The 70603-nt window shown below is 37.4% G+C and overlaps 7 protein-coding genes and 1 long non-coding RNA gene across 16 annotated transcripts in view; 6 read left to right on the top strand and 2 right to left on the bottom strand.

The window, feature by feature from the left end:
• The window catches only part of LOC113583071 (monocarboxylate transporter 1-like), a 5161-nt gene extending 2511 nt beyond the window's left edge, over window positions 1-2650 (top strand). For 2 of the 5 annotated variants that reach the window (XM_027019180.2, XM_027019179.2), the window contains exons 3-5: window positions 221-382; window positions 493-1278; window positions 1598-2650. In XM_027019180.2, the coding sequence (XP_026874981.2) occupies window positions 221-382; window positions 493-1278; window positions 1598-1872 (1223 nt within the window). In that variant the 3' untranslated portion in view covers window positions 1873-2650. The remainder of the gene's footprint in view (window positions 1-220; window positions 383-492; window positions 1279-1597) is intronic. The other 3 variants (XM_035523911.1, XM_027019183.2, XM_027019182.2) reach the window with 3 other exon arrangements.
• Window positions 2651-12746: 10096 nt separating this feature from the next.
• slc16a1a (solute carrier family 16 member 1a) lies at window positions 12747-21504 on the top strand. Of its 3 annotated transcripts, XM_035524667.1 has the most exons (6): window positions 12747-12968; window positions 14157-14396; window positions 19344-19487; window positions 19628-19723; window positions 19838-20413; window positions 20550-21504. In XM_035524667.1, the coding sequence occupies exons 2-6, from the start codon at window positions 14180-14182 to the stop codon at window positions 20816-20818; spliced, it is 1302 nt and encodes a 433-aa protein (XP_035380560.1). In that variant the 5' UTR covers window positions 12747-12968; window positions 14157-14179; the 3' UTR covers window positions 20819-21504. The 3 variants fall into 3 exon arrangements, with proteins under 3 accessions (XP_035380560.1, XP_035380559.1, XP_035380561.1); XM_035524666.1 differs by having other exon boundaries at window positions 19628-20413; XM_035524668.1 differs by lacking the exon at window positions 19344-19487 and having other exon boundaries at window positions 19628-20413.
• An 838-nt stretch (window positions 21505-22342) lies between these two features.
• sycp1 (synaptonemal complex protein 1) lies at window positions 22343-31712 on the top strand. Its single transcript, XM_027019185.2, has 32 exons — window positions 22343-22474; window positions 22572-22656; window positions 22812-22861; window positions 22977-23138; window positions 23241-23308; window positions 23387-23460; window positions 23561-23619; window positions 23788-23854; window positions 24041-24114; window positions 24291-24399; window positions 24486-24580; window positions 24705-24889; window positions 25799-25866; window positions 26864-26925; window positions 27016-27132; window positions 27620-27724; window positions 27815-27918; window positions 28458-28554; window positions 28685-28755; window positions 28841-28913; window positions 29088-29150; window positions 29232-29294; window positions 29571-29687; window positions 29865-29975; window positions 30055-30147; window positions 30272-30346; window positions 30420-30494; window positions 30630-30701; window positions 31011-31085; window positions 31167-31283; window positions 31369-31452; window positions 31572-31712. The coding sequence occupies exons 1-32, from the start codon at window positions 22343-22345 to the stop codon at window positions 31710-31712; spliced, it is 2943 nt and encodes a 980-aa protein (XP_026874986.2).
• Window positions 31713-34291: 2579 nt separating this feature from the next.
• slc5a8l (solute carrier family 5 member 8, like) lies at window positions 34292-42768 on the bottom strand. Its single transcript, XM_027019210.2, has 15 exons — window positions 42052-42768; window positions 41621-41686; window positions 41331-41382; window positions 40778-40845; window positions 39084-39238; window positions 38347-38487; window positions 38093-38222; window positions 37901-37989; window positions 37671-37783; window positions 36994-37061; window positions 36254-36340; window positions 35834-36027; window positions 35563-35672; window positions 35130-35215; window positions 34292-34781 (listed from the first exon to the last, which is right to left on the bottom strand). Exons 1-15 carry the CDS (start codon window positions 42403-42405, stop codon window positions 34656-34658), a joined length of 1839 nt encoding a protein of 612 aa, XP_026875011.2. The 5' UTR covers window positions 42406-42768; the 3' UTR covers window positions 34292-34655.
• A 2827-nt stretch (window positions 42769-45595) lies between these two features.
• Window positions 45596-46831, top strand: tshba (thyroid stimulating hormone subunit beta a). The gene is made up of 3 exons (XM_027019208.2): window positions 45596-45664; window positions 45890-46092; window positions 46401-46831. Exons 2-3 carry the CDS (start codon window positions 45931-45933, stop codon window positions 46680-46682), a joined length of 444 nt encoding a protein of 147 aa, XP_026875009.1. The 5' UTR covers window positions 45596-45664; window positions 45890-45930; the 3' UTR covers window positions 46683-46831.
• A 1691-nt stretch (window positions 46832-48522) lies between these two features.
• Window positions 48523-53923, top strand: slc25a55a (solute carrier family 25 member 55a). 2 transcript variants are annotated; one of them, XM_035524212.1, is made up of 11 exons: window positions 48523-48629; window positions 49422-49543; window positions 49824-49949; window positions 50325-50380; window positions 50897-50954; window positions 51632-51722; window positions 51824-51942; window positions 52112-52304; window positions 52438-52592; window positions 52689-52764; window positions 52894-53923. In XM_035524212.1, the coding sequence occupies exons 3-11, from the start codon at window positions 49844-49846 to the stop codon at window positions 53051-53053; spliced, it is 1014 nt and encodes a 337-aa protein (XP_035380105.1). In that variant the 5' UTR covers window positions 48523-48629; window positions 49422-49543; window positions 49824-49843; the 3' UTR covers window positions 53054-53923. The 2 variants fall into 2 exon arrangements, with proteins under 2 accessions (XP_035380105.1, XP_026874992.2); XM_027019191.2 differs by lacking the exon at window positions 50897-50954.
• Window positions 53924-54218: 295 nt separating this feature from the next.
• On the bottom strand, window positions 54219-68181 carry tspan2a (tetraspanin 2a). Its single transcript, XM_027019194.2, has 8 exons — window positions 67941-68181; window positions 64134-64233; window positions 58877-58974; window positions 58550-58624; window positions 58350-58412; window positions 57971-58033; window positions 55682-55765; window positions 54219-55570 (listed from the first exon to the last, which is right to left on the bottom strand). The coding sequence occupies exons 1-8, from the start codon at window positions 68007-68009 to the stop codon at window positions 55505-55507; spliced, it is 618 nt and encodes a 205-aa protein (XP_026874995.1). The 5' UTR covers window positions 68010-68181; the 3' UTR covers window positions 54219-55504.
• LOC113583083 lies at window positions 58949-65269 on the top strand. 2 transcript variants are annotated; one of them, XR_003411227.2, is made up of 4 exons: window positions 58949-59028; window positions 60156-61074; window positions 62029-62076; window positions 64868-65269. It is a non-coding gene; the product is annotated as an uncharacterized LOC113583083 (long non-coding RNA). The 2 variants fall into 2 exon arrangements; XR_003411226.2 differs by having other exon boundaries at window positions 64837-65269.
• Window positions 68182-70603: the final 2422 nt, after the last annotated feature.

Raw genomic sequence — 70603 nt, 5'->3', positions numbered from 1 at the left:
ACTTCTGGCCAGCATCCTCTGGAGGCCCAGGTCCCCCTTCCCAGAGGCAGCAGTTCAGGTTTTGGGTGAGCTAATAAACATACCACCGTAGGGGTGCAGTTAATGGACCTAATGGTCTCTTGAAGGTGGCCTGGAAATTTTAGAGATAGTATCCTATAACTGAATATAACTTAATGCATGTCACTGTCTTCTTGCACAGCTTGGTATATACACCTTGCAGTTTTCTTACTATTCATAGGTCCAATCAGCAGTATCCTGGTGAATATGTATGGTTGTCGTCCCATAATGATAGCAGGGGGCTGCCTCTCGGGAGCTGGACTCATTGCTGCTTCCTTCTGTAACACAGTGGAGGGCTTGTATTTCTGTGTGGGTGTTGTAGGAGGTGAGTTTAGTGAATGTGTACCTGGTGAGTCGATTATTCTACAAATGAAAAAAATGCATTTTAGTGTTTTTTTGCAGACTTGTCTAAAAAGTCTTATAATGTGTTCACAGGTCTGGGACTTGCATTCAATCTCAATCCAGCCCTTATAATGATTAGTAAATACTTTTACAAGAGGAGGCCCTTTGCTAATGGAATTGCCATGGCTGGTACCCCAGTCTTTCTGTCCGCTTTAGCCCCCCTGAACAGTTGGCTTTATGATCAGTTTGGCTTGAGAGGTAGTTTCCTTATCCTTGGTGGGCTACTGCTAAACTGCTGTGTAGCTGGATCTCTTATGAGGCCCATTGGGCCAAAGCCCATGCCTACTGTGAAAGAGTCCAACACTCCTGGTGAGAAGAAGACTATGATGGAAGTTATCAACAGTTTCATTGATCTGTCTCTCTTCAAACACCGCGGATTCCTCCTGTACCTCACAGGCAATGTGGTAATGTTCTGTGGCCTTTTCACTCCCCTTGTATTCCTCAGTAATTATGCAAAGACTAGGGATATTTCAAATGAGAAGGCTGCATCTCTGCTCTCAGTATTGGCCATAGTAGACATGGTGGCACGACCCTCTATGGGAACAGTGGCCAACACCAAATGGGTGCGACCCAGAGTGCAACACTTCTTTGCAACCTCTGTTCTGTTTAATGGTGTATGCCACCTGCTTGCACCCCTGTCTGTGGACTATGTGGGGTTTGTGTTCTATGCGATCTTCTTTGGCTTTGCATTTGGTTGGCTAAGTTCTGTGCTGTTTGAGACCCTGATGGATCTGGTGGGAGCCCAGAGCTTCTCCAGTGCAGTGGGGCTGGTGACTATTTTGGAATGTGTGCCGGTGTTACTTGCCCCACCGGTGCTGGGTAAGTCTATCGCTCCTTGGTCATCAGTGCTATAATTTGCCTAATGTCATTAACTTACTTTGTGCTAATTTCAGAAAGCTATGACATACTGATGCTAATGCTAGAGTTAACACTCATCTGTGCACCAAAATAATTAAGGGGGTTGATATTTGTCCTGTTGTAGTGCTGGACCTAGATTTGGCCACTTATTAATAATTATTTGGAAACTGCAATTACATAAAATAAATATTTGGTTTCATTATCACTTACAGGTTTTACTGGGTCTGTTTTAGTCAATGGTGTATGCAGCATAATGCTTTTATTGTATTTGGGTTCACAGGAAAATTTAATGACATCTACCATGACTACAAGTACACTTACATAAGCTGTGGAATAATCCTTTTGGTCTCGAGCTTGTTCCTCTTTGTTGGCATGGGCATCAACTACAGGATGCTGGATAAGGAAGCAAAGGAGGAAGCTAAAAGAGCCCAGCTGGAAGGAAATGAGGATGAATCCATGGACACCGCAGCCAAGGAGACTGGCAGTGAGGAGGCAGTGGCAATGCAAACAGCCAATAATTCCAAAGCTGCAGGAGATACTGTGTGCACTGAGTGATCTAGCCTATGTGTCACATGCACAGAAAAGCACGCAGTGAAAATAGTCTGTTATATACCTAACAAACTCTTACTGCTTCTAGGACAGGTCTATGTGTAAAAGAGCATACAAATAATGAGCCATATCATAATATTTTAAGAGACAGGCTACATATTTTTAATAGAGTTACTACCACAATATTACTAATAATTAGTGTAATGTAGTCTAAAATTAAAGTGTTAAACCTTTTATTATATTTATTGATATGGCATACCTAGCAAGTCAATGCATAGTTAAATTAGGGTTAAAATGCAAGAAATAACTGAATATGTGTTGTCCTATTTGCTTCAGTACATATATTAGTGTGTTTTTATAGTTTGTCCACAAGCCTTGTTATAAATAAATAAAATAACTATCAAAGAATTGCTACATTGCAAACTACAGCATGGCTCACTAACACAAAATCAGCTTCTCTGAATGATTTTTAAGCCATTTACCTATGTACCCACAGAAAAAGAAAAGAAAAAAATAAAATAAAATAAAAACCACAGCGTAAAGGCTGTTACCTAAGGAAAATTACAACACTTGCTTATTTAAAAGATGAAAATCATGAGGTTTATTTTGAAAGAACTTATTAATGACCTGCACTGACATCTAGGGTTTATAAACACAATAGCAATATGTACTAGTAATACCGAATACAAACTAGAAATTGTAATTCTTTATTTCCTGTGCTGCTCTGCTGTAAACGTAAAGCCCAGATTGTTTACCATTATAGCCCAAATAAATTCTGCAAAGAAGATTAAACAAAAGATCCGTGTCTATGTATACATTTAAGTCTTTCTCTCAAATGGTCCCTTGCATGTGCAGCTGTTTGGTTTTAGGAGGCTTATTGTCATTGGGAAGACAGACAAAATATCCAGTAGCTGTCTCTCTTGCCACTTTCACAGTTAGGAGTTGAAGAGAAGACTTAAGTCCTGTTCAAAACAGACTGAAATATGGTTTGCCAGACATATGTAGTAAAACGTATAACTTTATGAATTATTAAAAAGGGGCACCACCATAAAATATATAGAAAATAAGTCAACTAGTATTTGTGAAGTACCGAATGTTTATTAACGTTATATCAGCCTCACTCCTAAATGAGTTCACATCTTATGCAGTGACCGAATACCATTCATTCAAATATATTTGACAGGATGAATAACTTGGTGAATAATTGCGAAGTTTAACAGGTGCTATAGACTACTATGGCGGACTTGGCTCATACGTACAGAATACCTACCGAGTGACAACTTAAGGAGAAAAGAAAGGGGCTGAGGAGATAAAGAAATAAATCAAACAAAAATAAACAAACAACAAAGGAGAGAACTGGGATCAGAGGATAGAACTTTTGCACAAGCCAGAGAACTGTTTAGCTATGGTTTAGCTAACGGACCTAGCGGTTAGCGTCACTACCGGAGGGTTGTCCAAAGCGGAGTAGATTCCTATTCCTATTACTATATAGACTAACGAGGTGAAGAAATATTAAACTGGACAGAATTATCTCTAGGATATGCAACTCGCTATAGACACCCCGAGATGGCATACGAATGGAACAAACATAGTTAGCTCTTACGTCTGTTTCCAGGGACAACGGGCAATTTGGCCGGTCCCTCCGCGAAAGGGGGTTATTAAAGTTTAGGTGTGGCCGTGGTCGGCTGGAAATCTGATCCCGAATCTCCGGTGCGGTGCCGACGACCCCAAACCAAAAGTTGTCCCGAATCAGCGAGCCTGAGCTTCACAGAGAGTGTAGAGCTGAGATGGACGGTTCCTTGACTTCGCAGGTGTCAATGCGAGAGCGTATCCTAGACGTGGGCAGCGTCTCAATTGCGTACTACATACTAATACTATAAGGTGTATACTATATACTAGTCCTAATAGTTTGGCAAGTTAGTACACAAAGTACTTTTCCTACCAACAGGAAGTGATGAAGCGTTGCTCTGCCAACATACGCAATTGTAAGCTACAACTTGTTAGCATTAGAGATGTTCTTTGATTTAAAAAAAATGGAAATTAACGATACTTTTAACCTACTGCTTTACGGGGACAAAGACATCCCATAGAAGAGTGCTGCTTTGATTACTAACCTTATGTATGGGTTCCAGTTTTCTTTTTAAAGTTTTTCTGTTAATTAAACCGCAGCCTTTACGACAGTAAACGGTGATAGTTCACATGGAGGGTATACACTGATGTAATATCCTAACAGAATACACATCCTCTGTGGGACTGAGTAGCAAAACATTTAACGAAAACAGTAAAACAGGAATATAAGTCACTTGGGCTCGACAGAGAGCCGTCCAAATTACCAATAGAATCAATTGTCCACAGACATGGCATGTGGCCAGGAATCGGGTTTCCTGACATTTATATATAGCCTATCTGATTATATGTAGCCTACCTGACTTCGATGTCCGAAGCACAAAAACACTGATGCTTGGTTGTATAATAGACATTCATGTTTTAGTTCTGATTTTAAAAGTTCAAAGTAATTCAAAGTAACAGTTACTAGCACAATTAATATTACTATCATTATTAATCATGCCTATAATTAAACTAAAAAACAAATCGAATTATATTGCTCTTACATTTTGTTTTAATCTCACTTAACAAATTTGTCTAAAAGCAGGAGGAGCCTCTCCTTCCCTTCTCTCTTCCCTCTCCCCCCACTCCGTCTCTCATCTCTCCGCCCTTTGTGGCAGGTTATCAGCAGGCGGGTGTCATCAGTTCCTGAGAATGTTTTACATGATTTGTCATTTCTAACTTACCTTTAGTGTATTCCTTTTGTAGTATCACACTCAAACATAACATTATTCTCGACTGACAATTTTAGCTACACTGCATACTCTATACTCAAAAAAAAATAGTATTAGTAAATAGTATGCAATTGGGACGAAGCCATAGTTTTGTAGAAATGTACGATTGGGTAATTAGTATTAATTTCTGTTGGCCAAACAGGATTAATTTAAACTTTACCAATGATGCAAAACAAAAATTCAACTATGTTGACAGTGTAATGGAAAACATGGTTACATGGCGTGGTTACAACACAAATAAACACAGCACACGTGGATCCCCCTGCACGCGGCAGGCAGTACCGCCTAACTTATGGGGGAGGAGCAATCCATGACAGAACCCCCTCCTAAGGGGCGCGGCTCCCGAAACGTCCACCTTTGGGACTGTGAATCCCGGGCTGCCGTGCATACACACACACTGCACGGGTGCCCACCTACTACCAGGCAGGCCAGGAACCGCCAACCGGGGAGACTTCCATAGAAGGTATTCGGGGTATTCCGGTACGCTCCATGTAAAGTGTGGGGGGGGGGGGTGGAGCATTCCCCGAAGACGACCCCTCCCTAGGGGCACGGTTCCCGACGCTTCCCCTTCCGGGATAGTGAACTCCAGGCCACCGTGCGAACGCACAAAGCACGGCACTGTCTGGTCCCCACCCAACAAAAGGCGGGCCAGGAACCTCCTACCTGGGAGACCTCCCTGAACGAGGAAGAAAGGCAGACCTCCTGCCCCTCTCGGGTCCATCCAAGTTCCAAGTTCCAAGTTTGGTTTATTCGTCACATACATAGTCATACACAGTATAACTCGCAGTGAAATGGTTGAGAGTGCTCTGTCCAAACTGAGGAAAAGAAAACATGGGTGCATAGAGAAATATAGATATTCTATATATGTGAAATATATATATGCAAAGAGAAATATATATATTCTATGTATGTACAAAATATATTAACAATATGTACAATATATATATATATTATGATTATATACACAATGTACAATGTATATGGTTGTGTATATATATATATATATATATATATATATATATATATATATATACAGTAACATCAGGCTCTCTTGTCTTTGGATGCAGGTCTGTCTGACTCGATCGCCCCAGACCCCCCCGCCCCCCCAAAAATTTTCTAATGGGTGTTCCTCTCCACCTCCGGAGTTTCCCTGAACACTGGTCACGGTACTCTCCCCAATCTCCTAGGGTCGAGGCTGCAGGTTGGGATGTGCTTATGCTCCTTCCACTAGGAAGTCCATTTCTTGACAGGGAAGAAGGCGTCCTGTGGTGGTTGGTCAATCTGTAACGTTGCTGCTGGCCACAGTACACGTGGATCCCCCTGCACGCGGCAGGCCGTACCACGTAAATTATGGGGGAGGAGCAATCCATGACAACTTGTGGAAGGGGGAAAGATCATCCTCAGGATCACTAATGCATATTCATGCTTCTTTGTCTCATCTCCAGCTTTGGTGGGGTAATTAAAAAGTTAACAAAAATAAGAGAAAAAGGTGATTATAACAATTAGGTAGTGATATCTGGTTATGAGACATGTCTTTTAAACTATAACAGGTGGGGTCAGTTACCCTAATTCACCTCAGCCATTTGGTCCACATATAGTGCAGACGTTCTTATAAACAATAAAGCACACAGTTATATATAAGAAAGCAGTTTCAGTTTCATCAAGAAACATACTACTCAGACACAGAGTTGGTTACTTAGAGAGATAGAGGACCATAGAAGAATGATATAGAGAAAGGTAGAGAGCATGATTATTACACATGTATGTTACTGTACTACTATTAATAATTCAAATAATCTTCCTCTGTCATACTTGAGATGAGGAGGTAGTTACTAAGTAAAACATGTATAAAGGTTAATATGCAAACACTCGAATAATAAGGTTGAGGCATGGATATAATAGTTTAATGAATGAGTGAAATAACAAGACATAAAAAAAGTTAACATCAATTTAGAGAGAGTGGATTTCATAACAGTTCAGTGAGGACACCTTATTAGATTTCACTCAGTATTGACTGTGCTGAGCCTGTTATGTATATAACAATGCATTGTTGGTCATACATGTTTAACAAATCCAGATGGGGGAGTCTGTTATAGTCACTGAGGGGCACTATGGATCCACTGTCAGTGCAATCAGTATGGAATATAAAATCTTGTTATATTAATTAAAAAATCAAAAAGGTTATATACTGTACATGAATCTGGACTTGTTGCAATGCTCGCAAGAAGCCTTTTGAATGGGAGAGGTCAAATTCCAGTAGTCGTTCAAGGATATTATAACGGGGAGAGGTAAGGAGGCAGATGCAAGTGCGGAGAAGAGCTAAATTTATTAGGGGCAAATCCAGAGTTATAGTTAGGCTTGTCCAGGGTCATAGAGCCAATACGTAGAGTACTAGGATACATGATAAACTAAACCAAAGCACACGAAGGCAAACGGGACGCAGGCTACAACAGAGACTAGGAAATAACACACAGAGTAAGGAAAAACAAATGGCTAGATAACACACAGGCTAACAAATGCAGGCTTCGAAAAACAGATGGGCTTTCTAACACATCCAAACAAACAATCAAATATTCAATGAACAGCCATGACACAGGGAACAAGACGGGGTTTAAATACATGAACTTAACAAGACTAGAAACAAGAATCAGGTCAAAGTAATGACGGGTGTGGAAAACCAAACAAGGGGTGGAGAAAAAACTAATGAATGGAACCAAAACACACAAGACAGGGAAACCATGGAACACAGAGGCTGGGAGGGACTAACCGTGACAAATATGTTCTATATAAGTATTTCTTGATCTAGGTATTCCACGTTGTGAAGTCATCCTGAAATTGCAAGTGGGGTACTTTATGGCTTTATGGCTAAGCCCAGGTCTGGGGTCATGTGTCCTGCTGGGTTAATAACCTGCTTTACAGAGTGCTTTGATAACCTGATAAGGGAAGGGAGTGTCCTTTTAGCCAAGCCTAAAGAGTTCTGGTATTTATAAAACAAGGCCTCTCAGAGTTGGTATTATGAGTTTTCCCCAGGGGGGAAGGTTCGGTTGGTCCGTAGCGCAGCGACTGGTATTCCAGAGCATCTTGATAAGGAGACTTTCTGTACGAGATGTTGGGGTTACCTTAGAGTTAATTGCAGGAGGGGGCTGCAGCTCCACTACACGTGCCATCACTACCATTTTTACAGTGTAGTCACACTTTGTACATTCTGAGTTCAGAGAAATGTGAAAGACAGGAACATAAAGATAGTCTAGGTTAAGACACCACAGAGACAGAGAGAGGGGAAAGTTGACAAAGTTGATCATCTATTTTTTAAAATCACTGTGCAGTTCAAGGTTTTGCGGACAGGGGTGAGACACAGACCACCCCTACCCCCCATATTAATGCAAAACTTGTATTCCATACCTTATGAATATAGCTAGTATAGCTAGAGACAAATCAAGCAATTTACTTAAATACCAGTAAACCAATCATTCTATTCTATGGGACCATATAAAATAGAAGATGTAGACTGTAAGGCCACAAACCTTGTCACTATAGCTAAGATTTACAAATCTTGAACACTCAATAGTGTAAAAAAAACACCCCTTAGTGTCCTTTAAATTTATCCTCAACTATTTTAAAACAACTTTTGTTAATAATTGTCTCTGACACCCTATTGAATAATTATCCTCTTAATATGAACACAATTTCCAGGCAGGCCTAGGTAGCATTTGCTTAAATCAGGCTATAAAAGAAACATGATTTCTAGTGGTTATAGACCATTGAATGCAACAGATTACTATCACCAATCATGTACCCAGGCCAAAGCATTTTAATTAGGAGAAATTCCAATATGCAATATGCATATTTATATTTTCCAGTAGCATGGTCACTGTATCTATTGAAATTTCCAAGCACAGACAATGAAACTTGCTGGCATGACTACTTATTAGGAAGACTGTGATACATGTCTGACATAGAGTATAGACCTTGTTTTTGGCATTTATTTGACATGCAGTGGATGCAGATCACTTATAGAGGAGAAATATTTGAAATTTCCTCTAGGTGGCACTTACATCATGGTACAGGGAGAAGGTGCATATTTTCTTATGAACTAACATATTACACATTGTGCAAATACTCCTATAATGGCTTGAAATAGACTTTTTCCACATATAAAATGACATATTACATCCAAGCCATTGCATATAATGCAATGAAATGATGTAGTAGCCCAACTGTTTGGCCTGTTCTTTCACAGTTTATGGTGTATAGCACATCCTGTATCTATGGCTTTCTGCACGTCTCTCCTTTGCTTCTTGTTTACTTTGACCTCTCAAAATGTGAAAGGAAGGGAGGTGTCTAGCTTGAAGAGAATGGAGAATACATGTGTGTGTGTGCATGTGTACATGCTCCCATGAGTGTCCACTAGGACATGTGTGTGATTATGTGTGTGTATCACTGAAAACACAGTAAGATACTCCAATTTGTCCAGATGAAGAAGAAGGCTGACCTTGTGAGCAGAGGAAAGAATTGACAGAGGGGAACACTGCTAACAAGGACTGGCCCTATATCAAACAACCAATTTGGACCTCTTTATCCACTGAGGGTCAATTCCAGTCACATGTACATATATCAGCGGGCTTCGGACATATGGTACAAGGCTAATGTCAATCTGCTCCATCTCCAATCAAGAGTATTTATACTTGATCTAAGGTGTAACATGAGAATTCACAGGCATCTATACACAGACACCTACAGTTGCACTATAGATATATATAGTAGAGATATTCAAAATTGTAATAAAGTACACAGAGTTTCCAGAGAAACAGAATGTTTTGGACAGTGGTCCTTCATCAGCTGTGAAAGCAAAGTGCAAACTACATTACACTGCAGTTACTCACCTGGAATCTTCTTTGGATATATATATATATATATATATATATATATATATATAGAGAGAGAGAGAGAGAGAGAGAGAGAGAGAGAGAGAGAGAGAGAGAAAGAGGCAGGAGAGTCATTTTTCTGCAGAAGTTTTAGTTTTGTAAAGATGACATTGTTTTGTGACAATGTTATGACAGAGACAGCCAGCGCACTAAGTGACTTTACTCTTTACTTCACTTCTTCACTTTACTCTTTATTTTACATTTTTAGGCCACAGTAGTGGTCACTGAAGGGTCTTAGACCATTCATATAGCAGTAAAGACTAGTAAATGCTGTCACTGGTCACTTTGCCTTTTTCTCTCTGACTACATGGCCTTTGAACTACTTTAGCTACATGTTAAACTATTAGAAGATCCCAGCAAAGCCACTGTGAGGTACTTCCTATCATGTTAAAGCTTGATGTCTTTAACAATGAAGCGCTCAATGGGAGAGCACAGCCTCCACTGCTCCTCCATCCCAATACAGACGTAGGTGTTTATTTTCCCAGGTGTTTTTTTCCATGTATAGGACACGGCGTGGTATGTTAGATCTCTTGGCAGAGGGCGTCCTCACAATGAGGCTAAACAAACACAGGGGCTAATGGGAATATTTCTCCTCCTCTCTCAGCCAGCCTGGGTCACCCAGCTTCCTGAGATGAAAGAGAATGGGGGGGTGTTTAGGTGTGGTTCATAAGGTAAAACACTACATTACTCATGGAAAAATAAACATTTTATAGTTTATTTCTAGACCCAGCACACAATCACTGTGAAATCAAAGAAGAACTTGGACTTTGAAAGGCCTGAAAGGACGTCATTTCTTCTGTTGCACAACAGAAGACAATCATGTTTGAAAAGACGTGATTCTTATAAAACATTGCCTAAATAACGCTATGTCAAAATCAAAATGATGGACATCTAAACACTTGGAAATGCAGTAATGCAATCTAGTCAAAAAAGTATACAACAGTCACAAAAGTATAAGAAAATCAACAGTTTCTCCACAATATTCTGATTCATATTCTTTACCGTTCTGTCTCTCTTTATATTGTTCAGACATGCTTGGCATACAACAGGGCTATGCACTGTCAGTCTCATATCCCTGCACATTTCCTGCTTATGTTTGTTTAACTGTGAAGTCACGAATAAGCAGACATGGACTGCTTAGGTTCTTGGTCACCCAATAGCTCAATTAAGAGCAAGATAAAATGGATTCCAGCCCACTTTACTTGACAGCTGCTGTTGATACCTTCTGTCTCCAGATTATTTGTGACTAGAAATGTTTTTATCTAAGAAAATCTATGGGTTTTTTTTATAGGTCAGATAATATAAATGGGGGGGGGGGGGGATTCTTCTGGGTATAGTATCACAGTTTTAGAGCTGAACACATTGTAGGTTCATTTCAAGATTACTCCAAATGTTCACAAAGTGGACTTTATAGTTTCACATAAAAAGACAGTTTATGCAAGCTATTATTTATAATGTTGCAATATATTCAGTTTAATTCAATTCAGTTTTACTTGTATAGCACTTTTATGACATTGTCAAAAAGCAGTTTTACAGATAACCCAGATCTAGACTCCAAATGATCAAGTCAGCAACAACAGTAGCAAATAGAAGGTTCTATAGACAGCATGGGGAAGAGACCCTGAGAGGAGACAAACCCAATGAAACTTATCCTGCTCGGCTCTCGGTTTTAATACTCCATTCAACATTTACATTATTTGGCAGATCCTCTTATCCAGAGGAACGTACATATTTATCTGTATGACAGTATGGTGTTCCCTTGTGATTCAAACCCATGACCTTAATGTTGTTAGTTGCTTCTGTAATCTGCTCTACCTGGTGAGCAGAGTTTATATTTCTCTAAAGTGAACTTTCATTTTGATCTGAGTCTTGGTGACATTCAATAGTAAGCTCTCTAGTAATTCAACAAAGGTAATGTGATTGTGTGGGTGTACAACAACGTGTGTGTTCTTTTGTTGAATCTCCTTAGCTGAAAGACTCATGAACAGGTAAGTTTATTAATTTGGAAAATAATTTTACTACAGTTCCTTAAAAGTGATCATGTATCATAAAAATATAATTTTTTGGATATCTGACGCTGCTCTCATCTCTTATTTCACTGTCCCAATGTCAGCAAGACAATATGGGGAGTCACTTCAACACTTAATTCTTGACAAATTTGGTGCATATTAAAATTAATACTATAGATAATTAGCAGTAGCCATGTTATCTCTGAGACCCAAGACTTGACATCAAATCCCATGGATAGAGCAGAGGGAGTTCTGAAAGTGAATGTGAAACATCTTCCTGTGATGGAAAATGAGGGCTTGTTTTTTGTGGTTCATGAAGTAAAACAAATTGCATTACTCATGGAAAAAATAACTATATTTGAGCTTATTTCAAGCCAATACAATCACTCTGAAATTAAAGGAAAGGCTTGTACTTTAAGAAAGTCATGTTTATGAAAGAAGACTCTAGCTGACTAGATGCCTGATCACTGGGCGGTGCAATATGTTAGTAATTCAGTTTCTGAAAATGTAATAGAGTCCATGGCTTTTCCACAGCACTTTGGTCCATGTTCCTCAGCATTACCTCTTCCCTTGTGTTTCTCTTTATATTCTTTACACAAGAGTCATATGTAGCAAGTTTGTGCAGCGTCTGGCACATAACCATGCACATTGGCGAATCACGTTTGTTTTGTCTCAACAGGATTAGCAAACAAGGAATACTCAGATTCTTTGTCTGCCAGTAGCTCATTCAAATAGTAACTACATGATGACTTCACTGTGACCTGTCTTTGGCTACTGCTCAGCTGTTTAAAAATACATCACATCTGCTTTGGGAATGGCTTGAACGGTGTACAACCTCACGGCAATACCGGGAATTACTTTAACATGTAATTTACTGTGAATTTGGTGCGTATTAAAATAGACATTGCAGGCAATTAGAAATGATACTGTTATCTCTGAGATGCCCAACCTGAACTCAGGACCCTTCTTACAGAGAGCTAGAAGAGTTCTGAATGTGACTGTAGAACAAAGGACAAGGAGGAGGAGAAAGGCAACATGAGGAGGCAGGGCACTAGACTTGTTGACCTGTCTGTTGACTTCACTAGCCAATAAGAGTTGAACCAACCTCAATCTAGCACCAGAGGTTGAAACTGTCCAGTTGAATCTTACTTGCTACATCACAAGGTGAAAATAACTTTTATCCCAAAGGCCTAAGTGTTTATGTTTTAGATTGTTGACTTCATTGTACGGGTTACCATCTGACATCAAAACGTAATCGACTTTATTGAGGAATACAAGTGTACTTTGGGCTGCTTTCTGCAGAGACTTTGTTGAGAGCTGTTATAAAGGTAGGCACATACAGTGAGAAATATGTGTCTTCTGAGAATGAATGCACTAACTATTCCAGTTTGCTGTGTGACAAAAACATTTAATCTGTAAATTCATTTTGTTTTTGCACTGGCTTTGTAAAAAATACAGTTCTTGCTTTCAGCTTTCCAAATCTAATTCGAAATATGCAATATGCAGATATAGTATCAAAAGGCAAGTATATGAAATCAAGTTACCCATTAAATTGAGCTGAACAACAATGAGAAAATCTGTGGTGCTGTGGAGTGCTATAATTTCTACTTCCATGTACTTATAAGATGAGGAATATATATAGTTTTAAGTCAGATGTGCCATTTAGAATATACTGAACATGTGGCAATATTTGAAAGCATATTATGAAGATTATAATAGTGAGATGGGAAAGTTAATAAATAACTGAAATAATGAGGCATCAGTGGTAGTGTCATGAGGAGGCTAGAGTGCTTATGAAAGGTTTTGTGGAATACAAACATAACAGAGAAGATAAACTTCGATGAGTCACTGGTTCCTTCCAATTATTCTCTCTGGATCCCACAGAGTAGTATAAATGCCAATTCAAAAATAACCTGTATATTGGTATAAGACTGGTAGACCTCTCCAACCCAAACTCTTGATCCTTCAGAAATAGTGTGAGTCACATTTCCATTTGTAGAGTATTTTGACTATATATATATATATATATATATATATATATATATATATATATATATATATATATATATATATATATATATATATATACATATATATGTGTGTGTGTGTGTGTGTGTGTTTGCTTGTTTGTTTGTTTTAAGGATATTTTCTGCACTGAGGCTGCTCATAACTCAGAAGCTGAGTCAATAAATGTGTGAGGTGCCCTTTGAATGCTGTTTGCTGGCATGAGTGATTTTGAGCAATATGTTGTTTTAAACACTTTATGTAAAGGCCTTTGACCATTTGATTAGGTAGCTACTGTTGTTGTGAATCCTAATATCTCAAAGGCAGTGCATTCTACATTTTATTGATAGATCAACAGTTGTTCGTTTTTATTTGAGTCATCTGAAAAAATAGGTTACTTTATTCTTAAGGTTTCTTTATTATATTAGACCGTGACTATAATTTAATTTATTTTTACTATGGCATCTGAAGTCACACAGACTTTTTTATAAAGAACTGTTCTCTTTTCACAGAAAATCAACTATCAGACCCCACCATGGCACCTGTTGTCGGAGGTCCTGTGGGTTACACTCCTCCAGAGGGGGGCTGGGGTTGGGCTGTGGTGATGGGGGCCTTCATCTCTATTGGTTTCTCCTACGCCTTCCCAAAGTCCATCACAGTGTTCTTCAAGGAGATTGAAGTGATCTTCAATGCCAGCAGCAGCCAAGTTTCTTGGATATCTTCCATCATGCTAGCTGTCATGTATGGAGGAGGTGAGACAAAAATGGCCAACATGCAGCCTAATGTTTGTAGGTGTTGTGCCTTGCTGGTCATCTGGAATTTGTCTCCTGGTTTGCCTTGGGATGTGTTCACTGGTACACTGCTTGCACCTACACTTTGTCATACTTTTTAACATACCTGACTCACTTATTGGGTAATTGTCAAAATCTTCTTGAGCTAAGCCAAATGTATTAGACCAAGGAAAATAGGAAAATATATGATGCATGTGATACCTACAGCTGCAACTGAGCACACCTCTCTGACAACTTATTCTCAATCAACACTGTTTCCATCTGAAGCAGGTGGTAGGATTTGTTTCTCTTCTTTTGCGGGAGCTTGTTTCCCTCATTCAGTTTTGTCTGAGAGCAAGCTGAGACATACACACTCCAGCAGCCTTGTTAGCCTTGTTAGGGCTTTAATAAGCAATTCCACTTTTCCATAGCAGAGAATACATTCAGACATACATAATAACCTTTTGACTTCATATAATTCCTGTATTTTGTGGATGTTTTTATACATGATAATTGCAAAATTATAAGACAACAATAAATTATATGTTAAGCAGTCATTTATTGATAAAGAAAGGTACATAAATTTGGTTAACCTCAAAATATTTTAAGCAATATAGTTACATTTAGGTGATCAAAGAAACAGCCCTCACTGATAAGACAAAACAGAGTGCCAGTCAAGTGTATTGATTTTGATATTGAATATAAATTTATTTTCTACTGGTAAAAATATTATAGTTAAATGTTTCTTCATTCAGCATATTGTGATAGGAATTTTTTTTTAATCCTAAAATCAGAGAAGTACAGCAGAACTTTTAGCCCAGTTGAAAACAATACAAAATTTCATCCAGTTTTGTCTTACAACATGAGTCTGTTTGATAATGTAATCCTCTTCCCATGTCTTTTACTGGATAGTTAATCCTTTTGTTCCCAGATGGGACAAAGCTGTTCCCCTGTTTTTTTAGGCAGCTTTATATCAACACGTCTCACGGTCCATTAATATGAGACCATGATGGAAATAAGGAATACCTCAGTAAAATCTATCAGCTAAAATGGACTAAGTAAAAGGCTTTAATCCTTTTAACTAGAAGGATCCAGCCAAGTGCAAGACAAATTTTCAAATGAAAGATGGTGCTCTGAATGGGTTATTCGATCTGCCTCTAGCCTGTCTTCTCCATCAGTCTTTTATTCCATGAGTAAGAGGTGTCAGATGTTTTCCTTAGAGACACATGAGGAGAAGAGATGCCAGGTCTGGAGTCACACAAACTTGTGATGATCACTGTCAATACTGAGCCTGTCTCAGTATGTAGAGCGCAGCTGAAATATGCCAAATCAGCTATGCAGGCTGATAGCTGTTACAGTGCATCTACTTTCACATGCACATAGCATGAACACACTGCACTGTATTACATGAAGGTTAACCAGATAAATGGGTTATGGTTTATACAGTGCAGTACATAAGTAAAAGCACAGACAGATGCCATTTTTGTCATTTTGGCTCTGTAATCCAGCACATATGATTTGAAATGAAATAAGTAGCATGGATAATTGAATAAATTAACACAATCCTAAATTAAATTTAGCACTTGGTTTCAAATTCAAATAATGATGCAGTGAGACATGACTGGACAAGAAGTAACGGAACAGAGGTGTCCAATTACCCATGGTGGCATAAAATGTGAAAAATATTAATCTATGTATATAAAGGACTGTGATTTCTATATGGTACACCCAATATTTAAATACCCTCTAAGATGATGTTCTGCACTTTAACCTTAGAGTTGTAACTTCAAAATGACATTTCCAGTATACAGGAGAATATAGCCAACACCACAAACTGTCTAATTACTTACAGGATGTCTTATATGTTTCAGCTTGCAAGCCTTTTATGTTCAATCTTCAAACTGAAGTTGTTGTACATTTAGCACATACAGAAGCTCATATAATTCTTAGTTTAATACCCACTGAATATTGTAAAAAGTCTTTTATTATTTCTCAACCTTGTCTTCATGTTGGACTTGCTGTGGGCTGTGCTGGCCCTTAACATTTTAGCCTTTCTGCTTGCTGCTTTTTGGGTCAGTGCTAGTCAGCTGGGTACTCCTCCAGTTCAGAAAGAAAGTAGAGGCCAAGTGAATTAAAGATAAGAAAGCACATTTCAAAACCCCATACCTTGAACCGTTAAGGCATTTCATAAGACCAAGGTTTTTCACAAAGGGTTTCAGGGAGCTCAGCAAACACCACCCTGACAGATAGGATAAAAACTGCAGTTTATAACCCATTTTAAGCATTTTACATATACAAACATGTATAATGGAAAGTCTCCCCCTTCCTGAGGCTTAGTTCAGTGTGTTTCATATGATCATGTGGGCACTGGTATGAGGGGTTCACCTGATGGTAGAATTGACCTCAGCACTCCCACAATGCCCATGCTAGACCAAAGGGTCCCAAAACCCACTGAAATGTACTTGTGAGCTGTATGAATGCAACCACACATGCAGAATGCTAAAATAGCTCTGTTATTTTAACTTTACCTCAAGCTACTATGTAATGCGATACAAAATACTTATGCAATCCATCCATACTGATATAGTTGCCTGATATCTTATGAAATGTGTACTATTGTACTACACTTGGACTATTTTTGTTTTCCTCATTTCTTCTGAACCCATCACTGTGCACCATTATGCAATGATGAATTTGAAACAAATACCTCAGTATTCCCAAACGATAAATCAAGACACCTGATTCTATCCCAATAAAAAAACAGAGCCAGTTGTGGCGCAAAAGTAGAGCACTGTTTGTCCCTGCAGTAGCCAGTTCACCAGCTAATTGACATGAAGTTTAATGTCAATTCTCCCAACATGTGCTTGTGTTCTCCAATGTTTTGACCCCAGCAGATTGTGTTGTGCTTCCCTGCCATTCTCTGTGTCTCAGTTTGTAAATATTGGTGCACTTTGACTTTTTTGCTGTTTGTCTCAGCAGCCTCTTAGCAAAATCTGTCAGACTGTGTTTGTGTCTGTTTGACACTGCGGTGTTTTGGTACAACAAGCTGAGGCTTCCTTTAAGTTCTTACTCTTTTGTGTTCCTGCCTGTTGTTGATGGCCCACACAACACCAAGGCATCTCACTAGAAACAAAAGACCCCCTAATGTGTAGATACACCATACATACAATATGGTATAGCAGCTAGGCTGTCTCAACCAAGATTGATAGTACATTTTCCTTTTGAAATAAAATCCCAAGACAGTAAAACACTAAATTAACAAACTGTCCTGTTTAAAATATTTTAATTAAAACCATTGCCCTATAGCTGATTTTGTGAAAACAATGTCAGGTCTAATGTTTTTATAATCATGTGACATCTCAGATGAATTAATTATTAAAATGACAGTGTACTGTAATGTAGTTTGAATTTCACTTAATACAAGTGTTGTGCTAGACTTTTGTCTCTCTTTTATCACTGTAAGAAGACAAACATTCAAATTGCTTAGAAGTGGCATAATCTTTAACTGACAAAAGACACGCTGTGTACTTAAAATGTAGAATACAAAATCACCTTAGACTTGTTATCTTTTGATGTTACACATTTCCATATTGGATTAATATAAGCAAAGAGTCAAAAGCATCATGTTTGAACAGGCTAGTCCTACTAGCAGTATGAAGTGGATTATAAAAGGACTAATAGACTTTGTGTTAGGAAACAGGAGGACGTGGGCACTGCCATCAGCCACTTTTCTGGACAGACTTCTTCTCAACACTAATGACAGGATTTCTACATGCAAGAATTAAGGGACTTAAAATGCAAACATTTACCCACAAATGGTCCAAGAATTATTCCATTTTTAGAGAGGGACAATGCAAAGTAATTTACAGTATTCTTCTGAAAAATGTTCTGCATGTTGAGGGAAGATACAAGCCTGCATCAGGATGCTTTAAGTCCTACTACAGAGGCCCCAGTTTTAGCCTTATATCTTGAAAGTAAAATCTATTAAAGTGTGAGGCTCTAACTGCCTAAGTAAATCTATTAAAGTGTGAGGCTCTAACTGCCTAAGTAAATCTATTAAAGTGTGAGGCTCTCACTGCTTCACTGCCTCACTGCACCAAGTTTTTGTTGAGGGTTAAATCTGAAACTGACCTTTTAATTTCTTTGTTTTCTTGTTTTATTTTTCATTGTCATAAATGAATTATTTAAAAAATAATAACAATTTAGGGCAACATCTACACTGTATAAAGGGTGTTATGAAGGCATAAAATTGTGCTCGTATGGGAGTTTTAGTTTTAGAGTTTTAGTTTCATTATATATGTGTCTTCTGTTGTATGTTCTGATTATATCATATGCCTTTTGTGATATTTTGGTCTTCACAGTTTGTTCTACTACTACTGTTCTACTCTTGATACATAGTGATAGTATACTTTAAACAGCATAAACATTAATAGCATTTCTGGTATTAACAGTTTTACTCATAGTGTTCACTACTTTAATTATAAGGGTCAAAAAGGAAAAGTTTGCATTTTAGATATACACTGCATGTTATAGGTCACATAACCATGACACGGGCATAGGAAGTGGTCTGCACTGCAGCCTCGACCAGGATGTAAAAGTTAATGATGGCTGCAGAAATAGCAGGCAAGATTTAATTCCTCGGCTGTACGTGAAATAACCCTAAAGCAACAGTGCCCTCTAATGTCCAAATGAGTTTACAGTCTTTGTCTATTATGTCCATTGTATTTCCGTTTGAAAATTTTTTTTTTACATTTAAGACTAAATAGCAATCACATTACTAATCAAAGGAACCCGTAATAAATACTGATTAGTACATGTGAAATAACAATTTGAGAGGCCTTATCAACAACAAAAAAAATATTTTCTTGTATTCATGTCTAAAAAGACCTATACAACTCATCACTCCAGTCTGCTCTTTATTATCTACAGGCCCCATCAGCAGTATCCTAGTAAATAAGTATGGTAGTCGTCCCATAATGATAGCAGGGGGCTGCCTCTCGGGAGCTGGACTCATTGCTGCTTCGTTCTGTAACACAGTGGCAGGCTTGTATTTCTGTGTGGGTGTGATAGGAGGTGAGTTGGCATCAATACTTCAATGCATACTCCAATGTTACCAATGTTTACTTTATCCTTTTTTTCTACTTTATGCTTTATTTTCCTGAATTATTTAAATATGGGGAAACTATTTGTCTTCTGTTGTGTTTAAATTACAGGTCTTGGCCTTGCATTCAATCTCAATCCAGCCCTTACAATGATTGGCAAATACTTCTACAAGAAGAGGCCTATTGCTAATGGAATTGCAATGGCTGGTAGCCCAGTTTTTTTGTCTACTTTGGCCCCACTAAACACCTGGTTCTATGACCAATTTGGCTGGAGGGGTAGTTTCCTTATCCTTGGTGGGCTTCTGTTTAACTGTTGTGTAGCTGGATCTCTTATGAGGCCCATTGGGCCAAAGCCCAAGCCTGCTGTGAAAGAGTCCAACACTCCTGGTGAGAAGAAGACTGTGATGGAAGTTATCAACAGTTTCATTGATCTGTCCCTCTTCAAACACCGTGGCTTTCTCCTGTACCTCATGGGAAACATTGTTATGTTCTTTGGTTTATTCTGCCCTCTCGTATTCCTCAGTAATTATGCCAAGAGTAAACATATTGCAAAAGAGAAAGCTGCTTTTTTGCTCTCAGTATTGGCCATAGTGGACATGGTGGCACGTCCCTCCATGGGAACAGTGGCCAACACCAAATGGGTGCGACCCAGAGTGCAACACTTCTTTGCAGCCTCTGTTCTGTTTAATGGTTTATGCCATGTGCTTGCACCCCTGTCTGTGGACTACATGGGATTTGTGGTCTATGCGATCTTCTTTGGCTTTGCGTTTGGGTGGCTGAGTTCAGTGCTGTTTGAGACACTGATGGATCTGGTAGGAGCCCAGCGCTTCTCCAGTGCAGTGGGGCTGGTGACCATTGTAGAGTGTGGGCCAGTATTACTTGGCCCTCCTTTATTGGGTGAGTCCGAGTTCAAAAAATATGTTTGTAGACTGCCTTAGTCTTTTCCTGCCTATTTCTTATGTTAGTATTACCAACCAGAACATTTACTCCTGGTACTTATAAATATCTTTAATTATTTTATTTTCATTCACAGGAAAATTTAATGACATCTACCATGACTACAAGTACACTTACATAAGCTGTGGAATAATCCTTTTGGTCTCGAGCTTGTTCCTCTTTGTTGGCATGGGCATCAACTACAGGATGCTGGATAAGGAAGCAAAGGAGGAAGCTAAAAGAGCACAGCTGAAAAGAAATGAGGATGAATCCACCATGGATATTTCCAACAAGGGGACTGCTAGTGATGCAGCTGGGGCAGTACGAGCAAATATGGATTCCAAAACTGCAGAAGATGCTGTATGAAGCTGCCCCAGCCTGTGAATGATTGGTTTTAATTTGTGGCATTAAATCTGTTTTCCAGATTTCAATGCACTATTCTAACTCAGCTGTTTGGGTGCTGTGGTAGTTGTGGTAATTAAGCCCATTCCACTTTAAAACAGATTTACTGAGAAGACATGAGAAAAGGCTGCTCAGTATCTACATGACATTAACAATGGGCCTTATCTAAATTTCACAAAAAAGAAAGAAAAAAACCCCCCAAACATCCAGAAACATCTTTCTTCAAGTTAAATATCGCATGTCCCTATTTTTTGCATTACATTCAAGTAGTAATATAGATATGCGTTATATTAGCCTGTGCATGAACCAATTAATGAAAAGAAACATTACTTTAAAATATCTTTATTTATTTGTATCTACATCTACCCTCAATATATTTTTTGCGTAAGCCAGGTTGTAGTTATCGAAGGGTTGTAGAGTCTAGGCATAATATAATGGTTGTCAGTCTTTAAAAACTAACGTCTTGAAAATGTATATCATGCTTGTTTTCTATCTCTTCTTTAAACTGAGAATACGTTCTGCGACAGTGACTGTGCTGTTTCATTTTGGATTTTTTTCCAATTGGGAAACTGAGACGTCATTTTCTCTTCTTTGTTTTTATGCATTTTACGTTTGAAATGAACAAACTCGAAATAAAACTGATATCGTAATCTGAGGTGTTCTTATTATCCTGTATTCCCCACAGGTTGCCAAAGATTTAAAGTAAAACGTCTAGCTAACTATCTTAGCTATGTTTGCTATTTCATTACATACTATTTCCAACATTTCTTTCAAATGCTTCTATAAAAGGTTCCTACATATACTATTTAGATATTATAACACGTTACTCAGAGGGTGTTCGTTGCAACATTGCAATAAATGGCATCTCGAGGGCCGACACCATTACTGAGGAAGTTTAGCTAAACAGGACATTGGCATTGGTACATGAGCAGTGAAGGTCAAATCACCTCGCCCTGAATTCAAGACTACGCGCGTGAATTAACATTGGAGTCGGTTATGACGGTTACTGGTTAACAGACGGTTAAGTAGCTAGCTAACGCTAGGGAAGTAGCTCGATAGCTAACATATAAAAAGCCTACTGGCCTGTTTTAAGGTAGTTAAGATAGCTAGTCTGTTGGAAGATCGCTAAACGGTCTGGTAAGTTAGTCTTTTTAAAAATGCAGTTTTATTATTTTCTTAAATAGGACCAAAAAAATCTGCTAGCTTCTTTACGTTAGCTAACAAACCACCTAACCATTAGCGTTAGCTAATACGTGGAACTAATTAGCGTTAGCTAGCTGTTTGCGAATCGACAAATTTAGAACGAAATAGCTAGCTAATTTAGGTCTTCCTCAATTCCAAAGTTCATATGAAAAACTATCTAGGTTGGAGAGCTAACACTTTTCAGGGGTAATTTAGAAGAATGCTGTCTGACTTTATGGTAAAAGGTTTACTGTAAGGAAATAGCAAGTTCTTCCTCATTCGAATTCTAGTTAGCTAACCTACAGTATGGAAAGATCATTTAATTTCAAGCTGTTAGTACCTCCGCGAACAAATTTAGGTCAAATATCAGCCGTGAAACCCCAAGATTCTGGATTATTTGAGGACAGCATTAACAATAATCTTATGCCACCTAGACAGGTAAGTTAGCAGTCTGAAATAAAGATTGGTTAGCCACCATTCTTTACTTTAGGATAAGCGTTAACCAGACCTGACGTAAACTATATTTTCTTTTTAGGGTTATAACAAATGTTTTGATAAAGAGACAAGATTGCCACTTTCACATAAAAGTATGGTGTTACCTACAAAGTCCCCAAGAGCAGGTAAAGTTGTTGTTTTTTTATGTAGTTGAAATACTGTAAGCCTTTAAAATCTATAATAATAATTGTAATGGCTGGATATTGGCATAAATAATGATTGTAGTTTGGCACAAATATGAAATAATATACTTAAAACATTATTTGCTATATTCATAAAGAGCCAGCAAAGAAGATTGCAGTGATGCCAATGGAAAAGGAAGAGGTTCGTGCATGTGTTCATGCTTGTGTTCTGGTGATCTGGTATCAATATTGATTAAACTGAAAAATTGCAATACTGTAATACTCTCAGCAGTATGCTGATATAATGTACATAACTGTGACAGACATTAAGATCCAGCCAGCTGTATTCCAAACTGTTTGAAGAGGCTGAGAAAGTAAAATCTTGGAAATTGAAAATGGACTCTGAAATTTCACAAAAAGATAGAAAGATTCAGGAGAACAGAAAAACAATTGAAACTCAGCGCAAAGCCATTCAGGAACTTCAGGTATTTACGATTAGTTTTATTCATAAAGCACAGCCTAAAGATGAAAAAGGCAAATGGCAGTCCCTAATTTTAATGAATATTACAGTTATGTATTTGTTGCAGTTTGAAAATGAACATCTTAGTATGAAATTAGAGGAGCAACTTGATGAAAATGAAGATCAGAGAAATAAGTATGTACATCGTATTTTAAGTTAACTGAAAAAAAACTTTGCCATGCCTGTTTTTTAATCTTTTTTTTTTACTTGCAGAAATAATGCAACAAGGACTTTGTGCAATATTCTGAAGGATACATTTGAAAGGTCTACTGAGAAAATGAGCTTATGTACGTGACACTGAATAAGTATACTACCATGAAGTCATCACTTTGATGTGTAATTATAAATGATACATTATTAAACCTAGTATCTATTTTGTTCCTTTAGTTGAGGCTGAAAGAGAAGAAACACATGGTCTCTTCATGCAGAACCATGAAACCATTCAGGCAACTGTTCTTTTATGTACATTAATAAAAAAATAATAATTGGATGCTCTTTATCTTCAACCAGATATGATATAGAATTAAGCCTTGTCGTAGTCTTATAATAGAAAATGATAACATTGTTCTGGCTGGTTACTTTCTAAATTTCTGTTACCATATATATTTTTATAGAGAATGGTTACTGCATTTGAAAATCTTCGCATGCAAGCAGAGGCTGACCAGATAGAAATGTTGAGAGGTAAACTATAAAGAAATCTGAGGGCCAGTTTTCCAAATCAAAATAAATCCTAAATAATGAAATTTCAGTTTCTTTCTTTTTTTTCAGTTTTATAATGCAGTACACTCAAAAATACACCAGATGATTTGCATCACAGTCTAACCTTTTATTAATTTCTTCATATGTCTGCTTGCACATATCACACAGTTAGAGAAGGTTTTCAAAAGTCTGAGGACCTTAAATTGAGGTTTGAGAATGACTTTCACCTGAAAAAAGAGGAGGTATGCTGTGATACATATTAAGTCTTATATCTATTCACTAGAGAGCAGTACTGGCACTCTAAAGTATTTTTTATTAATGAAATCAGATTGCTGCCATTTTATCGGTCTGATGTTTATGAACTGAAGTAATATTTTTTGTTACATTTTATCTATTAAGTGTGTTTTGTTATTTTAAGATTTTCATACTTGAAGGAAAATTAAAGGAAAAAGAAGGTGATATTAAAGAACTTGTACTCAATCTCCAAGAGACCCAGCACTGCTTAAATGAACTTCAAGAAACAACAAGTACAATTGCACTCATAAATAGCATCTTACTAAACACCTCAATTTTTAATTGTGATTATTGAAATAAAGTGATTTCACCTGTGTAGGACAACAGCAGGAACTACTTCAAAAATTCAAACAAGAACAGGATACACTTGAGGCAAAACTGAAATGGGCAGAACATCTCAGAGAAGAAACTGAGGTTTATGCGAGTAGCTATTAATATTTTTACTGAGTCATTCAATTATCTGGCTCTTGGATCGCAAATCATTGCATTGTTAAGCATAAATTCAATGTTACCTGTTTTTTGTTTGTTTTTTCCATAGGAAAAGCAAAAAGCTTTAGCTTGCATATTTGAGCAAACAAAAGAGATTTATGTAAAGGACCTTCAAGAGAGAGATGCCAAACTTGAGAAAATAAATAATATCAAAGAGCAACTGGAACACCAATTTAAGGAGATGCAGGTGGCAAAAGAGTCTTTGGAATCCTCATTAACATCTATGAAAATGAGGTTGGTCGCCAAAGTCACATTATAAGTATTTATTGGCTATACAGCAGTGCACTTTATCACTTTATTATAACTTATAGCTGTACCAAATAGATTTCCATATGTTTTATAATCAGTTGTAGGTTGTAATACTCCATTTCTGTCAACACTATTGTACTTTGAAGTCAGAGGACTTGCCTATCAGGAGTCCTGTACCTTGTATACATTGTTATTGCATTTATTGGCCTCTTGTGTGACCAGTGACCACACTTTAACAAAAGGGTGGGTGATAGCTGATAAAGGTGATAAAATTAATTTGTGCAAACACTTATGAAGAGAACATAAGCTGATATAAATGCATGCATATATATATATATATATATATATATATATATATATATATATATATATATATATATATATATATATATATATATATATAAAGCATTTTGCTTTCACATCTGATGAAGGATCTCTGTCTGAAATGTTCTTTTTCTCTGGAAACTCTGTGTACTTTACAACAATTTTGAATGTGTGTGTGTGTATACACACAAACCTTTAGTAAAATTCACGGTGTTTTCAAAGATACACGTTCTGGACAGAGGTCCTTAATCAGCTGTGCATGCAGACTGCTTTATATAATCAGTTTATGCTCTGTTCATAAAGTGCACATATTAATACCATCCAGATATCCTCCAGCTCGCTCTCTCTCTCTCTCTCTCTCATATATATATATATATATAAAATGTTATCAAAACAATCTAATTATGTAAGAGCCCACTGGAAATATAGCACAACTGTGAAGAAAACAAAACAAGTTACCATAAGTTAACTTCTGAGTAATATCCATATTCTGTGAGTACTGAATAATGGACAGGCATGGATTAACATGCTTTTTCTGTTCTCTTTTACTGAATTGCCTTTTTTTGATAGGGTCAATGAACTTGAATCAGAGCTTTGCTTAATATCTGGTGAACTGAGCAAGAAAAACATAGAACTGGGTATGTAAATAGTGTCTAGGTAATCACTTCTTTTATTAGTAATAGGAAATTGAAGCTTTCTGAAGCAAAGAAGCTCTCTAACCAATTTATTTTAAAAATGGTTAATTAAAGCTTTCATTAGTGCACACTAGTGCCCCTATTAATCAAAACTAGAATGAAATATTGTGCTTGTGTGATTGGTGAATGAAAGTGACTGGAGTGCTTGTGTAACACTGTAACAATATAAATTCAAAAGGAACAATGTTTGCTCAACAGTTTGGCTAAGACCAGATGCCATGTAAGGTAGCAGGCTACACAGTCCTTCCCGATGTATTAATGATGCAATAGTGACACTGAATATTTGGAGCTTGCAGCAAAAATACAACGCAGATTAATCTGTTTACACCTTATTTGGAAATATTTGTTCAAAATATTCACCAACTTGTGAATAACCTCTTTTCCTTGATTGTTCTATTTCCAGCAAGAAAGGAGAATGAATGGGTTATATTTACATAGAATGTTTCAAGGAATCCAAGGTTGCTTTACAATTGACACACACAGCTTTTACATCCAGTCATACTGGTCAGACGCAGCAGCCAATTGCACACAGCATACCCGCAACTGTAAAAAACCTCAGCTCCTTGGAGGACTGAATTGGGTGCAGGGAGGGAAGAGAGGACAACACCCACCAGCACCATTCACCACTGGGCATGCAGACACAATAATTCGTGCACTTGCTGACACTATGACAACTTTGATTACACACACACATAAGGACAATTTATTCAGGATGGCCAGTTTACCTAACCTCCATGTTTTTGAACTGGAGGAGGAAAATTCAAACATCAATCATGTAACTTCAACAAAATGATAGAAACATATGGACAATGCCTTGGGAAACATTGCTACATATTTTTTTGACACATGCTCTGAAGTTTCAGTGTCAGCATTACATCACTGCCTTTTATGCCATTGCTGCCTTTTATGCCTTAATGCAAAATTAATTATCCCCACACAGGAAAAATAAGAGAGGAGAAAGAGGAACGAGAACGTCAGATACAGACTTTGAAAGATGAGATGGTATGTAATATTCTCACCAAAGCATTTGTATTTTTTATGGTAACTGATCTAACTAAACTGATGATGTATGTCAATACTCTTATATAAAAGGACACAAATTCAGTTGCCATCAAGTCTTTAGAGGAAAAGGTAAAGGCAGATATGGGAAAAATTCTTCAGCTCACTGCAGAAAATGAGGAAAAACATGATGAAATAAGTGAACTGAAGGTAAAAGGAAAACCAACTGTTTTTATTCAGCATAAAAGTAGTGACTCAAAGTAAACTGAATGGATTCACACAGAATTTTTGTAATGTGGTGTGGAAATTGTTTTGTAATGTAATGGTGTGGAAATTTATATAGAGTTTGGACACATTTCATAGATTAACTGGGCCTATATATATATATACATACATATATATATATATATATATATATATATATATATATATATATATATATATATATATATATATATATAGTGTTAAATAGTATTTTATTTGTAAGTATATGGGAGAGGCAAAGATTTAAGTTCATTTATTTGATGTAAACTATAAATATAATTCCACATTATTTCATTATGTGATAAATCTTATACATTTTAATGTGTTTTTCTGTGAACACTTCAGATTTACAGTCTTGAAAATGCATTAATGTTTGGTGGTGCAGACCTAAAGAGTTTTCAGAACATATTTTTTGTAATTTTTCTATATACAGAAAAAACTGGAGATTACTTCTGATGAAAATAGGCACATGGTGGTATCCCTGGAACAGGCTATGAATGAAACAAAACAAATGAAGGAGTATGCTATTTTGAAAGAGGTAACACAATTTTTACTACTGTCAATTTCCAGAATAAAAAAAATATTTTACTGAATTACATTGTACTGTACTGTGATCTCTCTCAATCAGATTACACTTAAAGGTATTGAAGAGCAGTTATCAGAAGCAATGAAGAATAAAATAGAATCTTCCAATAATCTAAAACAATTGGAAAAGGATATAGAGTTACACAAGTAAGGAACAAATTAATGTATTGTGACAAACTTTATAATGGTTATGGTTAGAGTATATGAATACCTGAATCTATTATTGATGATCACCAAACGGTACATGTGTCTTGAGTGTTTAACTTTATCAGGAGTAATAAGTATTTTAAACAACCCCAAGTGCTTTGGATGAAATGGGACAACTGAGCTATTAGTTAGGTTGATAAAAATTATAGATGTAATACAATTTTGTATTTGGGTAATTTTTTTTATACATTCATAATAATATTAGCATAGAAATGCCCTTACATGAGAAACATATTGATAAATATTTGGAGTTTAATTCCAATAATAATAAACTAAAAATACGTATGAGGTTAAATCATGGACTAAAAATATCAGTCTGTACAAAAATTGAGACTGCTTCTATAATCCATCTGAAATGTTTTTTTGTGTCTTTTGGGCTCTCTAAAATAGTCATTTTACTATATAAATGTTAGGGAAATTCCCTGAATTAAGGAAATCTAAATTTCCCTAAATTTCTCTGGAAATATCCAACTCTGCAGGGAGAAATACAAGGTTTTATTGGAGAGGTTTAATCAACTTCAGCTTCAAAAAAACACTATTGAACAACAAGTTGAAGGTGGTGCTTCAGAAGCCAAGGTTCTTGAGTTGAGTCTGAAGGTGCATGATTTAAAATGACAAACTTGCTTATTCATGCATGTGAAGGGAGAAAGTTTGAAGAACCTAATATATAAATTATGTTTGTATGAATGTGTAACTATTACCACAGGAAAGTCAAGAAAATGGGGAAAAGATGAAAATTGATATACAGAGACTTGAGATGGAAAAATTGCAGCTGCAGTAAGATAGGATTTTTGACATTTGGTAGATGTTACACATTTGTGATTACATGATTTTGCCTCACTGTGAAAATGTAATCTCACAGAGCACAGTTGGAGGTACTTAGTTCAAAAATTAAGGAGCAACATCAAGAGAATGAGAATATTCAGAAACAGGTAGTTAGTAGTTTGCATTTTTCTGTGATGGACTATTAACTCATACGGTGGAAGAAAGGAAAATAATGTGTTGGGTAAATTGTTATTGTTATTAATTACTATTTTTAGTCATAAGTCATTCACATGCCTGTAATTGTACAAATGCATATTTCCTTTCCCTGAATGACCACCTCTCAGAACAAAAGCTCCCAGAGTGAACTGATGAAAAAAGAAAGACATATCAAAGCACTAGATCTAAAGGTAAAAATTAACCTAGACTTTGTATATGGACTGCATGTTTGAGTAAAGCCTTTTACTTGATGCCTTTGTGATTTTGTTCAGCTAACAAATCTGCAAAATAAGCTGGCAACCAAAACCAAGACTCAAGATGAAAACCTTAAAGAAGTAGGTGATACATGTTAAGTCATTTATTAAGTAGAAAGGTTGAATGCTATTTTTCTGTTATCCATAAGTGTACTTATGTATTTCAGAATAAAGGCCTGAAAAAACAGATAGCATTAGAGCATGAAAAAAGCTCTCAGTTCGAAGCAGAGGTTAGATGTGTTTTTAGAATTTCATATCATATGTAGTTTTTTCTTTTCCAAAATTTTCACAAGAAAGAGTAAACACATTTTATTATAATGATATTCATATTATTGTTATTCATGTTTTAAATGACAGATCGTACAAATGAAAGAGGAGTTGCAAAGCATGAAAGAATACCATAAAGAAGAACTTCAGAGAGTAGGTTCTGAGATGGAACACAAATCAATGTCAGAGACTCAATTAAGACTAGAGGTGATGCCTTTTGACTGTTCTCTGACTGTGAAGTCAGATCCTAATTGATATTTACCAAAAATATGTCTTACCAACAGTAATCTTTACCATTCTTTACCTTACCTTAACATATACATTAAGTGATTTAACAAATAATTCTGTAATCTTACATTCTCATGTAATAAAACTTTTCTGCAGGTGCAGAAACTAAAGCAGACAACAATGGAAGCCATGAAAATCAAAGAGGACACTGAAATCAAATGCCAGCAGAAGATAACTGACATGATTGCCTTAATGGAGAAACATAAAGTAAAAAATTTTTTACCGTTATTAATGAACAGCAGTTATTTTTTTAAATTAACAAACTGATATGTTTTCTTTTGAATAGCATGAATATGACAAAATTGTGGAAGAGAAGGATGCAGAACTGAACGAGAAAAGAATGCAGGAAGATGAAATTAGGGCCAATAAAACATCATTGGTAATGAGTTTTAATTTCTCATGCTTGAACTTTCAACTGTAGCTTTCAAATGGAGGAAACAGCAATTTTAGAATTAAATAGAATTAAAATAGGATAACTCTATTTTAAATAAACCCTTTTCCAGGAGCTGGAGCTGTCCAACCTCCTTCTTGAAAATGGGCAATTGAAACAACATCTTGAAAAGGTCAAAAAGGAAAAGGTAATCATTTTTTCTGCATTGTCATCAGTGAAGTGTTTCTTGACAAAATCATAACCTCATTGTGTATCTATAGGGAAATCTGCAACAGAAGGTAGAAGACCTGACCAAGATTCAGACATCTCAGAAGGACAGTTACATAGAGAAAGAGGTTTTCCTTCTCTTTTGCAGTAACATAATTGAAAATAAGAGAGATAAGGCATAGAGATAAGTTGCCCCTGCTGACTTAATAGTCATAATGTGTAGAGATATAAGGCATGTAATAATCCTTTTTTCTTTGATTTAGGAGTATCTGGAACAAAAAATTCTGGCCTTGAAGAAGCAAATCAAATGTCTAGAAAAAGACAAGTCTCAAAAAGTGATTTCTTTAAGATTTTCATTCTTAATTTAAATAATTTGTGATATTTTGGAAAGGTCATTAGTAATGAAATAAAATGTTTTATTTTCAGATATCTGAAATGACACACAAAATTGTGAAATGCTCTGAAATACAAGATGTTACTTCGACTAATATATCTATTTCAAAGGAGGCAGAAGTTGAAACTCCATCAAGAAATGCTTCGGCAACATCTATTGTAAGTTTTTATTTAATGTTTTTTGCTGATGATGATTAATCTAGTAGGATTTATGTGATTTTATTTAAATAAATGTATCTGTTTAAAAACAGAAATTGGGCGATAGTCTTCTTAAAACCCCATCTTGGACCTTGGAAACAAAAATAGGATTAACACCTCGTATAAGGGTGAGTAAATCTGCTCTATTCTCTTCAGGCTCAGAAGTACAAAGCATGCAGAATGAATAAGTAGGCAAATATATGCTTCAGTCTTTCAGAATACGCACACCACCATCAATAGAGAAAGAACCATGGAGGAAAAACTCCCTGGAGCTGGACCCAAAATCTGACAGCTCAGAGCAAAATGATATACTAGTAACTAGTTACGTTATTCACCTCCTTCATACTAATTAGACGGTTTAAATGGCTGATATTTTGCTATGCATTTTGTTTCCATTATTTGTCTTGTCAGAGTTTCTCTACAGTCCCTATAAAATCAAGGAAGCCTATACAGGCAAAAGAGACTGGAACTGAATGTCTGGGCCTATTTAAGAAGGTATAGAATAAGAGGGAATATATAGTGTTTACAAATTTATTATTTAACATCCAGGTTTTTTCTTTGACTAATGTGATGATCTTAAATTTGATATACTTAGGATGATATTCTGTTTATAGGTGCAGAATTCTGCTGTGTACAAGTCTCCAGGAGAAGCTCTAAAACTGGCAGCAATGAAGAGGATGCGGGATGCTGGCTGGACTACTATTACCAATTTGGATAAGAAAAAGAAAAAAGTAACCGATAAAATCTTTGCCTGACCATAGATTAACAGTACTGTGAATCAGTTACTAAATTCAGTTAATTTCAATGGAGAGACTAAATTTAATTGGGGGGAGGGAGGGAGGGAGAGAGACAGAGTGAGAGAGAGAGAGAGAGAGAGAGATGTAGAATTTACTAAAAGTATTGAGAGAGAGAGAGCTGTTGAAATGCTGTATTATATTTTTAAGTAGCATTCACTGTTACAGATGTTACAAGTTTAATGTGTTCCTCTTTCCATTAAATAAAAAATGTGAAGAATAAGATATTTAAAAAAAAAAATAAAAAAAAACACTTGCTGAGATTCTGTTTTCTAGTGTTTCCTGCTCAGTAATCCTTAATGTACAAATCTTAAATCTCATAGATTATGGATTTTGCATTTTGAAGTATAAAGTTGCCTAAGACTCTTATTCAGTCATGTTGAAGGTTTCAGAGGTGGTAGCCTTGAGTTCATGGTCTGTTTGCTGGTCATCTTGCAGGAACTCCAAACAGAACTCGGTGGGTGTGTAGGAAAATGTGGGCTGGTCTTCATCATTCAGTGCTGTCAATGTGGGGTTATAGACTTGAGAGCCATCGTAGAGCCCTCCTGAAATCACTAGCGTGTCATCTGCCACACCTGACTGATCACCTAAGAAAGTGTGTGTGCAATATTAGTATTTTATAATTTATTATTTGTTAATGTAAAATGGAAATAGGACTCACACAAATGTTTGTGTCGGGTCATATAGCGGAATATGGTTGCTCTTACCGGCATCATCATACAGAGGATGGTGAGAATACTGACACTTTTCTGTTTGGTCCTGCTGACTTTGTACACAAACTGCACCAGAACTATCACACCTAGTACAACGCTGAACAAAATGATCATGGATGTTTCTGAATTATTTAGGCCAGGACCTGCTTAAAAAGTTGAGCAGAATGTACATTGAATATAAAATCTTTATTTTTGTCTTTATCTTTAAAATATGACTGTATTATTACATTACAGTGGCAACATGGTGTTTTCCTTTTACCTCTAGTTTCATTGTTTTTTTTTTCCTGTCAAGTGTTATTTTTGTGTTTAAGTATGCTGGTGTGGTGTTGAATAAGCGCTCATTGCTAACATGCAGAGTGGTTACGGGAGAATGAGTATTGTGGCGGTAGTTCTTAATGCTGTTGCTGTGGGTTCAGAGGCAGACTGTTGCAATATTTTTGTCTGTGGTGAATGGAGTTATTTTAACTTGTATTCTTGGTCTGTGCTGCTGGGCTTGGCACTGTTGAGTACTGCATGGCATCAGAATTTGTAACGTTAGTACTGTGGTGAATCTCTGGGCTTGTTGAGTTGTTCACACTATGATTTGAAGTAGTTATATTGCCAGTAGTGTTTTGATCTGAATTATTAGATGATGCATTAGAAGTTTTACTTTCTGTAACATTCCCTTTTGTGCTGTTCCTGCTTGTGCTCCGTTTAATGAGAGTTAATGTTGGACTGGCAATTCTGGATAGAGCAAGGGAAGGCAAACTTAGGAGACCACATAGCACAAACAGATAACTGAACTTGTCCATTACTATTCAGATGTCCCTTGTGCCCTTTAAAAGTAACACACAAGAAATGTATCAATTTAGCAAAGGTACAAAGTTTATAGACAGCAGATATCACAACACATGAATATTTGTTGTAAATAGTAGACTGACTAATGTCACTACTCTAATTTTTTAGAATAGTCGCATCAGTGCTCTAAGTCTGCTTTATATAACATTTCTGGCAGGAAGTTTAAACCAGTGACTATTTATGTTACTGCATTTAAGTGTTTTTCCACTTTAGCACTGGATCTAGGAATTTTTGGCTGGGTTTGTTAAATAATAGGTACTTGAATTAAGATGACAGTCTGATACTCTGATGATTATATTCCACACAAGATGCATGTCTGCTATTCTGGTGATTATATTTCACACAAGGCATGTGTCTAAATCATGTCCAAAAATTTGACAGCCACACTGTCTGTCTAAACAGTTCTAAATAAAGATCTTAATATTTTTTCCATACATACAATCTTATTTTTTATACTACCACCAATTTAAACATTTTAATAAAAAAGTATAAATCTTACATCTTTGTCTCAGTAATGAAATGATTTACCTTTAGTTTCGTTTTTATGTAGTGCTAATAAAGAAGGATTTCACTTGTCTACTCACCTTATAGATGGAAGAAACTATAAATAATGAAACCAGGAACTGTGTTTTTCTACTATTGTTTTCCTTGTTCAGAAAGCTCTATTCATTGTCCACTCTGTAAAATGGAGTGCCTAACACTTGCCCTTACATCAAGCAGGTAAAAGGGAGTGCCTGCGTATGCTACTTCCTTATGGTCAGGTAGTCAAGGAAACAGGAACTGTCATACAGTATGCTTAGCCCCTGCATGTTTGCACTGCACTAGGTAGTCAAGGAAACAGGAACTGTCATACAGTATGCTTAGCCCCTGCATGTTTGCACTGCACTTGTGTAGCTGCTTGTTCCTCATCTGAGATCCAGAGCTCAGCATTTGTCCCATTGTCTTAGTACACATATAACACTTAAATAGATTTAATAGAATTAAATGGGTTTAATTTCATCATTATAAAACTGTACAGTTACTTAATTTGTAAATATTGCAAATTGTAAATAAAATACTCAGTACAAAAATACATACACTTTGTTGAGTTGAGCAATCAGTTGCTAACTAAGTGTTTGAGAGTTTCTTTACATTATTACATTTTTGCCTTTTTTGTGAAGTTTTTGTATAATAATTTGGTGTTTGGCTCCTTTTCCCAAAGGAAAATGCGTTAACTAGTTACAAAGATTTTTTCTGTGGCTTTTGCATCAGGGAAAAAGTTTGGAGTTCCAACAGATGAATATACAAACCAATATTTACTGTATTATGAATTTTAAAAAATAATAATTAAAAAAAGTCGTGCATCAGTGGAATCCTAGAGCTTGGTGATCTTATCTTGATCCTTCTCTTTTATATCCAGTTCCATATCACTAAAGTGTGGGTTGTCCAGTCCATAAGTATTGTCTGACTCTACCTTCTCAATCAAGTTTGAGTCAGGATTCTGTTCACAATAAATTTTGACAAGCACATTAGGTAAATTATCTTTGTAAAATCGAAGGGCATCCAGAGTACAGTACTGTTTCATATTTTAGTTATGTGGCATGTAAACACTGACTATATACATAGTCTGAGTTGATGAAAAAGTTATTGAGTTAAACAGATTCCTTTATGACAACCAATGTAGCTACAAATAAACTTGACAGGATGGTCTAAATCTACATATTATTTAGGTACTAATGATTTAGGTAATAATGTAATACTGTAACCAAATATATTTAAAGGATCTGTTATCAGAATTATGAAGCAAGTTCCAGATTCCAATTTTTATACTACGACAGAGAAACTTTACCTCAGTGTCTTTACTGCATCTAAAGCATATGAAGTCTCCCTTTTGGATAAACAGCTCTTGCCGTATCATCTCCTGTTTATTGCCCCCTAAGGAGAAACAACAGAACCTGCAAAGTTATTAAAACCTGAACCATCATCAGCCTCAGCTGTAAGAATTTACATACACCACTACTTTGTCAGTTTTAGTTAGCCGATATAGCCAATCTGTTGGCATACACACTTTGTGTTTGCAATCCTTTAGTCTTTTGTCAATAGCTTCTGAGCACAGGATTGCTATTAAAATAATTTTGGCAGATCACTCGTTTGTTGTTGTTACGTGTAGAAATCCCAATAACACCTTTGTGCCTGATAAACCTATACCAGCTCAAAATCGAGGTACAAGGAAGGTGTTTCTAATACAGTGGCTAGTTAATGCAAAAAGGAGTCTATCTCACCTGAGATGGTACTAATTATTAGCCCGATGGTCATGGTTGCCAGCATGCCCAGAGGACAGAAGTACAGGTAGGATAGAGAATACCAGGAGTTTGCAAGAACTGGTCTTACACTAGTGCATAGAGAAATTGACATTAACTTCTGCCAACTAGGGTACAGATCAGATATATTTCAGTACTGAAAAAGAAAGAAAAATGATTTAATTGCACAATTTCACTGGTGTTGAAATTCATTTAGCAGTTAACATCCAAAAAATAGGTCATTTTATCTTGCCTTGGGTCTGAGGTTGGTAGGACTGAGCTGGACCATGCTGGCAGTGCAGTAGTTATATTTATCTCATCAGCATCACATCCAGCTACACTGAGGGGCAGTGGTTTGGTCTTAGTGGGTAGAGGAGGGTACACCTGAGCACCAATGCCTACCCACAGTGTTATTATCAGTCCTGTGATCAAGCCAACCAGACCTCCCTGGAGAGAACACCCAAGAGAACATTTTTCTTCTGATAGGAGATTCATCAGAACAAAGGGATTATTTCAAGTTTTTTGGGGTTTTTTGCTGAACTGCTACTGCTTTTGTCTGTTAATTAAATTATGTGATTATGAATATAATTATTGTGTTGTCTTATTGTGTGATAGGAAGCATCTCTAAGTTGTACAACAGTTTTAACAAGAACATATAAGATTGAAACCTTACAGTGGAATTAGCGCAGCGGAAAAACATGCCCATTAGAAACAGGCCCAGGAGAGGTCCACTAATTATACCAAATATGGACAAAGCAGCCTGCAGGCAGAATAGATCAGATAAAACATACAGTATGTCACAGGCAGGTATGATTGCTTGTCAGTGCAAGGATCTTGGGTTCGTGTCCCTATCTGAGTTTCCATGTTTTCCCCATGTCTGTGGGTTTCCTCCAAGGTCTCTGGTTTCTTCCCACAGTTAGGTCAACTGGCTATCCTAAATAAATTGTGTGCATGTGTGTGTATAATCTTGTCCTGCTATAAGTGTATGTGAATGATTATGTGTCTGTTATGTGCCCAGTGGTGGATGGTGCTTTGTCCTGGGTGTTATCCTCTCTCCCCTCCCTGCACCCGATTCAGTCCTCCACCAGTGGGCTGAAGTTTCCAATTGAGAGCACAGTGCCGCTTTTGACCAGCATGTGACTGGATGTAAAAGCTGTGTGTGTTAATTGTAAAGCAACCTTAGGTTCCTTGAATAGCACTATATAAACAGAACTTCATTCATTCATTAAAATTAATAGCCTGCAGGAGGTGCTGTCTACCACTTAACTGAGAGACCCTGACGCAGGACCTATTTATGTCTGTGTAATTTACTGTTATGTGCAATATTAATTGTGGACACTAGATGGTCATGGTAACAAATATGTATTTGTTACATTCAGTAATGCAAGCACACTTGTAGGGAAAATGTTCTACCTGCAATATACCCCCCATTAGGGAAGCAATGGCTGCCATAGCAATGCACAATCCCCCAAAGAACACACCTACAACACACCATAAAAGAAATTAATAACACAAAATTTGAGAATTTTGTCACAAATTACTGAGTAAAGCTAGAATGGATAAAGTTAAATATGGGGGGTGGGGAGGCAGGAATAAAAGTGGCTCTGAGCTGTTAACAGAAGCTATAATCAAAACCATCCGACAGTGTCTCCCATCTATTTATTTTCAGCTTTTGCCACAGCTGGATAGCTACTAACTACAATCTTGGGAAGGACTGTGTTTGCACCTGAGTAGAGCCAAGTTTCTAGGAAGAGGTTATGAGAAGGATTCATTATTACTTGTAATGCATGTAGTTACACTGAAATGAGCTAAAAACCTTAAAAGGTGTATTTAAGTTAACGGAAAATGTGGATGAGGTTCCTCAGACTACAATAACCATGACCACTTTTATAGCAGAAATGCATACAATCATGGATCCAACTCATGGCAGTGTCCATTAAGTGCAACTGTCCATCAGCGGTTATTTGTAATTGGAATGTCACTGTTGAGTGTCATTAACTTCAATGATTCAAGAGCTGGTCTGCTCTTGATGTGTGGTTAAGATGACATACAGCTGTGAGTTAATAAACTGTGGTTGCACTGAAACTCACTCAGTCCCATGTTAATCCAGGATACCTGTTTCTCCATTAGGCTAGGCCACATAGGCTTCACAAAGTCCTCCACAGTGACTGCCACCAGAGCGTTAATGCTGGATGACACAGTACTGAGACATAACGATTAGCCAATTACTGACAAATCTACAGCAATTTGACATTTTTTAGAGTCATTAAATGAGTGATCATTATTCTTTAACTAAATATAGATTTTTTTTATCCCTCACCTCAATGTTCCACTGTATGCAGCTGCAACAAACAATCCAGGAACACCTGGATATTCTGCTAGAATGTCCATCACCAGGTATGGCAGCAGCTGGCATATAAAACACAAATAAGGGATAATTTAAAAGTAACCAATAGTTAAAATTAACCAAATTAAAATAATATTATCTGCATTTTTGTATAGCGAACTTTACCTGGTCTGAAGCACCAACATCTTTGTTAGTAAGAGGATCACAGTCTTTATAGATGGAGTACATGGTGAGGCCAGTGAACATGGCTAAGCTCACAGTGACCCATAATCCGACCATGTTCACATACAGAGACCTACATCAAGACACAGAAAAAGAACAATACATGAATTCAAGCATTACATTTTCTTATAGGTTTCAATGTTGGGATTGGGGAGGACTGAACTGGGCATAGATTGTTGCTCTGACTGTATACTTACATTTTAGCATGAGTCATAGTTCGACAGGAAATATAGCGTTGCACCTGTGATTGGTTAATGGCATACATTGATGTCCACATCACACTGCCACCAACAACAATAGTCCAAAAACTGTGCCGCCTCAAAGGATCTGGATCAAAACTGGAAATATATTTGCATAGTTAATTTATGTTAGTAGACCACCAGCTATCCACATAATTCATTAGACCAGACAATGCTCCATGGTCCAATTCTGATACTCACATGCGCATTCATGCTCTGTTCACATGGAGGTGTTTTCTGTGGTAGACAGGGTTCAGCATGGGCATTCTGATTATTGGGAGCTACTAACGACTGCTTACCAGGAACACCCCGCAATACCTGCCATTTTTGAGATGTTCTGGCCCAGTCATCTAGCCATATGGCCTTAGTCAGAGTCACTTATTTCCATACACTTGCCTATTATTCCTGCATCAACTGCAAGAAATGACTGTTCACTTGCTGTCTGTTGTATTCCATGCCTTGACAGGTGCCATTAGGTGCACAGTTGCAAGATAATCATTGTTATTTACTTCACCTGTCAGTGGTTTTAATATTGTGGCTGATTTTATATATATATATATATATGTATATATATATATATATATATATATATATATATATATATATATATATATATATATATATATATATATATATATATAAAATGTGTGTGTGACTAATGTGCAACATACCTGTACTTGCAATCAGTGACTTACCTAAAAGTGTCTAGGCGTCCACCTTTATAGTTGTCATCCCAGATTCTTCCAAAGCCTCCTTGGAGCACAGCCCCTTGAGTGATGACCGCCATAAAGCCAGAGAGCATAATCACCATCTGGAAAACATCTGTCCATATCACCGCTTTCAGACCTCCCTGTTAGGAAGAGCACACTGAGTTACACATGCCACCCTATGATCAGACAGATTTTACATTTTATTGCTTTGAGGTCTATTCCATTTCAGTCCATTCAATGAAACATATATTTACACAGAAATAAATAAGTATATAGTTGTATGGAGTTGATGTATGCTGAATAAAGCTGTATTTAGAGCATTTTCGGCTGGGCGCCCTCCGTGGTGGAAATAATTTTTAATATAAACATTTTTAATCAGTAGTACTCAATAACTAATTATTTTTAGTATACGTGTGTAATATATAAAATATATTAGGGGAATTAGCTTCAATAGGTTCATTTCCTCTCTCTCTTCGCCCAGTCAGAGAAGCAGCACAGCCATGGATGACACAAGATACTCATATAGTGACATAAACTTAGCCAATCAGCGTCCTCGAACCTAATGTCTAAACTAAATATAAGCGCGCTTAATTTATCGCCCCAAGTGGAGTAGGGACATGTGATTTTGCTGGCAGCGCTGTGTGGAATGCATAGGATCTCTTCTCCAAAATCCAATTGAGTGCGTTTGGTGTATAAACTAAATTTCTGAGTATCTTGCTAAGATGTCTAGCAAACTAACGCAAGTCAGGTTGTAACTATATTGTGTATTTTGCGGTTATTTTTCGTCTATAGTATCACTGAACTCGCTACGCTAGTGAAACTTAGTTAACTGTTAGCTAGCGTTAACTTGGTTTGTTATTTGTTTAACAGTTTGTGCTGCTAATTTAGCGGTTCTGGTTAGTTAAGATAGCCAGCGTTCGCTAACTGTTAGCTAGGTAGCTTTAGTAGCTTGCGAACATTTAGCTGGCTAGCTGTGTGTTTTACTGGAACTAAGCTAAAATGAACTGGCTTTATAGCTGCGAAGCTTAGGCATTTGTAATGTGTGAGTAGGCGCTTTCGTTTTGATACCTAATTTATAGCAATATGTAAGGCCACTGCACTTTTAAAATGTAAGCTTTCTATTTGTTTAAAATTGGGTCCTTTAGTTAACAAAATATTCAAATGTTTTTCAATGTGAACGTTAATAAAAACAGCCTCACCTCAAATTTTAAAAAGTACAAACTATAAAATTCTTGACTCCCAAGAGTTTTTAAAGTTGCTCTTACAAAAGTGTGGAAGCCACAAACGTAATCTACGCATCTTGCATAAAACAATCTCTAATAACAGTCTTCTTTGTGGCAAAAGACGTCATCCAGCAATATCTGGATCTCAAGAAATTCCTAATTTTAATAAGGGCTAATATTACTGTTTGTTTGAACATGTAACGACGCATATTGTACTTTCTGTCTGAGCACGTTAGAGCTGCAACTAATGATAATAGTCATTACCCTGTTCATTTTAATGCCGGTTAAACAATTACTGGCTATTCCACAGAGCACTAGTAGTTTGTTGTTGAAACGGACTGTGTCACCAACAGCCCCGCCTAGAACGTTTTTCGCCAGCTGCCACAGATTAAGAGGAAGATTAAACCAAATTAACGATCTGACCTTAAGCAATTTATTGGAAACGTTGTTACTAACCAGAGTGCAATAGACAATGCAGACAACCCCTGTGGCTACCAGCACACCCCAGAGGTCCAGACCGGTGACTGCAATTGAATCACCAGTGCAAGTCATAACCTCATTTGAATACTTGCATAACACTTTAATTTGCCATATATAACTATGTATTTCTCAATATGAGCTTCTGATGAGTTCTTAAGACACCGAGACAGTTATCTTTTTAGCAGTCAGTAGTGATAGAAAAACAAACTTGGCTGTGTAGCTATCATATATGCTGCAGATATTCTACAGTAGTTTACAAGGTGTTATTACTGCTACTACTACTATTTTAGCTGTTAAAATACTTTGTAGCTGTTTGTAATGATGTCAAATGAGCTAACAGAAACATTGTTTATGAGCTGACCTTAAATGAGTTTAAAGAAGTAGTTTTCCTGAGTGCTGAAAACTATCTGGGGGCCAAATACTTAAGTTCTTGGACTCAGACATCTGAACCCTACTCTATTTTTTTTTATTTTGAGAGATTTTTTGTCTAATGAGAGACATGGGAGTTGTACTGTGGAACAGGACTTACTTTGATTTAGTGCAAGAGCAGGGGCATAGATGACCATGCCTGTGTACAAAGCCTAATGGAAACAATGACTTCCATTAGATAATTAGTCATGAACCACTGTGGTCTATATTTATGAAAGCAGTACTTGTGCTAATTACTGTATATACTAGAATGTAAAACTGCAACTGAAGTCTTTTTCCACTTAGGCTTTTCCCATTTAGATATAATCAAAATTAGTTTTTAAGTATGTATGATTATTAATGAGGCAGGAAAGTATTTTCCAAGAGTGATGATATAAAAACCCAACTCACTGTCTGGACTATGTACATAGATGTTCCAATCACTCGAATAAGTTTATTGAAACGCATCTCCAAGTACTGCAAAACAAAATCATTTTGAAAATCATGGGTCAAATTACATGTGGTTACTGTCTGGCCTCAATGTCTCCAGTTCATATCATTCAACATGAATAAATTAAAATGAAAGCCTCTCTGATCTGTAAAGAAACCCATCATATAATATTATTCAATGAATGTACTACTTTCACACAATACCCTAAAATTCCTCTTATAACACTGAGAATCAACGGTAACGCACTACAGTTTACTTCAGCTTAGTGATTTATTTCCAAAAGTTTGACCCAAATGGAAGTATCTGTAGGCAAATCAACTGCCCTTGTGATCACCCAACCCATGCTGGTTGTCGCCTAGCTTCATTTCCCCCTGTGTGGGGCAGCTATTACCTCGTATGTGCTAGTGATGCCCAGACGGTAGAAAAGGGGTACGAAGATCTCCGCGCTGATGGTGGACATGATGGTGTAGGAAAAGGCGAAAAGCCAGAATGGAGTGCCGTAGATGTATGCCTCAGATGGAGTGCCTATCACAGTAATCCCTGACATGAAGCTGGCGGTGAGTGACATGGCGACTGGCACAGCTGTCATTTGCCTCCCACCCAGTAGAAACTCGGTACTGCTGCTCCCCTTACGTCCACGGATGGCCTGGAAGAGGCCAATGACGGCTGCTCCCAGGACCATGGCAGCAAACACCACATAGTCCCAGACAGAGAAGATAGCCACAGCACCTCCACCCACAGGCATAGCTCGTGAATGGTGAATAGCTACAAACTCAACACTAAAGCTTTCAAAATCCACTTTTCAGCTGTTGAATACAAACTCGGTTTCTCTCAGGTTATATATTAACCAGATGTGGTGTGCTTTCTTTGGTGTTTTGCTGTTAAGTGTTTTAGCACCCAAAAAGTTAATGGACATTTCAGTTTAAATCAAACAAAATCCATCCAATGGAGATGAAAGTCAAAGAAATCCTCATAGCATACTACTGATTACAAGTGGTATCCAGTAAATCTGGTCAACATCTCTATCGTATAAAGAGAAATTGCAGGTAAATGTATCTGTTGCAGTTCAATGTGCTAAAGAAATACTAGGGTCTATTGTCCTGCAAAGCAATTCAAGTTAATGATCGCTGAAAGGCAGCAGTTCTGTTTGACTGCAATGATCTCCACTGAAAAGATTTTATATCCAGGTTTGTGGGTTTGGCAGGATTGATGGTGGGACAAATATAATGTCTCAACAGTGTTCAAATAACAAAACATTCTGTTTAAGGAGGTGCCTAATATTTGTTCATGTTGCCTTTGCTGTGATGCTCAGTCAGCTCTTTCCAGCTCATGTGTGATAAGAGTGAGCACATCAAGATCACTCCTACAAGTCATTCACAAGAATATCTATGTAACTATAACACAAAGTTCAACCAACAGATAACAGAATAACTCTTATAAAAGATTCCCATAAACTTTTTTTCCACTATTGTACTTTCAAAGTATGATTAATTCTAGGAGAGTAGTTCATTATTTGCAGAAATGACACGCAACTACCCTAAAAGCTGACCAAATGACATACGGATACTCCAAAACACAGCTGACCAAATGATGTGAGTATTCATAAATATATACTGTATAACAATGTCCAGGCCATAACCTTGTTTGTTTGCAACTATTATAACATGTACACTGTTACAATAAACTGATATTTTCCTTAATATAATTTCTGCATGGGTACACAAATTCTTCTTTAGCCATTGATTACAGCTTCCATTTAAGAAAAGATGCTACTTCAGATGGCAGCCCTAGGGAGGTTATCAACCAGTCAACTACATGGACATGTCACATTCACTAAATACTAGCTTACTAGATACTTGCTTTAAAAAAACCTTCCTTCCCATACAGGTGTGCAGGGAACCCCTATACTGCTTTTATGCCCATATACTTCTCAGTAAGATGCTGTACATTGTTTTTCCCTTTTATAGATAAAAAGGGAACCTTTTAATTATGTTTTTTAAGACTATGTTACTTTATTTTCATTATTTCTATTCACATGCAACACCACCAATTGCAAAAGACAATTTTATTGTACTTGTACAATGACAATAAAGACATTCTGTTCTATATTGTATTCTATTCTTCTTTTAGATGGCTTTAAAGTCCTAAAATACTGCTCCTTAATCAGCCCTCAACTTGCTAAACAAATTAGAAACTTGATTGCTATGTTTATAAATGACCTTAATTCTCTCTATAGTATTTAGAATTTATGACTTTTTTAAAGAGTAGTAAACTCCCTCATGCTGCTTGGAAATGCATAGCTAATAACTCACCAACTAACTGTCTGTGTTAGGTTTCCTATAAGTTTTCCTAGAATTAGAAGGTAAGTGCAATTCATTAACATTGTGCTGAAATTTCTGACTACTTTAAGTAAATCAGAAACATTTGAAAGTATTCCATGTAGTTAAAACCTGACAGAAACAAGATAGGAACAAATAATTATTAACATTATGTAAACTGTTTGTTATGCCCCTGACTGCTCATTTTTTGCTATACACCTTTAGCTTTGGGTTCTTTTATTCCATACTCCACCTGGCTGAGTTATTCAAATTACTCAGTGTTGCTGTTATGGCCATGCTGCCTAGACAGGAGTCATAACACTGATGTGTTATGGTTGCTGGTTGAAGCCCCACCACTGCCAGGTTTCCACTGTTTGGCCCCTGAGCAAGAGAGAGAGAGAGAGAGAGAGAGAGAGAGAGAGAGAGAGAGAGAGAGAGAGAGAGAGAGAGAGAGAGAGAGAGATATATATATATATAGAGAGAGATATATATATAGATATATATATATATATATATAGAGAGAAGTAGGCTATGAAAATTCTGTGGATATCAGTTAAACATTTCTTCTTAGTCAATACAAAATATGTTATATGTAAATATATGGCAATAACTAGAAAGATCTGCTTACTGCAGTACCACTTTTCATTATCGCTCTGATCAGTATTGCTTTGAAGGTTTGTATTTCATGTTGATTGACAGATATGTTTCAGGCTGATTGACAGATACATTTGCTCTGCTGGGTGTGTCAAATTTGTGTCTTCTGAGGTCTTTGAATAGAGTTTGGATTTGGAATGTGTACAGTTGCACTTGTTCAAACATTCATAAAATAACAACGCCACAGATCATACATATAATACATTAGCATGAATGAGAGGTTAATCATTTACACTCTAAAAACATCTTTCTTAACAGTAGTGATGTGGTATCCAGGATGCAAAGTAAAGTTTTACAACATTACAGCCAAAAAAGGACCTTTTGAGCACTCAAGGTATAAATCACTGATGCTATTGTGTAAGATATTCAACCACATGCTGCAAGAGCAATGTCCTCCTTCAGTTGCAGTATAATCTGTAAACTAACAGAATATTATGGCTGAAGGATATGGCATCTCTATTAGGTATGATATTGCAAAATGGTTATAACTGTTGACCCATTTAATGTTTCTTGAATAAGCAAAAGAATAAAAAGGTTTCATGTCAATATATACTGTATATATACTCTATACTCAATATATATACTCATATACTCTATCAATAGCCAATCTAGCCAGCCTATTTTATTTATTGTGTGACTGCCTTGTTTCTGTAATGTGACGAATCAATAGACACTAATAACCATCTTGAATAATTTTATTTCCTAAAAAAAAAGAAAGAAAAAAAACTGCATCATGACCTTCTGCAGTGCTGTCTTACGTAAAAGCATAACCAGGACAACAACTGATCATGGTATTGGTACTGATCTGGTCACTCATGAATATGAACACAGGAAGTTCCCGCAGGCCCTTTGGCATGACCTAGTGGTGTGTGCACTGAGGGCACAGAGACTGGGTTCAGAGGCAGTAGTTTTATTAATATCCTGCTAGAGATAGGAGATAAGGAGAACGTGGGATTAGGTGGAATTAGAGTGACCGTATAAGAACAGAACCCTGTCAGCATCAGTAAGCATCTGGCTGCGCAAGTCAACCAGGTAAGGCAAAGAGCTTCTGATTTTGTCTAACATGGAACACAAAACTTTGACAAAAAGAAATGCAGCTTTAAAAGGCTAAAGAACACAACGTAGTACTGCATGCAAGTAAAGAACAAAAGACCTTGTAATAGTTTGCAGGGGTAATCATAAACCTGTTTGAAGCATATATTTAAGTTACACTGTGCCGAGTTCTAAACTTGAACAATAACCACTATTTCACTGCAGGATTACCCAATCTCCAGGGTTGATAGACTGCTAGAGGTGTGATGCCTGGTCTGGTGTTAGTGACTAGTATACTAGGCCTTCTCGTAAAGATGGCCATGCCTATGTGCATCCCAACAGCATACACTCTGTACATAGAGAAGCCAGAGTGTGACTACTGTGTGGCTGTGAACACCACCATCTGTATGGGCTTCTGTTTTTCCAGGGTAAGGAATCTGCTTATTACAAACAGAAAGAGAGAAAACCTGCAGAGCAAAAATAACTTATCAGTATACACGCACAAGGTTGCATATAATCCTCTAGAAAAAAAAACAGGCCAAGAATGTTCCTAAAACAGCGATAAGATTATCCGAAACTTCTGCAAGAAACTGATATCACCGATATGACATCTCCAAAAAAAAAAAAGAAATTATTTGAACAGCGGTTAGTGGTGTGGAAGAAACCGTTTTTACTTGATTCCTTGGTAACACACGCTTTTATCTTATTTTTTTTAAACCTGTTCCGTATACCGCAGGACAGTAATATAAAGGAGCTGGTTGGGCCACGCTTCCTGATCCAGAGAAGCTGCACCTATGAGGAGGTGGAGTACCGCACCGCTGTTCTCCCTGCCTGCGCGCCGCACGCAGATCCTCACTTCACCTACCCCGTTGCTGGCCGCTGCCACTGCAGCACGTGTAACACGCGCAGTGACGAGTGTGTCCACAAAGCCGGCCATGCAGCAGCCAAATGCTCTAAGCCGGTACGACATTTGTACGCCGACCCTGCGGCGAGTGACCACACCCAGCTGTTTGAGTAATACTTTTTGAGTGACACTGTTATTGCAGTAAATTTCTCATTTGGGCGTCAGCCTGCACCCCGGAAGCCTAAATCTGTGTGTGTGTGGGGGGGTGTGCCAGATCTGTGCATGTAATAAAAAGAGATGTAATAAAAGCATTCTTGTATGTAGTCAACGGTGCTTTTATTGGGCAGCTACTGGTCTTTTATGGGAAATGGTACTCCATAATCATTATGGCATAATGGGCTTTTATCGTCAAACTGCTTGCCCTGATGACCTTGATAACTGTCGACTAAGGGGCCAGAAGCTAGTGCAAAGCATGAGTGAGCTTTTATCAGTTTGCTCTGTTTTGTATGTACTGCTTTTTACTGCATAGCGGTAGAACACACAGAAAGACCCTGTGTACAACTGGGTTTAGATTAACACAAACTGGATAAAATGCTGCAGATAGTACATACTAATTTAAATGAATTACACACCATGAGAAGCACTCCTCCAAATTACAAGAAAATTACAAGTGGTCATAGCGTGAGCAGTGTCACAGAGTTATGGATTTATTACTATTATACCATGAAATAATATTTTCTACTCACATAATGGAGGGATTCATATATTTATATGTGTTATTTATTTTTAGTTAATATTATCCTAGTGATAATTATCCTGTGTGATGTTTTTAATAAGTACTTTAACATGACTAAAGAGCATCACCAAGGCAAGGGGTGCAGTTGTGTGTATTTCCATGATCACCCAGTAGATACATTATAACAAAGGAACAGCTGTGGTTTATTTGTGTACTACCAGCTCAGTGAAAGTTCTGTAGGAAAAGACTCTCACAGTGTTACTGAAAGTTATTTATTTATTTGTGTGTTTTTGTGTGTGTTTGTGGGTTTGTTTGTTTTGTTTTGTTTTTTTGTTTGTGTGTGTGTGTGTGTGTGTGTGTGTGTGTGTGTGTGTGTGTGTGTGTTTTCTAAATCCACAGACCAATTTACAAAAGGTGTTGTACCTTTTCAGGCTAGATTTACACTGGAATTTAGCAGAAATGCTTACCTAGAGTTACTTACAAAAGTGATTAGTTGTCTACTCAGTATCATTAGGTAGCGCAAAAATGTTAGTGTTGAAAAATATCTTTAATAACCCAAGATACTGCCAGAAACAAAAGTCAGTTCTGCATAGATATAACACACTCTAATCCAATTCTATAAAATATGAGACAACTGCGAGACAGTAACCTATTTGTTACATTACTATCCGCTCATACTAATGTTAAAAAAACAAAAATTCGATCACTGTAAAATTCCAGCATTAACATTATGGCATTATAAATATAATGCAGCCTAATTAATAAATGTTTCTACAGTTTCACTGTCTTTCTACTACCTAAATTCTGCATTTTGTCAATTAGTAAATTAGTAAGGCATTTCTATCATTTCTTTCTGAATTCTCCAGAGACAGATTAGTTCAGTCATGGTTGTTCCTGAAGCTTCCTCTCTTCTAACGGAAGTCATACATCATAGTTAGGATTCATGAAAGAATTATTTTCATAACGTTTACGTTACGTTACGTTTAAAGAAAGAGATTGTTTAGAGATTAAAAGCAATTATTTAAAACTTCATATTAATGCAAATTGGGTATATCACACTTTTAATCTGCAAAATAAAGGCATGATTTGTAAAAGTAAAAATGTTAAAAGCGTAGATTACTAGTGCCTGAGTCATTTTACCCCAGTACTCACACAGGAAAAGACTCTATGACTCTATGATAGGAATCAGCGAATGAACTATGGACATGTAAATGTAAAAGTTTGATTGGTAGAATAACTCTCCACCCTCTTTCAACCTTTAATCGCCCCTTTTTCTCTTCGGAATTTTCCATTCAGCTATTCAAAGGCCACGTTCGGACGGAAGGAGAATAGTGAGTTTCGGCATCTAATCTCTACATTGCTACAATTAGATTTGGGTTGTAAGGGTAAGTGCGAAAAGAAATATACAAATATATATTTTATGCTTTCATTTTCCCCCCCAAATGCTGAAGGTTAGTCATTTTTGTTTTTAATTTAGCAATTTAGGTTAACTTACTAACTGACAGTCAGCTCGATTAGCCGTCACCGAGCTAGTTAGGTTAGCTAACACTATCTTACCTAGGTTAGGTTAGCTGTTAAGTTTTAGCGGGAGGCGATTAACTCGTATAACCTTTAGCTAAATGGAATATTTGGTTGCACATTCAGCCTCTGCTATTAGACTGTTAATCAAACCAACGTTTTGTTCTCGTTAACCTAGCCAGCTAGCTTCCTGGTCCTTGGAATAAAGCTAGCTAGAGATACACTAGGTTAGCCAGCTAGCTAGCTAGCTATCGTAAACTATATTATCTCTCTGACCTCAGTAACGCTCGCTAACCAGTTAAGACAAATACGTAGTTAATCTACCTAACCTAGTGTATCGCCGAAATGTTAGCTAAGCATGTTGGCCGCAGTGGGAACCTTTAGGTAGCGAACTGGCTAGCTCTAGCTACGTCAACTAGCTGCCAGACATTGACCAGCAAGTGCGTATTGGCTTGCTAAGCGGCTCTGTAAGTGTTAATACATACGTGCGCATGAATGGCCAAATAAGGCTACAGAGAATGGGCTGTCTATTGTGTCACTAAACTACACCTTAGCTGTGTGGGATGAGTTTACTGTCTCTAAAGTGTACTGTTGGGTAGCTACTATAGGTTAACCATATAGACTTATTGTTGTATCGTTCTCGTTTTGGTTTGCTCCAGATCACCGTGCAACTTCTGAAATCGTCTCACCTCTATCTTGAGAAAAGATCTAAAGTATTTCTCGTCGCTTATCTGCTTTCCTCAGCTTTCTGATATTACACAATGTCTCAACAACAGATCAGGTTTGTACTTAAAATTCTCACTTGTTTTTTCCCCTCGGTTTGCTGCTGCTGATTATTGAATTTCCGTCTCAGTAACCGGCGAGTAGCTCATACAAGCTTTGATAATGCGATTACTGTTCTAATGATTTTTGGTTAAAAAACACTTGATCTCATTTTTTTTAAAATGAAGATAATAATAATAATAATAATAATAATAATAATAATAATACTTTTGAAAAATTTGTACCATGCTCTTAAAATACTGCTTAATCTGTTTGCCTTTATCTGTCTTGTCACTCAGCCTTCCAGCCAAGCTAATCAATGGTGGCATTGCTGGCATTGTTGGGGTTACTTGTGTATTCCCCATTGACCTGGCCAAGACCCGTCTTCAGAATCAGAGAAAAGGTCAACAGGTCTACAAGAACCTGTAAGCAGTCCCCCAAATCTATCCATAGTTTCCACTTCTTAAACATTTAGTTATAGATATGTGACAAGTACAACATTCGAATAATGTACGAGTTGGCATTAGAAATGCTCTTACATGCTGGTGACAGTTGATGTTAACATGTGCTGCCTTGAGTGCAGTCTCGAACATCAATGGCTAATGCCATTTAATTTTGTCATTCAGACAAGCAATTTTTGCCTTTGCTGTGTGATTGTTGAATGTGTGTAAGCAAAGTCCACTTTAATGCTAAGAAGAGAGTTTAGGATGTCTTCTAGGACAACACATGGATGGTCAGCCATTTGTTGGTGTGTAAGAGGAAAGACTAAATTAACCTTCTTTTTCTCTGGGTTTTTTTAGGCTGGATTGTCTTGTCAAAACAGTACAATCAGAGGGGTATTTTGGCATGTACAGAGGTAAAATTCACTCTAAATTGAAGATTATTTTTTTGTTTGTTTTTGTCCCCCCCACAGTATTTTATTTGCTATATAGAGTTCATTAGTGCTATAGTAGAGCATGTTTTTTTTCCTTTAAAAAGGTACACTAAAATTCACTTGGCCGTGGTTCAAAAATAGCTAGAATTGGCTAGCTGGTTTTATACCAAGGTAAACCCCAGACACAATGAATGGTGGTTAATAACAGTGGAACTGTGCAGCTTATGTTGAACATTTATCTGCAAGTTAATTACACTGAAATACAAGCTGCACTTAAAATACATTTTCCTCATCTACAGACAAGACAGTACTATAGGGAAAATTTTTAATTTAAAAAAAAAATTATACTTAGATGATTGGATGAGCTGAAGTTCAAATTTAGTTTGCAGAAAATCAGTACTGTGTAACTTTCTTTGAGGAAATTGGAGCCCATGTTTGTACTGGGTCTCCACTTCTATGAGGAATGCTGTGTTTGCATCTGTTTTTTTCATGTTACAGACGTGGCTCCCCGCTGGGATAGTGAAGGCTAGCCGATTAAGGCGCAGCCACGCTGGAGGCAAATCGTTTTTCATGGTTCTTACTACTCTGCTCCATTATAATTAGGCACCAAGTGTACTTATTTGTTGTATTTATTTTTAAAAAAAAGTTTTTTTTGCTTTTTCTTCATATCCACAATTTTCATTTTTTTACTGTTTCTTTATGCTGTCCTCTCTTTCTACTAACTTCCTTGGCCATGTCCTGTAGAACTTGTCTAACTGATTTCTGACTTTGCTGTTTACTTTCATTTTCTACCTGTCCCTACTTGAGTTCTGTCTGTACATGAGTTTTCTGCATCTGCCACTGTGCCTTGCTCTTTAAGCCAGTGGAATCTTGAACTAGACATGGTCAGTGTATTCTGTCTGCACTGATTTATACCTGTTTACTTGATTTCTAACGTCACTTATTTATTAATTATTTTATCAGTCTAGTTAATTCTGCTTCTTGATTCTCAGCTTTGTCATAATGCCAGATCCCCCTCCATGATCATTACTCAATATTTATACAGGTGTTGCTCATATTATCCTAGTGACAATTTACTTAATTATGAATAATGTTTTTGTTCCATTTTTAAGCCTGATACTGAGTTGTATTTGGGTTAGATTTTGGTGGGGAATTGATATTCTGTGTTGTGAGCAGTGTGGGTGAAGATGTATTGCTGCTTTTGGACTAAGGCTCCATGTTTTTGTCTTTTAGGTGCTGCAGTCAATCTTACACTCGTGACACCTGAAAAGGCCATCAAGCTGGCAGCCAACGACTACTTCCGACATCACCTCTCTAAAGATGGGTGCGTCACCCTATTGCAAATTCTTCAAGCAGTGTTTTGTACATAAAGTCCTGCAGAGAGATGGCCTACAACTGGTAACCTGTCCCTTTTTTATGTTACAGGAAGGGGTTGACTGTATTTAAAGAAATGGTGGCAGGATGTGCTGCAGGCATGTGCCAGGTCATCATTACTACTCCCATGGAGATGCTAAAAATTCAGCTACAGGATGCTGGAAGATTAGGTAACTAGAATCTTTGTCCATTTAATACAGGATTACTAGTATACTACTACATTATTCTCAACACGGCTGTCCTTTGGACCTATACTTAATACATTCTACACACCATATAGTAATATTTTGTATGCATGACAAAAGTGTTTACAGTTTAACTTCCTTGTGCTTCTTGTAGCTGCCCAGCAGAGAATCCCTGGTATCCGGGCCTCAGGTAAACTGGCTCCAACTGCCGCAGTGCTAAGCCGGTCCTATAACACCGGGCCAAGCTCACCTGCAAGAGCCATCTCTGCAACGCAGATTGCCAGAGAGTTGTTGCATGCTCAGGGCATCCAGGGTCTCTACAAGGGCCTAGGTGCTACAATCATGAGGTGAGCACATGTTCACACTGTATGAAATAAGGGAACAAAGATGTGTTTACTTTGGTCACCACAAGCTATTCCTCGGTACATGGACATTTGTGTTCAGTTTTTGTTGAACTGAATGAGATGCCTGTCTTTTCAGAGATGTGCCCTTCTCCATTGTCTACTTCCCTCTTTTTGCTAACCTGAACCGATTGGGTAAGCACTCAGAAGACGACATGGTGCCGTTTTATTGGTCCTTCATTTCTGGCTGTGTTGCTGGCTCTACCGCTGCTGTTGCGGTTAACCCATGTGATGGTTAGTAAGTGCTAAGGGCTCCCCACCCCCACAACATTTAAAAAAAAGCTGGTTTATCCTTTTGCGCGGGCTCATCATTTCCTGTTCTTCTTAAAGTGGTGAAAACCCGGCTGCAATCCCTTAGCAAAGGCAGCAATGAGGAGACTTACACTGGTGTTCTCGACTGTGTGAGGTAATTACTGGTACCACTGAAGGCTTTTAACATGTGCACTTTTAATCCTTTTAATCTTAATCTCAATCAGCAGCACATATTGGGTTGGTAATCTGTGTCTTACCCTTGCTCTGTTTTTCTCTTTTGCAGTAAGATAATGAAGCGGGAAGGGCCATCTGCTTTCCTCAAAGGGGCAGGCTGCAGGGCTCTTGTCATTGCACCTCTTTTTGGCATCGCCCAAGTCATGTACTTTATTGGTGTTGGAGAATTCATTTTAGGCCAGAGCCCCTTTAAACTCTACAATCCTTGAGAAGTCCTCAGGACTGCCTCCAGTCTACTTGATTTTAAACTGAAAACATTTAGGAGATAAACACCAAATATACTTAAGTATACAAATTGTAGAGAGCTTGATGGCTGACATCAACTTCCTGTTCCATCTTCTGGCCTTACTACACTTCCTGTCTGGTTAACTGCCTTATTTGATAGGCTATGGCTAAGATTTTTGCACTTGTTGGTAAGGGCTTTTTTTACCAGAGATTGGTGCTCTACATCCTTCCAGGAGGATCCATAAACATATTCCCCTCAATGAGGAAGAATGGCGTCATATGGACACTATTTAACATGATTGCAAACATTTATATATGTATTATTTTTCTGTAATGTGTTTTGTATCTGTTTTGATGTTAGATGTTTGACCCCATATGCATTACTTCGTAAGTAATTAATGTAATGAGGGCTTACAGTCATGACCCCCCCCCCCCCAAATGAACTGTGATTTATTTTACATGGTAGCTAAGGTTTGAAATATTTTTCATTCCAACCAATTTTCTGAAGCAACGCAGCACCAATGGTTGCACCGTGGATACTGAGCAGACTAAAAAATTTGTTTTTAATGCATGTCATGAAAAATGTCTGTTACACACTTGAAACATTATTCTTCTGGATTTTATGGACCAGCAATTATTTTGCTCTTAATCAGCTGAAAGTACCATATGCTTCACTACAGTGAACAGGTTCGGGTACAAGGGTTAGGGAAAAAAAAAAATCATATTCATCATGTGTACAGAAACAACTTAAAACCGTTTTTCTTTTTTAACAATAGGGTACCCCATTCTCTTGTATCTATTTTTGGTGAGTCTTTAAAAATAAACTTAAGGTGCCTTTCCTATTTTTAAAGCTGTAACTGCCTGTTCTCAAATTATTTAGTAACAATGGAACATAAGTACATTTATCAAGGAATAATTCAGATGTGTTAGTGATGCTGTTACTTTAAAATTACTGACATTACTACCTAGTAAAGAGGCAGGTAGATATATTGTCTAAGAAGCATCCTCTAGGTTATAAACAGTTGTTTTTGAACACCAGTGTTCAGACAATTGGATGTTGACATCTGTTGGCATTAACCCAGAAACCCTTGTGAATTCCATGCATTACTAAGACTGTTACCATTTAAAGTATTAGTTCATGAAATCTGGTTTGAATTAAAGATTTTAAACAAGTTATTTTTCTTCACAATTCCAGTTTGTAGTCACTATTTGAGGAGGACCAGTGTATGCCTTTTTAAAGCAGCTTATATTTAGATATTGTTACAAAACTGAAATTACAACTGGATTCTTTTAAGCATCCGGCAACCATTTGAATATGACCTAAATAACTAAATTTTGATTTAGGAGGCATCTCAAACTTGCAAAATACACAGTTATGTATCTTTATGATTACAGTTTACAGCATATCTAGGCAGGAGAGCCATATCAAAAGGCTTGTGCTGTTTAAGTCTGCACAAATGTCCAGAGAGGCAGTCGATACACAGTTGTGTTCATGTGACTTGAGTAAGGAGTAACAAGCAGTGATCTTAGGAGAGCTTTGAAACCTTATGATAGCCATATCACTTTGAGCATTCAAACCTGGCACTCCTTATTTTGACAGTTTAGTATCAGTGATATGCAAAGAATATGTAGTTGCACACGGATGACAAAGCAATTTTTAGCTTCAAAATAATGAAGATGGCACTCGAACCTGCAAAGGGTGTTTGCAGGCAATAGTCTTAACTAAGTTGAAGTCCTTAAGCAAAAGGATTAACAGTTAAAATATTCACAGACTACTACAAGTAACCGATGGCCTGTGTGTCAGTGTAAGGAGGTGCAATTTTGTAACGCTATCAAATATTATAGCTGCCTTCATTTTAGAACTATGGTGTCATGATACATCAGCTTGTGCTTTCCAACAGGGATGACCATAATTCACATGCAAACAGCTTGTTTACAGAGCATGATTCATCATCTAAACTCAACCAATTACAACAGCAGACAGGCTAGATTTATGTAATGAATATTACAAGCAGCTGAGGAGAAAGGATTCAGTAGTTTGCTTGTTTTTTTACATACAGTATTTACAGTACCAATCCAGCAGCAAACTGCATAGAAAGGTGAGAAGAGAAGAGTATCAATGGAAGTTTGCCAATGCTAAGAGATTTTGTACTTAGTAATTCTTATACTACCCATAAACATGTAATTGTACAAATCTTCCAGATAAATAAAATACAAAAAATAAGGTCAAAAGTTATTAATATGATTACATTGACAATTCATGAATTGGTGGCACAGTCCACACAATGAATATTATTAAACAAACCAATAAAATTAGAACTTTGAAACGATATCTTACAACACACTGCCTGATTTGAGCTTTCATCATTCTCAAAACCAGATTTGTTGTCTCAGTGAGGTCAAGACAGTCTTTCTTGAAGAGAGCCCTTTACCACCTAAATTACTTCCCGGTTGTTCCGAATAGCACAGCATAGAACCATACTGAAGATCATGCCAATTATCTGTATAGAAAACAGTATACATGTTACATGAGTGATGTATGATAAAAACAAGTAAACAGCTATATTTTCAGATTGAAGATAACATGACATGAAACAGATTTAGGATCTTACCATAAGTCCTGCAATACCGATACCCACATATCCAATGATTAAGAGTTTTTCATTGAACAAGTCATGGATAGCTTTAGTACAGTCCTGGGGGAACATGTTTCATGATTTTGAGTTCATTTCTTACTACATCAGGTACACTTTTTTTAATGAGGATTCAAGCACACTCTCATTTTAGCAGTTGATCGATGTGACTGCTCAACTACTATAAATCAAACAGCTGGCATCTGTCCCACTGGGCTTACAGACTTCCCCACTGTTTGTTCCCCCTCTCTCTAATCTTCCACACCAGTTCATCATCACCTCGCTGCTCTAAGCACAACAGGGTCATTACTGCCATCTGCTGGACTGAACAGGGATGTATTACAGAACTAAGGACGGTTACATATACACTGCCTGGCCAAACAAAAGGTCACTATCTGCAAATAGGTAAGAGCCTCCCATTGGATAGTGAGTAGCTTCTCATTTGTTAAACAACCATGTCGAAAGACACATCCTGTGGTCGTGGAAAAGATGTTAATCTGTTTCAGAAGGGTCAAATTATTGGCATGCATCAAGCAGAGAAAACATATAAGGAGATTGCTGAAACTACTAAAATTGGGTTAAGAACTGTCCAACGCATTATTAAAAAGTAGAAGGACGGTAGAGAAACATCATATTCAAGAAAGGAATGTGGTCAGAAAAAAATCTTGAATGATCGTGATCGGCGATCACTTAAACGTGTGGTGGAATCAAATCGTAGAAAAACCACAGTAGAACTCAGGGATATGTTTAATAGTGAAAGTAAGAGCATTTCCACACAATGCAAAGGGAACTCAAGGGATAGGGACTAAACAGCTGTGTAGCCTTAAGAAAGCCACTTGTCAGTGAGGCTAACCGGCAAGAAACGGCTTCAAGTTGCCAGGGAGCATAAAGATTGGACTCTGGAGCAATGGAACAAGATCATGTGGTCTGATGAGTCCAGATTTACCCTGTTCCAGAGTGATTGGCGCCTCAGGGTAAGAACAGAGGTGGCTGAAGTGATGCACCCATCATGTCTAGTGCCTGTGGGGGCAGCGCTATGATCTGGGGTTGCTGCAGTTGGTCAGGTTTAGGTTCTGCAACGTTATGTGCCCAAAGAATGAGGTCAGCTGACTACCTGAATATTCTGAACGACCAGGTTATTCCATCAATGGATTTTTTTTCTTCCCTGATGGCATGGGCATATTCCAAGATGACAATGCCAGGATTTATCAGGCTCGAATTGTGAAAGAGTGGTTCAGGCAGCATGAGACATCATTTTCACACATGGATTGGCCGCCACAGAGTCCAGACCTGAATCCCATTGAGAATCTTTGGGGTGTGCTGGAGAATACTTTGCACAGTGGTCCAAATCTCCCATCATCAATACAAGATCTTGGGGAAAAATTCATGCAACTCTGGACAGAAATAAATGTTGTGACATTGCAGAAGCTTGTGGAAACGATGCCACAGCGAATACATGCCGTAATCAAAGCTAAAGGTGGTCCAATGAAATATTAGAGGGTGTGACAAATTTTTTTTGGCCAGGCAGTGTCTCTCATTCATCATTGGACAGACATTGTCCCTTACAGTACACCACACCAAATTATATATATTTAATAAAATGATGAATGAGATGCATGTAACCATCATTAGTACTGTCAGCAACAACTGAAGGGACAACAAATATTTTTTTTAATTATTATTTTTAAATTAATATTAACTCCTAGTTAATAAAACTAAACACGAATGTAATAGAAAAATACAAAAAACTGCATTATTTAAGAAGTGAATCATAGTGGAAAGGTGTTTTTTGTCTTCAATAATTTAGTTTGAAATTGGCCTTCTATCCTGACAGCATAACATGCTAGAGCTAGAACAAGCACTATGGGTTGTGTAGTAGTACAGGTACAGGTGGTCACTGTAATATAACAGCTATGTAAAGTTTCATATATAAGTTTTTGTCTGTTTGTTTTTTTGTTTTTTTTGGCTGTTTAGTGCATTTTTGGGCAATTTTCCTTTCAATGTGCCTGCCTTCCACTAATCCCATCAATGAGCTGCAGCTTTCATCATGCACACCCACCAGTCAGACAATTCTAACAGCCTTGAAAAAAAAAAAACAAAAAAAAAAAACCAAAACTCATATTAACAGGAAAATAATATGTATATGTATTTCTTTTAACTGAGTTAGTCCAAGGACATTGGGACATTTATTTCTACAATTTTAAGGGTTCTGAAGCCCTGTAATACTCTGACTACATTAATGTAATAAATCCAAGTCATAGAAATTACCTTGGGCTCAGAGTCAGCATTAGGACACAATGAAGGGTTATTTCTATTCCAGCAGCACTTAAGCTGTAAGGTAAAGCAAGGTAAGTTTCTTGTATAACACATTTTATACACAAAGGCAATTCTAAATGCTTTACATAAATAAGAATAAAAGCATACAGTGCATAAATGGACAAAGGAACTGAATACAAAAATAGATAAATATATCAAATGAATGAATCAATTATTTAAACAATAATTCACAGTGATTATAAATAAATCATAGGTACAAGAACAAAAGAAACAGGAAAAGGCCTAGAAATGTAATCAGGTGAAAAACACTTCAACTTGGAAAAACTTGTTTGTTATAGTAGCAGATTATAAATAGAAATGTTATACATACAATGTCCTGGTATGTGGTGCTGCTGTTGTCAGCTACTTTGTTGATAGTGATCTCAGTAATAATCTGAAAAATAAATAAATAAATCAATCACAGAGAACTGAGTCTCAGTCAGAGTCTGGTTATGCTGTCATGAGCTGATATTAACATTTGGACTCAAACAAATAACATACTACTATTGATTTTCCCAGTGAATCAATTACCTTATCTTTGTTCAAGAAGCCAAAAACTCCTGCAGCAGCTTCTGCACCAAAAATTACCAAAAGACAGGCAAAGAACTAGAAAACAGATAGAAGTCACATTTAAGCACCATCTCATAAGTGTAACTCTCAAACTGTGAAACTGAGCTAATGAGGTGAATGAAATGCCTTCATATCCTGCAACAAACGTTAAAACTTCAAAGAACGTCAAACATGGCAAAAATACATTAATAAAAGGGGGCTGGCTTTCCCCACTAACCACCATTCAATCATTTAACAAGGTAGTGTTTGGTGACTCAGAGGTCAGTGCAGATCACGGCTCTTACCCACCGATCCCAAAAGACACTGCGATTCCCTCACAGCTCCACAGCAGCCAAAGAAGCCCACCAACATCATAATGCCTCCCACTCCAATCAGAATATACACGGCTGGGAAGAGAAGACAGGGCAGATGCAGGACCTTCAACATCTAACCTACCACGTGTGAGTTTCTCTTTTCACTTTACATTCAGTTTAAATGATCTTCTGAATGCAGTAGTGGTCTATAATTCACCCATATGTATATTTTACACTTTTTACATATTTCAAGTAAAGATCTGAATTTGTCTGAATGAATTTGTCTAAATCCTGAAAAAACTGAAAGGTAAATTAACTGACAATATGGATACACAAGACTGGTCAAACAATAAAAAACACTGACATTAATAATATACCAAACTTTTAGCAAACCATTTTATTGATATTGTTATATATGAGGAAACTTTATTGCCTTAACAAAAACATGAGGGGAGTTATTCATTTACTCACACATTACTTATTAGTTTAACTTATTAACTTTCATCTGTGAGAACATTCAAACTTATGGCAATTTCGCAAGGTCAGTACTAGGAGAAATAACATCCTTAACAAGAAACAAAAAGGGGAACACAAGCCATCTGGCTAGCTTTACTGGCAACATAGTGTGTTCCATTACATACATGCTGCATCAAGAGCAGGTGTTTGTGGTAAGGCGAATAAAAATGAAAGCTGCTTTTTAAAATACATTTAGCAGGTAATTGCTGACAAAAAAGTGTTTCACTTTGAGTATCAGGTGCTTCCCTGCTGCACATTGAGGACGACTACACCAGAGAGCACAAAATACACACCCAGTGAACCAGTACTGTGTTGGTTTAAACTGCTTTGCATTTTCCCTAACAGTGCTGTGGGTTTGGGAGAGTGTACTGCTGTGTGTAAAACAGGGCTCCTCACAACAGAGTCACCACAAAGCAGAAGCCCTCACAGACATCCCTGCAGTAGAAACAAACCAGTCATTGTGTACACAACACACTCAACCTCATATGGCCAACACAAGCTTACACTGTACTCCACTGAAATGCTAATCTTATTTACAACAGGTCTCTACTGCATACTTTTAATGGAGACTAAACTACACATTACAGCACAGAATTAATTAAACATAGATAGAAAGGGTTTCTATAGTATATTATTACAGTTTGGTCATGTTTGGTCATCAGTTAAATTAAAATGAGGACTCAATCTTTTACAGTCATTGCTGCTACTTTGTGTTTCAGTTTGATTTTAACAGAAGAAAGTCTTTGCTTTCTTTACAGTTTCACTTCGTTTTGCATGGTGACTCAATCCTTCACCTCTTGCTTCTGCAAAGCTCAATTTAGGCCCTCCTCCCCACTCCTCTGCCGTAAGTGACCACATCCTCTGCCATGGCAACCAGTCCCTCATGGCCAGCACAAGCCACAGGAGATACTGCTGTTCCAGAGGACAACTCTGTTGAGGATGCGCAACAAGAACTCCTAGCTCCTCTGAGGATGCTGTTGCTAAGATGGCATCATCTCCCCGCAGGCGAACTACATTCCCTTGCCACCAACTTTACATTAGAGTTCAACAGGAGCCATAATAACTAATGATGAGAAAGACATGCTAGTTCTCTTAGATGAGCAACAATAATGCAGAAAACAAAGAAAGTGAACCCAAGGGCAAGTGAACATTTCAATCGAAAAATATACTGACCATGTTGCCTTCTAATAGGCCAAAATAGTCTGATCTTGGCCTAAGTGTTGCTTTGGAATTGGTTTCAGTTAAGCTGAAACTGCAAACTGCCCTGTTTTGCCTTTTGTTTTCAAATCAAATGAAGGAGACTTTCTCAGGAAAGGGGTTTGTGGAACGGCGGCAAAGAAAGTTTCCACAGTTCCATCAAGGCTGAAGAAGGACTTCTGACACTTTACACTCTGGTTTAATTAAAACCCAGGGGAGATGGCAGAGAGAGTTGTTGTTTTCCTTCATACAACATGAAGGAAAGGAGACTAAAAATGAGTCCACTGTGAGTCTAAAGGCAGAGAGAATCAATATACCTATATATATACCTATAGAGCACCACACAGACAGAAAACATTTTGGTCTATGTAAAAACTTCTTGTGCACTTCAGATATATAGCCCTGCCCTGCAAACAACTTGAGAGACTTTATTGATGATCTCAGCAATAAACAAATTCAGTGGGCTTTATCTGTGAGAAGGTATGGAAATAGGTAGGTGTGCTCTATGTACTCTGTGTATGCTTCAATGACTGCATGAGCTCATCAGCAAGTGGAGGAGAGCGAATGAAAAGACAGTCACCTGAAAAGAATGTTGCAGCATCATGAAAGACATCTCTGTCTGGTCCTGGCATGGTCCCTACCAGTCTTTAGTCTGCTAACTTATACAAGTTATGATATTTACACTGTATCCACAGTTCTAATCAGTAGGTCAAACTAGCCATGCTATCAAACGTTCTGCATTTTAATCAAACATGCTAAACCAGCCTAGAGGCTCTATAGTTTACATTTTGCAATGGCATGTTCACATGTGAGAAAATTAACTTTTTATAAACTGTTTAAGAACAATACAAATTTCTTATTTGAGATGATACTATAAAAATAGCAAAATTATGACACTGAGATCATACTATAAAAATAGGACTTTATATGAAATAAATACTGACACATTGGCGGGGCTATTGCCTTAGCACTAAGCTCATATTTTAATGCCAATCTTCAGATTTGGCCAAAAACACAAATTAATACTCTGAAGACAAATGCTACATTGCTATAAAAGAAAAACAAGCTAGTGGGAAACCTGCATATACTGTTGACTTATTCCAGGGAAGAAAACCAAACGTCTCTTTCATGTTAGGTTAGGCCAAGCCTGAGAAGTAATTGTGATGGCTTCACAATACCAGTTCAGTGACTAATTATGATCTGAGGGACACTGAAACCAAATGGTATGGCACAGATGTTCACAGGATATTACTATACAAAGAATCTCTTGCACTGACTCTGTGTCTGGCATGAAAAAAAGTTTTTTTCTGCCCCTAAAATGTTTGACTCGTTCCACATCCTTACTCTTTACAAATATCACATATTGTCTGTAGGAACACAAGCAATTTCTGTCTAAATTAGAACTTTCATTAAATATTCTGTTTCTCCACACAGACCTCCACTACAAACACACAACACTCTCGAAGGCACCAGCTGTTTTGTGTAAGTACCTTGAGTTATATATATACATACACACACACACACACACACACACACACACACACAGCATCCGGAAAGTATTCACAGCGCTTCACTTTTTCCACATTTTGTTATGTTACAGCCTTATTCCAAAATGGATTAAATTGTTTTTTTTTTTGCCCTTAAAAATCTACACACAATACCGCATAATGACAAAGCGGAAAAAGTTTGTTTGGAATTGTTACAAATTTATTAAAAATAAAAACAAAACAAAAAATCACATGTACATAAGTATTTACAGCCTTTGCTCAATACTTTGTTGAAGCACCTTTGGCAGCAATTACAGCCTCAAGTCTTTTTGAGTATGATGCTACAAGATTGGCCCAGCTATTTTTGGGCAGTTTCTCCCAGTCTTTTTTGTAGAACCTCCCAAGCTCCATCAGGTTGTATGGGGAGCATCGGGGCACAGCCATTTTCAGATCTCTCCAGAGATGTTCAATCAGGTTCAATCAGGTTCAAGTCTGGGTAATGGCTGGGCCATTCAAGAACATTCACAGAGTTGTCCTGAAGCCAGTCCTTTGTTATCTTAGCTGTGTGCTTAGGTCGTTATCCTGTTGGAAGATGAACCTTCACCCCAGTCTGAGGTCCAGAGTGCTCTGGAGCAGGTTTTCTTCAAGGATGTCTCGGAGGTCTACAGACAATTTCTTGGAGTTCATGGCTTGGTTTGTGCTCTGACATGTACTATCAACTATGGGACCTTATATAGACAGGTGTGTTCCTTTCCAAATCATGTCCAGTCAACTGGATTTACAACAGGTGGACTCCAATCAAGTTGTCGAAACAACTGAAGGATGATCAGTGGAAACAGGATGCACCTGAGCTCAATTTTGAGTGTCATGGCAAAGGCTGTGAATACTTATGTACATGTGATTTTTTTGGTTTTTTATTTTTAATAAATTTGCAACAATTCCAAACAATTTTTTTTCACTTTGTCATTATGGGATATTGTGTGTAGAATTGTGAGGGACAAAATGAATTTAATCAATTTTGGAATAAGGCTGTAACATAACATAAAATGTGGAAAAAGTGAAGCACTGTGAATACTTTCTGGATGCACTGTGTATATATATAGTGTACACAAAAATACACAGTGTAAGTATAACTACCCAAGAGACCGTTCTTTTGCCATGATAACTCACATACAGTTACCCCAGTAACCCCAGGTCTCTCTCCATTTCCAGGGCTTTAAAGCATAGAAGGTCTAGCAGCTAATTAGTCTGAAAGTAAAAGACTTTGTCAAGTACTGGTCTATGACTAGGATCCCCTGCACAAATTCAAACCCTAACCATTCAAAATCTGAAAGAAAACCTCTCTCTGATCAACACCTAAATGGATCTTGTAGACTAATGAAACAGAGACAAAAATGAATGAGGCAAGCGGATAGGGACACACTGCCTCTCGATCGGTCCTCACTCAGTAGCTCAGTCTGCAGGAGGTAGAGAATACTAGGGCCAAAAAGAAAATAGCCCTTTTCCACTTCATAGGTTCTCTCCTTTTGAGAGATATTTAGTCAAAGCTGGATTTATCAGGTTATTCCCTCATTCATCATGACTAAGTGTAATATTGGCTGCCCATCCCCAATACAGAGCACACAGTGACATGACCATACAAAAAAGCTCCAAATTATTATTATCAACCTGATTATAACAGATTATTAACCAGACTGTAATGCAAATATTTTCATTAAAAAAACTTTCCATCTGATGTTAGAATATTGCCTTGGGCCAATATGACACCAGTCAGTTAGATCAGATAAGTATCAGGTCAGTGGTTACTGTATAATATGTTATCAGTGATGGATCTGACTGAAAAATATTAGAAACAACACACCTGGGAAAAGACAACATTTATACCATTTACCATCACTGTTTCAACAGGATGACAGAAGGTATTTTATATGGAAGGTATTACTTTCTTCTAATAAAACAGTACTTGATTTGGTGCATAACATTACAGACAAAAAAATATATATTTCTCCTATCTTTGAGAATCACAGCAGCTAACTGCCATAAGCTACTTACCTATAAAAAAGGCTGGAACTCCATCTTCATTCAAGAATGAGGTTGTACTGGGATCAAACCTCAGCCACAACCCCACTGCCAACACCAGCGAACCCGAGAGCTGGATACCAAATGAGAAATATTGAACGTCAGTGATGGGCAGCTGTAACATCTTGTCCAATTTTCGGCCATCATCCAATACATACTTCAGATGATCTGAACTACTTTCAATATTCCCACTTTTATATCAAAAGGGCACCCTTAGCAGACAGGCTGAAAAATCCCAAATTAACTGACCAGGAGCTTTTTCCTTTTAAGAATCTACATTCTAGTGTCCTAGGTTGACACCATCTTGACACTCATTTTTGTTTCCCTGGTAAAGCTCATGACAGAAAATCCTTGGGTAATACTGCCTCTATAAGAGCTCTAAGATAAATATCAGTTTCATACTGCCTAAACATAACATCGTGTATTTGACATCCATAAAGAAAGACATTTGGTTAAGTGTTTTCAAATATCTTAGTTCTCCATCAATCTCTTAGAAAGAAATGTATGAGAACCAGTATGTGCCAAAATGTCATTAGTAATTTATGTTTGCTGCAATCCACTAATCATAGAACACCAAAAATAAAAATGAAAATACTGGCCCAAGTTTGACTAGATTGTCCATGGAAATGTTCAACAGTTTTTTCGTGTTCTTAACCTAGTTGTACTTTGTGTGCAGTGTTGCAACATTCTCATCTGTCTCCTGGCAGGAATGATGCAGACAAGGATTTACGTCACAATGTAGCCTAAGACTCTTTGTAACAGTCTGAAACAGCCTATTCCGGCCCTCAACATCCCACAGATAAATGGGTGAAAAAGAGGTGAACTGTTAAAGCTTTTGTGTGTACCCAATGACACACCTCCTGACTAGCCCTATGACATACCCTTTATGGGATCCTATGGTGTGCCCTATGATCCTCCCCACTGTATCCACCACTCCCCCTTGCAGTTCTCAACAGGCAGGCTGTACCAGTCTCACAGGCCTTTCGTAAGTCCGGCTGGAATCCTCCATGCCTTGGTACTGACCCCACAACACCCCTCTGAAAACCAAATGACCCTCACCATATCAAAAAAATGTGTTTGTAATATTGTGAAAAAAAGGTAATATTGTATAAAAGGTAATATTGTAAAAAAACCCAGCCAATTTGAAGCTTTATGTGTGCACCCTATGACACACCTTATTACATACCCTCTGTGATGCGCCCTCTGTGATGTGCCATCTATGACGCACCCTCTGTGACGCACCCTCTGTGACGCACCCTCTGTGATAATCTCTATGATCCCCATCACTGTATTCATCACTCCCCATTGTAGTGATCAGCAGGCAGGCTGTGCCAGTCTCACGGGCCTTTCGTCATTCTGGCTGGAATCCTCCATGCCTTGGTATTGACCCCACAACCCCCTCTATACCCAGTCCCGCCTCCCTTCCAGCCACTATGCCAAATGGCCAAAAACAACGGTCCACTTCTTTGCCTGTCCATTCTGAGACAAAGGCATCGCTATCTATCGCTGTGACACCACTCTACAGATAACCAATGACTGCGGCCACTGCACCCTTCATTACAGTTTTGTTATATAGGCCACTTGAGCAGATTTAATTTGACAGCTTCATTAGTGCAGTGATAAAACCATCATGTCAAAAAGAGTGAGAGGTGCAAAAACTGCACAAGGGTGGTCATTGGGAAGTTTCTTTGATATGTGAAGTAACTGGAATGGAAATATTAAATGGAATGAAATTCATAAAATCAGTAAATGTAACTCTTTATAATAGCCCATTTAAGAATATAGTCTAATTCAATAGCTGAAAGGTGATAAAAGACTTTAATTAGGAAATGAATGGTTAGAAGAATGTTATGTGCAGTGAGTTTAAATTATTTCCTTTTCAACTTTCTAGAAGCTCTGATAACTTCAAGAGTCAACACCTTTTCACTGACAGTATGAACATTTGAGTCAGTTTCATCATAAGTTTGAGAGTTTTGATATTTTTATAATATATAAATATGTTCATTTTTTTGTCAAATAGAAAAAGGCATTTCATTAACAAGAACTTCAGAGATAAATGCTCAATAGTGAAAACTGGTCTACAAGATTGTTTAAAACAGAAACACTTCTAGTGTGCAGTATAGCAGTGTGATAGCGATAAGTGGATGTGCGCTGAAATGAGCCGTGAAGTTTCCATCACTCAGAAGCTAAATTAAATCTGCATTTGCTTGTTTGCAGGTGACTTCCTGTGTCACATTACCATTTTTACTGGGGACTGGCTTATTTTATTTCAGTGATATGACTGAGGACCATTGTTAGACCATTGTTGGAGTCAGTGGTTGAGTTTAAATGCTCAATTAAATGTTAATCGTTATCACTAAACATTGAGAAATTTCAGTTGTATTCCAACTGGCACTGTAACATGGTCCTGAAATACAGACAGGCTCCATCATGAAAACTTATCATAACCCTTAACTGCTCATTTGAGCTTTTTTCAGAGCTCTAATATTGTATCCTGGTATTTATGAAACAACAGTCAGCAAAACTCATATCTTAGGGACCTTGAGGTATAAATTGCAAAAAATGTGATATTCTTTATACATCAAGATGCTTATGTGACCTTATTAATAACTAAATTAATTTAAATTTGACAAATTTAAATTTAAAAATGACAATAATAAAAAGCTTATGGTTTGATCATAAATAATAGTTACTATAATTTAAATATTGGACCTACATTTGGTCTTAAGAATATCTGGCATGTAAAAACAGAATTAGGGTGCATTAAACAAGCAGTATTTAATAAATCTTTTAATATTTAATGATTTGTTCATCAGCCATAGGGTCCTGAAGAAAAACCAGTTGAGGAATGAACACTATACTTTAAAGCAGTTTGTATTCTTGATTTCACCAAAATAGGTAATGAAATAAATGTATATAACTTCCTGCTGATAAAACCATATTTATGAATCACGCCAGTTCAGTAACGACTTGTGCAAATGAACTTTGTCAGGCTTAGAGGCGTGTAAATTTACCTTAAAACAGCCGAGTGTTCCGCACCTGAGCTAAGGAGGAAGTGTCACAACTGACCGTTACTGACTTTCACTTTTCCTTAGAACTGTGTGTGCAATCATACAGAGCAAAACACAGAACATGCAGCGAAGACTGCAGTCGTGGTCCATGAACTGGATTTTGAGACACTTCTGGAATCTATGGGACCCTTTCAAATCTGGCACATCGATTACGGTCTTCAGAAGCTAAAACAATATGAATAACATTAGAACAGGAAAACTATGAGCACACTAAAAGAAAGTGGTCGAAACAGATCTATACTGCCTTAGCTAGCAAGCTAATGAAAAGCCACCTTTCGCATCACGAAGCAACACCGCACTAAAGGGTCTTGGTAACCCTCTGCTTCTCTCGCAAATTGTCTTAGACTTTTATCAACTTACTGACTAGCTAAACTAATACTGTTGCTAGCGAACATTATGGCCAGTAAGGCGATTCAGAACTGGACCACAAAAACACGAAATTCTTTCGGCAAATATCTTTAGTTCTTAAAGAGAGGGAATTTGAGATGTAAAATGCTTTAAAAGGCTAGAATGTATGCTCCAGATGAGTCTACTGTTGAATTATCGCTAGCAAACCATGTGAATTTCTGATGTACAAGTCTCACACAAACACATGCATGTAACTGCGGGTTAATGTTATTTCAGGTAATGGTGTGGTTCATGCACCTGTCATGTGTAAACTATCAAATAACCTGACCTAACAATATTTTTATGCGAGAGGCACACTTACCCAGAATATGAAATTGAAGACGAAAAGAAGATATTTGACACATTTCATGCCCCCTTGTACTTTGCTCATTTTGCCGGTTGTTACGTCCTGTGCGTCCTCCGTTTCGACAAAAAAATATTTATTTAAGTCACCGAGTTAATCTTCAACTGGAACTACACAAACAACTAGCTAGTTACGACCATTAAGGCGAAACTAAGGTCAAACAGTGCTCTCCTCCTGCGAAAATCCACCAAGCATCCTATCAGCAACGCCCATTGGGTTAGCGCAAGGCGCGCGCACAACGCACGCGATTTTAAGATTTGTTTACTTAAACTTAGTAGACGCTTGATAGTATATGTCTAACCTATTTTTCACGCATTTTTTTAAATTAATGTTAGTGAAATGACAGTTAGACAAACCTGCTAACAGCACATATAAGCAAAAATACCACATATTTTAAATATATTTTACTGAAAATAAGTATCTTCATATTTTAGGGTACGTGCTCATTCATCAAAGTAAGCTAATAATGACACTCTTGGATCTAATTTACTTCACGACACTTGATATTTGTGAGATGGGTTAGGAAACTCAAACAGTGCCTAGTGCCTTTTTCGGTATTAAACCCCCCGCCCTACACAAGTTTCTTTTGCGCATATGAAGGTGTACGTGGACCACCCAGTTATTTTTGGTTTTACGTTTAATTTCTAGTGATGATTCACATACCGAGATACTACTGTAAATGCTACGGTTTTAAAATTGTGCACAGACCAAATGCAAGGTTTATAGTCTCCTCATGTGACTAGACAGTCATAGTGTTCCTCATTCTCTCACTCTCTCTTTTTCACTAAACAATACATCAGTCACAATCACTGTCAGTCCTTTCTTCTGACAAGCATGGTATTGTCTGTTGACATGGGGTCATGCCCAGGGCCTAGCAATCCTATGTTCTCTTTCAGCAATAATAATGATAATAATAATAATAATAATAATAATAATAATAATAATAATAATAATAACACAATTATTATCAACTATAATAACTTGTCTCTACAAAAAGCTTAGCAGGAAACAATGTGGAGGACATGTTCTAAGCTGATAACAACAAGTAATTCTGGCCAAAAAGGAATCCCCAGTGGATCAGGCAGCACACATAAACTACAAATAAACTATACAACATCAATGTTAAATTGACTTTTGTAGGATTCAGCTGTGAACTGACTTAAAGAGTTCATTCAGTGCTGGTCATTTTTCTAATATTGCTTTATAACATCAGGTTTTTAAAAAATGTACTAGTTATACAAAGCCACCAATCCCATTTCACCTCTGCATCCTGTCAATACCACCCTCCTTCTCATCCACTATTTTCTCTGTAGTTTGTTTAGGTGTAAGCACCTAAATAATATTGTGATGACAAAACATAGATGCTGTCATCTTAACTTGCCACTGTCATGTCAGTTCTTAAACACACACACACACACATGCATGCAATTATTTATTTAAGTCACCAAAGTTCAAAGTTCAAAGAGGTTTTATTGTCATTTCAGTTATATACAAGTACACAACAAAAACGAGACAGTGTTCCTCCAGGACCATGGTGCAACACAAAACAACAGTGCAACAGACAACATGCTACACAAGTGCAAACAGTCCAATATAGTGCAAAAATGTCATTAAATAAACATTAATTAAACAATAATAAATACAGAACAGGACAAATACAAAATGAGTAGACAGTGCAATTATTTAGTGCAGTACACAGTACTGGGAATATGTAAAGTGAGTTGTGCATAGGAGTCAGTGACATGCTACACTGAACATAGCAGTCACCGGTAGCAGCCAGAACAGTTCAGAGTACAGTGCTGGTTTAGTACAGTACTCTAGCAGCAAGTAGGATAATGTGCAAGACTGCAACAGGAGTGCATAGTTTATTTGTGTGAGGTTTGACTTCAGCACTAGTCCGATGCAAAACAATGTGTGAGTGTGTGTATAGATATGTATGTATGTATGTGTGTGTGTGTGTGTGTGTGTGCGTATGTGTATGTGTGTGTGACTGTGTATAAGCATGTATAAAAGTGCCGATTTTGGAATCTGAATTGGAATTGGAGTTAGCCAGAGTTCAGGAGTCTAATGGCTTCTGGGAAGAAGCTGTTGCACAGTCTGAAGGTGCGGGACTGGATGCTGCGGTACCTTCTTCCAGATGGCAAAAGGGTGAACAGTTCATGTGAGGGGTGTGTGGGGTCTTTCACAGTGTTGATGGCTTTCCAGATGCAGCGTGTTATGCAGATGTTCATGATGGAGGGAAGAGAGACCCTAATGATCTTCTCAGCTGTTCTCACTATTCTCTGGAGGGTCTTGCAGTCAAAGACGGGGCAGTTCCCAAACCAGGTAATGATGCAGCTGCTCAGGATGCTTTCTACAGTACCTCTGTAGAAGGTAGTGAGGATGGGTGATGGGAGATGGGCTTCCCTCAGCTTCCGAAGGAAGTAAAGATGTTGCTGGGCTCTCTTGGTGATGGAACTGGTCTTCAGGGTCCAGGTGAGGTTCTCCGCTATGTGAACACCAAGGAACTTGATGTTCTTGACGATCTCCACTGAGGAGCCGTTGATGGCAAGCGGGGAGTGATCTCGCCTTGCTCTCCTGAAGTCAACAACCATTTCTTTTGTCTTGTCAACATTCAGATA

Source organism: Electrophorus electricus, chromosome 3, assembly GCF_013358815.1.
Source record: "Electrophorus electricus isolate fEleEle1 chromosome 3, fEleEle1.pri, whole genome shotgun sequence".
NCBI classification, from domain to species: Eukaryota; Metazoa; Chordata; class Actinopteri; order Gymnotiformes; family Gymnotidae; genus Electrophorus; species Electrophorus electricus.
This window is presented reverse-complemented; position numbering and strand designations above follow the sequence as displayed.

Coding starts and splice junctions, on each gene's coding strand:
- slc16a1a (XM_035524666.1), top strand. CDS start 14,180: ATGGCACCTGTTGTCGGAGGTCCTGTGGGTTACACTCCTCCAGAGGGG. Junction 14,397..19,343: donor AGCTGTCATGTATGGAGGAG/GTGAGACAAAAA, acceptor TATTATCTACAG/GCCCCATCAGCAGTATCCTA. Junction 19,488..19,627: donor CTGTGTGGGTGTGATAGGAG/GTGAGTTGGCAT, acceptor TTTAAATTACAG/GTCTTGGCCTTGCATTCAAT.
- sycp1 (XM_027019185.2), top strand. CDS start 22,343: ATGGAAAGATCATTTAATTTCAAGCTGTTAGTACCTCCGCGAACAAAT. Junction 27,919..28,457: donor AAGGATATAGAGTTACACAA/GTAAGGAACAAA, acceptor CCAACTCTGCAG/GGAGAAATACAAGGTTTTAT. Junction 29,976..30,054: donor CCTTAATGGAGAAACATAAA/GTAAAAAATTTT, acceptor TCTTTTGAATAG/CATGAATATGACAAAATTGT.
- slc5a8l (XM_027019210.2), bottom strand. CDS start 42,405: ATGCCTGTGGGTGGAGGTGCTGTGGCTATCTTCTCTGTCTGGGACTAT. Junction 41,687..42,051: donor GCATCACTAGCACATACGAG/GTAATAGCTGCC, acceptor TTTGTTTTGCAG/TACTTGGAGATGCGTTTCAA. Junction 36,028..36,253: donor TCCGCTGCGCTAATTCCACT/GTAAGGTTTCAA, acceptor TGTTCTCTCCAG/GGAGGTCTGGTTGGCTTGAT.
- tshba (XM_027019208.2), top strand. CDS start 45,931: ATGCCTGGTCTGGTGTTAGTGACTAGTATACTAGGCCTTCTCGTAAAG. Junction 46,093..46,400: donor TGGGCTTCTGTTTTTCCAGG/GTAAGGAATCTG, acceptor CGTATACCGCAG/GACAGTAATATAAAGGAGCT.
- slc25a55a (XM_035524212.1), top strand. CDS start 49,844: ATGGTGGCATTGCTGGCATTGTTGGGGTTACTTGTGTATTCCCCATTG. Junction 49,950..50,324: donor CAACAGGTCTACAAGAACCT/GTAAGCAGTCCC, acceptor GGGTTTTTTTAG/GCTGGATTGTCTTGTCAAAA. Junction 51,943..52,111: donor ACAGGATGCTGGAAGATTAG/GTAACTAGAATC, acceptor TGCTTCTTGTAG/CTGCCCAGCAGAGAATCCCT.
- tspan2a (XM_027019194.2), bottom strand. CDS start 68,009: ATGAGCAAAGTACAAGGGGGCATGAAATGTGTCAAATATCTTCTTTTC. Junction 58,975..64,133: donor AGTTCCAGCCTTTTTTATAG/GTAAGTAGCTTA, acceptor TTCTCTTCCCAG/CCGTGTATATTCTGATTGGA. Junction 58,034..58,349: donor GCACCACATACCAGGACATT/GTATGTATAACA, acceptor TTTACCTTACAG/CTTAAGTGCTGCTGGAATAG.